This window comes from Apteryx rowi, unplaced genomic scaffold, assembly GCF_003343035.1.
Source record: "Apteryx rowi isolate R43461 unplaced genomic scaffold, aptRow1 scaffold_1197, whole genome shotgun sequence".
Classification (NCBI taxonomy): Eukaryota; Metazoa; Chordata; class Aves; order Apterygiformes; family Apterygidae; genus Apteryx; species Apteryx rowi.
Genome location: NW_020447416.1, coordinates 50,396 through 116,725, shown reverse-complemented (window position 1 = coordinate 116,725; position 66,330 = coordinate 50,396). Strand labels below are relative to the sequence as shown.

The 66,330-nt window shown below is 40.6% G+C and overlaps 1 protein-coding gene across 1 annotated transcript; it reads right to left on the bottom strand.

The window, feature by feature from the left end:
• Positions 1–9,329: 9,329 nt before the first annotated feature.
• On the bottom strand, positions 9,330–64,178 carry SLC1A1 (solute carrier family 1 member 1). Its single transcript, XM_026086670.1, has 12 exons — positions 64,080–64,178; positions 50,257–50,397; positions 32,934–33,026; positions 30,991–31,105; positions 28,669–28,711; positions 27,224–27,331; positions 25,637–25,821; positions 23,592–23,699; positions 18,755–18,877; positions 18,021–18,215; positions 17,290–17,424; positions 9,330–11,481 (listed from the first exon to the last, which is right to left on the bottom strand). Exons 2-12 carry the CDS (start codon positions 50,309–50,311, stop codon positions 11,235–11,237), a joined length of 1,407 nt encoding a protein of 468 aa, XP_025942455.1. The 5' UTR covers positions 50,312–50,397; positions 64,080–64,178; the 3' UTR covers positions 9,330–11,234.
• Positions 64,179–66,330: the final 2,152 nt, after the last annotated feature.

Below are 66,330 nucleotides of genomic sequence, written 5' to 3'. Positions count from 1 at the left end.
TGGACCCGTGCTCCCTACCTCATTCTTTCCTCTACTCCTCTCTGCCTCTCCTCATCGTTCATAATGTCTCGTCCCCCACACCTCTGTCTTCCTTTCGTCTAAACTTTCTCCTCCGACACCGTTCTCTCCTCTCATCCGATCTCTTCTCCTGGTTGCTGCCCCTGCCCAAAGCAAAGGCTCCACAGGCCACACGCACCGCTTCTCTTTCCATGCCAGCAGCACTGCCCTCCTGCACAAACTGCCTCGTCTACCCCTTTGGAAGGACACAAGACAGACAGCTCTGCCAGGCAGCTCAAAGCAAAGTTAACACGACCACCAGAACTTCCATGCAGTTTGGACATACGTGCCACGTAAGAGTTTCATTGTCTCCGCAGCCAGATGCTGGGGCCTAAACACAGGCAGCTGCTGCCGTTTTAGGCATCACAGAGCAACCAACCTCCCAGGCAAAGCAGGCAGATGTGACATAAGATCTACAGGAGACCCATGCCCTTCTGAGGGAGCAGCAGGAGCCCACACAGGGTAACCCGGGGCATCTCAACGGGCACCAGGCTCCGGTGCTTCGTACCCGAACCCCTTGCCTGGCTTCCCATGTGCTCTGCCATTACCTTAATCTCCAGTCGTGGCAAAGGTCATGAATTCCCCTCTGGCTCAGCGGTTGATTTCTCAGGTGGGCACAATGCCTCCTGCAACCACCTCACCGAAATACTGTGGGGCTTAGTCCAAGCAAGAGAACGCCCAAGTGAAAAGCAAGTTCTCAAGACCTGGATGCTGGAAAAAGCAGCATCCAAGTGCAGAAAAGTGCTGCACTCAGCACCTTTGTGTCCGCTGTGTGCAACAAATCGGTGCTTTCCAACTCCAGCAACAGAAAACAATCTTACAAAGCTAACCCGCAAAGTCCCAAGCCAACAGATTAAATGCCGGCCTCTAGAAAATAAAAACACACAAAGCAGTTTGATCCCTTAAGAACAAGGCGTATTTCCAGCACCAGCCTGACTGTCCAATGCACCTTGTTGCAGTCCTGCAGTACAGCACCACGTCACCAGGTTTCCCCTCTTGGCTGCCGTCTGAGCAACGTAAGCTTCCAAGTAGTTGTGACTTTGCCACAGCAATAAAACAGCTTAAACGAGGAAAACTCTTAGCAAGCCAGTTGTGAAAACTGGCTGAGTAATTCCTTCGCTCAAAGATACAAGCAAATTCAAGAAGTCGTGGGGGCAGTAACAGGAACAGGAGCAGAAGGAAAGGGAAGTGAGTGAGAGAGGCACCGGGCATAGGAAGCCTGAAGAAAACRGCAGGAAGAAATAAGTAGCTTGAAGGAGGAAAGGAACAAAACCAAAGATACAAGATCCAGACAAAATACATACAAGCAGGAGGAGCGCTCACACTTTTGAAGAAAAGGCATCACATTTACAAAAAAGAGGCCCCTTCACAAAAACCAGCTTTTATTGCTCCTCTCTGCATTAGCTCGTGCAAGTTACGGGTTAATGGAAACCTTCTCTCAGTGTCTGTGGAAGTGGCATAAAAAGCCCATCAGCTAAGGGCCGTGCTGAGGTTAGTTCAAACACGTAGCTGAACAGCTACAACTTATTCTTGGGGCTTCTCCACGCGAGAGATTCAGCCATTGTTTTCCTAAATTCCAAATCAACCCTAACGTCTGGTAGGCATCGCTAATGTTGATCAAGTAACCGTGCAGCAGACAGCCCAGAGACAGGGACTGCACTGAGATGCTTGTCGTGCAAGAAAACCAATAAACAATAAACAATAAAGGGAAGGGTAGGTGGTTTTGATCATATTCAAAAGGAGGCCAGAGTACACATAAGAGACCKCTAAAGACTGCTCTGTTTTAGAACCTGCTGGATTATATAGTTAAAGGCTTAAGAATCATCTTTTGTATTTGCCTGATCAGAAAAAATCACAGCTCTGTAAGTCAGTGTAATTAACACGCCCTTCCGCAATATTTAGCAAAATGATTTGCTCCATGCAGACTGATAACCACGTAGGAGATGCATTAACAGGGCTGGGAAGCTTTTCCCGTGTTTCTTTTAATCCGCTTTACAGAGAAAATGATTCACTGCAGCGTCATTTTCATACGGCATGGAACTGAGAGTCAAATAAAGAAACTCAAGAAAAATCAGTGTTCCTCCTTTCCCTAGGTAAAAGAAAAATATTTCGGTATCTATTACACAAGCCTACAAACAGAAGAGAGAAGATGTATGACCAAGGGGCTCCACATCCAATGTGGAAAACAGGCACAGCCAGATGCAGAGTGGTCAGTGAGAAATCAGTCCTCACAAAGGGACTCCTCTGGCAAAGCATACAAGCGCTTCTTTAAATTACTCACGAGTGTTCCTGTTATTTCACCACAGTGAAATCGGGATTACGTGTGTTTCAGTGCTGGACTGAGCTCTAAAGGAGTAGAGATAAAAAACAGCTTTGAAGGAAGGACAGTCCTAGTATGCCTACGTGAGCGTTTGCATGATGGGTGTGGAAGGAAATAAGCATTCCCGGTATGCCGGTATGCTTGGCCTGCTAAACGGAAACTAAAGCTGCCCCTGGAAGACGGTACGTACGTGGGGCAAAGCTTTGTTACTCGGTGCCTAGCATAATCCTGCTTCGCTGTCATCAATGATTATAGATGCTCTTCTCAATTTTATTAGGAAAAAACAAACCCTAAAAACCATTTCTGACTGCTGCGACCCCTGTAAAGTGTACAGCTCTTCCATGTCTTTGAAAACCACCTGGGTGAGCACAAACTTGAAAATCCGCAATGCAAAGTGTGGCCATCAACAAACTGCTCCGACCTCCAACACGCTTGTTCTGCAATGCAGGGCCAGGAGACACTAGAAAAATTATTTGTCTTGTGATTTTGGACAACAGGTTTCCCCATCCGAAGCTTTGCCAAAATGAAGGCACAGTAAAACTCTCCCTCGCACACAGCAGCGACACCGCAAGGGATTCAAACRGGTGCAGTTCTTGCAGCACTTTTTCACACTGCGTGCCCCAGGGTGAGGTTGCTTTCGGGGCTGTTTATGTGGCCTGCCTCAAACTTGACCTGCCCACACGACTACTTTTCTTGCCTGGCAGAGGGAGCAATTTTACATCGGACAAACTTCATTTGAGTCATGAAAGTTTCACGGAGGTAGATGGTGGCTGCTGACCTGGAAGGGACAGAATACTGTTGCACAAAGGCAGCAAGAATACCATACCTACATACGCAATAGCGAAAAGCTCTTGCTCAGCAGCACCGTTAGCGGATGGATACTTAATAACCTGAGTCCCTGTTCGGAGGAATTGGTGTAAACTTGCATTCCACAGCATACCACTGCACACTGAACTCCAAATACGCAATAAAGAAAGAGGAAAACTGAGTTGCCCTAATTACATGAGAACAAGGTGGAAGTCTACCTACTTTTCCTCCCCAAAGTTGAAGGCCAGTTGTGTCTTTTACCTGATTGCTCAGAGTGACTCTTTGTGTCCGACTCGAGAGCTTGGGCCGAAGCAGAGCACAGGACAGATGCTACACGTTCCTCAATTTGGAGCTCGGGAATCCCCCTCCAAACTCCCAGCTCGTACTTGCTAAGAAACTAATCTTGACCCTTAGAGGCTCAGCCCACGGAAACTTCCTTATCTGAACTAGCATTCAGGAACAGAAGGTATCAGGCACCTCCTACACAAAGCGACGGGAAGGGTTGTCCACTTCAGGCAGAGCATGTCACAAACCAAAGCATGTCAAAGAGAAGGGAAGTTGCATCTAAATTCCTCACCAGATAAGAGAGGCTTATGAGAGCACTCTGGGAGCACAYGAAGACAGAGTCTTAAATCAAGAATGCTGCCTGGGTATCCTTATCCCAGGCTATGCCCACTGCAGGAAACAAGACATAGTCATATCATATGATGATGACATGTAGGCTAAAAAGCCAGCAGGGCTGTGGAGAACGTGCATGGCTTTAATCAGGTGATAAGTTCTGTTCATCACTGTGTCTGACTGTAACCTTAATGAATACTAAGTGTAATGTCATTCCCTTGCAAATAAACAGTTTCAGGACCTTTCACTTAAATACATGCTGTAGCATAGAARTAAGTTTATTTTATTAATATATTTCCGTATCCATTTATAAAAAGAAACACTAACATCATGGGAAACAAATTCTTGCAATTTTGAATTTTGTTTTCCACTGAAAATGCAGGAAGGGGTATCACCATGTAATTATTTCTTACTTCATAATAAATTAGCAAGGTACAGTGACCATGGAAACATATGGAGCAGTCTATTGCTTTTATAATTTTAGCTCCTAATACAGCAGTACGGTGATAGTTGTCCTGATCTGAATTAGCTTACTGTCTTGTTTTCTTGATTTGTCTTTGAATGTCGTGGTAAGTGATGTTATGATTTCACGGTTTGTTGATCCCAAACAGTAATGCCAGGGGATAAATAGAAGACATTCATCACCTGTCTGCCTTTATTACTGTGGGCAGTTTCTAACAATGTTCTTTGGACATGCTGTTATATTTAAGCCCACATTTCTCCAAAAGAGAATGCATTTTAAATTAAAGGATTTGCTTATATTTTTGGTAAATGAAGGTCACTGCCCTTCCTGCTCATGTGCAGTGGAGTTCTTACCTTGAGCTTTCTGAAGAGAAAAAGGGTTGTATTTCTGCCTAATATTGTAAATCTCTGGGATACACTGCCTGTGACTTTGGCAATTAAAGAAAACAATTACTTTGTTAGGCCAGTCATGACTCACTTTAATAAATAGAAAAAGGATATTAATCAAAAAGAGGCTCTTTGTACATGTGCTTAAAACAAAGAAACAAAAAATCCCACCAGAACCTGAATAGCACTTCTGAGAACAGGGAAAGAAAATATGTAATCTTACAAAAAACTTAATGCTGGAGAATGACTCTTTGCTTTGGMAAGAGTGAGCCACTTACTGGGAGACTATGGTTAAGAGAAAAGTTGGGGGGTTGTGAAAGAGGACTGATAGCAAATATCCTGGAATCTAAGAGAGAGAGAGGATGGCTGTGTGAAAAGGCTGAGCGGTCAGGTTGAGGGGCCTGGGTTTGTGTGGGTGTTTGTTTCATACAGCTGAATGCAAGATGGAAAAACACTATGAATACAGATACTCATATAAGACTTGCAGTAGTCCCAGAAAACTTACGTATATTTAGAGTAATGTGTCCCAATGGACCATCTTGAAATGGGAGCAGATGTGGGATGCAGACCAGACACAGTCCTCACCACCAGCAGGGCATTCCCGTTTTCCTCTCTTCTTTTCCTTTCTGTGTGTGCTGCCCATGTGTAGTGTAGGTGGCACTCCAAACTTGAATCTTGGTCACTTGGGACGTAGCTCTTATGACTTGCATTCCTGGATGGCAAAACCGTCCCCTGCCAACAGCTGTAGGATGGGTAGTGCTCCAGAAATGGTCTGTGGTAATTGCCTTGCTCTGCACATTCTCTTCAACTGCACTTGCACCATCTGTTTTTTGCTCCAGTACCATGGTTTCTTTACCAGTTTTGAGCCTATGTGTTTTCCACTCTATATTCCTTCACTGCATCTTTACAATGCAATGTACTGCTTTCCTCCAGCTACCTGAAACAACCCTGTCTCCATTTACTAAACTATTCTGAGAGAAGTGTCATCTACTGGTTTCAGAGCTGCTTCATTTGCCTTTAATTCAGACAGGGCTGCTCTTTGTCTATCACAACCGTTTGCTTGCCCCTGCCTGCAGCTCGGCAGAGTTTGCACCAAGATGTACCATTACTGTTCTGTCTTRAAAACATTTCTTTTTTGCTGTGACTGTTCAATTTTCTCTGTGTACCATGTTGAGCTCAGTCCAAAAGCTCTTTTTGCTCCTACCTGCAAATATGATAGGCCAGATTCTGTCATGCTGCTTTAAATCTGGAGCCACACTGAGGACTTAGCCAGTGTAACACCAGTCTTAGGTACACTGTCACCTTCTTCTTCAGAAGTGCTTGTGTTGCTCTTATCAGTGCAGCTTGTTTGATGGGAGTTACTGGAACTTTCACCTGGATGTGCTCTGGGGAACTTAAATGACCGTGTTTAAATGAATGGTGAATGGACTGTTCTCAATCTCTTGGCCTTTGTGGCGCTATTTCAACAGGGACAATGATGGAAGGTTCCTCAGGCAGTTCACCAATGCAGCCTGCACAGCTGAATTCTGATCTTCTAATCTCTGTCCTCCCGTTGGAGGCTATGGTTACTCCCAAGGTGGAGTAATGGGAGCAATGGGAGCGCCAGCCAGTTCAGTGTCAATCTGCTTTGGTGTCCTGTGATAAGACAAAGTAATAGCAAAATAATTGGATTTTGCTGCTGGCATCCAGTGAGACAGTTTTTGTGCCAAACTCCTAATCCCTTCCTGCAGCAGGGCTTGGCCCTCTCAGGCCATGTTGCAGTTTTGTGGACCCTCAGAGATGTTGCTTCTAAAGCTGGCTAATTGACTTTAAAATGCATTTTAAAGGCCTATTTTGAGGCTGATCACCTCCAGCTGTAGAGATGACTGGAAAAACAAGGACTGTCAGTTATTTCTTAGCATCCTTTTTGTTTTTTGACTGGGTAAGAGAGTTTCCCAAAAGGCTATCTGGGCAAATTAAATACCAGTATTTCAAGATGTCTATTTGATGCAAGTGCACTTCTGTTAGTGAGTTGAACTAGAAACATATGGTATTAGATAAAACACATAATCTTGGCAAGTTCTAGGAGACAGTGACAGTTAACACTCTGTAAAGAATTAGTTCCTGCAGACATGTTGAAAAAGAGACTTTATGTGATGCTGGAAGAAAGACTTTAGGCCTGTGAAAACTTGAGGAAGTTTGGGCTAGTTACATGTATCACTCTCTAAGTTATTGATCCTATGTGGCAGATCCGTTTTCCCAGGAAACTTTTTCTCTTGAGCTATGAAAATGTTTACTGATTGGGGACAAACCTGTAATTCTCTCTAAAGTGCTTGGGATGTCTAGTCTTGGCTAGTTTATAATGCCATGTATATCTAGACCTCCTGTCATACAGTCTAGTAAGTCAGTCACACAGAAGACAATTCCAACAGCAAGTCATGAAAACATGCCCATGTTGCAAAATCTGTCCCTACTAACCTTGTTGATCAGCACCTGTGACCTTCTTGACCTCACTGCATGGTATCTGGTCTTTGTCAGTGATGATGATTTCCTCCTACCCCTGTCAAGCAGAAAAGTCTAGGAAATTGTGTTACTCTGAAAAAGCCTTGGTAGGAAAGGGTGGTTTTCCAAGACAGCTGTTCAGACACAGCAGAGGCTGGCAGGCTGAGGGATGTGTGGGGAAGGACTGAGGCTGCCTGTAAAACTCAGGTGGGACAGGTCTAAAGATGAGCTGTCTGCGTAACTGCCTGTACTATCACCATCAGCAGTGTCCAAGGGCAGCTGGAGAAGGAAGTCTTTGCATGAAACTCATGATGGCCAGGACAGTTATTGGAGCTCCAAGGTGTGACTGTCTTACCAGCCATTATTCTTCTGCAAAGGCTTTGCTAAGTGTAGTGCTTATTGTGCACAAAAGAACTTAAAAGTAATGCTTTAAAAACAAGAAGATTAACACAGTGTTCCTTAGACTCTATGGTTTAATTTAATCATCATTTTATAATAAGGAATTTTAAATAAAGATTTTTTGTTGGTAAATCATACTGTAGCATGGGGATCCCTCTCCAGAAGCTGATTCTTTTGTCTTGATCTTGCAGAGGTGGATCTATCAGAAAACAATGTTTTTCAGTAATTTAATTGCCTTTTCCATGGATTTGGCATTCTGGGACAGAAACAGATACTCCAGTGTCTATATTGGGAAGGTTCTGATTTTTTTTTTTCCCCTGCCCTGGTTCATACAGCTCTAAAACATGTATAACCCCCTGAAGATGATGGAATCATAGCAGCATAAACACCCTAAAGTTACTGCTAACTGAAAGCTAGCATCTCTCAGGCTTACCAGAGAAAAACTTTTTTCCAAATAGTACTCATCACTTATAGTTTTGGGGCCAGTTGAGACTGTCAGTGCTCTGATTTGCATGGAAAAGCAGATTTTCCTAATAAGAACAATGCAAAATTTCATAATCCTTATAAAAAGTCATATTTTGCTGCCACCTTGGCTCAGAAAAAAAGCCCACCTAGTTCAAGATTTTGGCTTTGCCAATGGCCCATAGAGGTTGCTTCCAGGGAGAGTATAAAAATAGGTCATGACCTTTCCCCATTACACTTGCCATGCTTCCAGTATATAACTCTGGTTTGGCAGAGGGCCAGGACTTGGTTGCTATTGCTCATGGCAACTTTGCACACTCCAGGCTTTGGCATCTCACTTGCTAAGTAACAGGAGATGCTCCCAGGAACATTTTAGGTAGTCAAATGGGCCTGAAGCTGTAACTTAGGGGAGGGACCTGTTAGTCTGGGGAAGCRGTTGTTTGTGTCTTTGGAGATCTTAAACTAGGCAGTTTCTGTTCTTACTAGCGAAGACGCAAGAACAAGCAAATTGCATGTGTCATGATTATGTTTATGCAGTTTAAACTCCTGTGGAGCTGGCCTGGATGGCCCTTTTTTTTTGGCAGATCTGTGCATGTTTACATCCAGGTGCTTTCCTTCTCCAATGTAAACAAACCAGCTACAACTCCTGTAGTATTTCAGCAGGGATGTGTGAGCAGGTAGCCTTGCCTTCCACAGCTTAAAGCCACATGTGTTATTCAAAATGCAACGTCCAATCTGAGATAGCTTCTGCAGCCTCAGGAAACCCTACAGCAACACAATAACATGGGGTGAAGGGCCAAAATCTGGGGAGGCTTTTCTGATGGAAGCCTCTCTACTGGTCTACAAAGCTTCCAGGCTGGGAGGCTGTGGAGTAGAAGAGGGTGCTTTGCCCACACAGGATTTTTCCACATATGCAGAAGATACATGCTCAGCCTATTGTGTCAGGAAAAGCATTCTTGGACTTAACAGTATTTTCAGTATATAGTTAGTTCCCTTGGTACTAAATGGATGGAGCCACAGCACCATCAACCTCTGGTTAATTGCTGGTGATCCTTAAAAACGCTAAATAATCCCTTGCTTCACATGTGTTTAAAAAAGGATCTTTTTCTCCCCCAGATCCTCCAAATTAAAGGTTTTTTCTTGCAATCTCAGCCTTGTGCTCCTGAAAGATAATGTATATATATTACTGGAACAAGAGATTAATTCCTGCCGAAACTACAGCTGAGTCATTATTGAAGATAACATAAATCATCAGTTCATCTGTTTTTGTTTTTCTTGCAATAGCTGGAGAAACTCAAAATTCTACAGGTGAGGCAAGGATGGGGTGAAACAAGAATGAAAGAGACAAATTATTTATTTTGATCACACTAGGAACACTATTCACAGAACATCATAACAGGGTGATTACATAATAGGGACAGGGTGATTTAAAAAAGCAAAGAAAGGACAAAGCATAGATTATAGGCTAGTTGTGGAAGCTGGTGGGTCTTTTTTCCCTCCCATAAGCAAAGCTGTACAAATAAAGTTTTTCATACTATTTCTGCACAGATAAAAGATTGATTTACTCAATCTGTACATTTTCTTTATTTTGTATAAACATACCAATAGTTAGATTAACACTCCCATATAGTTTACAGTGTTTAATTTAAATACAGCATTATGTCTCACTGACTTCTTCGTTTAAGGTACAATTTATCAAAACCTACAGTAACTATTTTCTTATTTTCTTCATCAGTTCTCTTTGGCACATTTCCTGGCTTATTTAAATACAAAAGTGTAAGGTTGAATTGATTATATAACACTGCAGGAACTTGAATTTTTTTGTTAACATGTGAGTGCAGTTTTAGGTTTAACGCAAGCTTATTTACAAAGAAATAACTGTATATGAAGTTCGGTTTACTTTACAAGTAAAATGGCTAACAGATTTTAATGTGCAAGGCAAAAAACTAGTTCATTACAGCGACTCCTCTGTAGAGAGAATGATTTTTGCACCATGGAAATCTTGTATAAAATACTTTAGAAATGGAGTTTGCTTATGAGGAAGTTCTTGGTGGATCCCCTATAACAAGCCACCAGAACGCATGACTTTCTAGGTCCAGAATACTTTATGAGATACAATTTACTGGTATTTTGGCACTGGAGTAGTGTTGCAGCTACCAACTTGCATGTTCAACTGGGGAGTTAAGCTAAGGAGCAAAAAACCAACCCGTTTGTGTAAAAAGCTCAGTGACTGTGGCTTCTTTCCAAAAAAAGGCATGCCTCCTATATTCTTGATATTATGTCTTCTTTTTCCCCAAGGAGGAAAGGTTTAGAAGTTGCACTATGACTAGCTGTACAGTCTATTTTCATCTTCATGACCTCTGCCTACTTTGGGGTGGATTAATATTTAGCTAGAGTCAAAGGCAGACAATAATAAACTGACTTTTTCCTGCTTCTGATGGAAATGTACCAGAAGGCCATCAAAGTGTACCTAAATTGGTGATGTTTCACTTTACAAAAACTCTTCAAGTACAAAAAGAGCAAACCCACAGCAACTCATTTCACAATTGAAGGCCAATTCTCAACAGCTGGTGTTCAGATGAAGAGCATGGGGAAACCTAGCTACATAAACTTTGGAAACTGCCATTCCCAATTATTTCCAATGTTTATAATGATTAAAGAAAACTGAAGCCCTGTACACCCTAAAATACTTATTACAAGGCCTTTCTGGTCTGTCCCTTTCTGAATAACTCTGCCCATGTGGTGTCCTATCAGCTGCAGAAATGAACATTTTGGCACATCATCAAGTTACAGTAGGTGTCTGGTACAGTGCAATCTGTTTGTTTAGAAGGCAAGGATGTTAAAAGTGATTACACACAGGTATTTTGTAATGTAGGTAAGATGTAGAATGCTGTGCTACTCCTGAGAAAAACACGTTTGGCTGCCCCAGCTACAATATCCATCTGTGAACATGCTGATTCCAAAGAGGCATTTTGTAGCCTCAGCAATAGTATAGATTCTTAAAAAAATTACRTATTTTACAACTTTTCTTCAACCTATCAGCAAAGACCAAAAGTGGTGAGTTCAGATTGTTGGGAGAGATGATAGGAAGGGGAGAGAACTGGTGAAGGGAATCAGAGTCTGTGCAGTAAATCAAATAGACTTGAGATGTAATTCATTCTCAATTATCCTTTAAGCTTTTTGAGATCTTGCATATGGTCATGTCCTTTAGTGCACCCATTTCACTTGAAAGCTTCTGGATTTAGAACTGAGATGTCTGCGTGAATGATATGGTGTCGGACTTATCTACGGCAAAGCCTCCGTTGACATAGGATTTCTTGGTCTCTGTTTCATCATTATCGAGTGTTGCTGTTTCCAAGGCAAAAGGATTGACTATGTTGACTTCAGAGGTGACATCCATCTGCTCCAGCTCCCTTTTGGAGAGTTTCTCCACTACTCCTGTACCAAAGGCATCTCCCAAAACATTCACCATTGTTCTGAATCGATCCCTATGGAATAAAAATGTTGTCAGACAAGTCATTCTATATGTTACTTAAAAAATCCTTTTAGAAAAGTAAGCTACTGTAGGAAATGCTGAGCTCCAGTCTTTTCCTAGTGCAGATCCTGGGTAATTCAGGTATTAAAAGAAAAAAATGCTGTAGAGTGAAGAACAGAACTTTCCTCACATGTATTTGAAGAAACCTGGACTCACTGCTGTGATAAATGACTTTGTAAAGGACGTGTAAAACTGTAAGTCACATCACTGTTCTGTTAGAGCAGTAATGATACTACCGTGCACAGCCTTACAAAATCTTGTGGGGGGCACTTCTCAGGCCCTGAAGAACACTGAACAGCTGGTCTCTTTGTGGTGAGACTGCTGCTGCTTCCACCAGCCTCTCATCCCCTCAAAAGCAGAGTTTGATTCGTGCCTTTTGTCTCTTTAATAGTCATTTCCTCAAACAGAGGAGTGCTTAGCCCTGGATCTTCAGTGTTCTAGCCCAAACCCCTGAAATGGAAAACTTCCCATGTGCTGTTTGACTCTCCTGCTTAAAGGGTTGAAGTACAAAGTTATATTAAACAAGTCACATTAAGGAATATCACACTTCCGTACTGTTGATCTTTCTCCCAACAGGAATGTGACTTGCAGCCTTTAAAAATCTGCCACTGCTTTGCAGAGAAACAACATAACTGTGCAATGTAACAAAGTTTGAAAATTGGCATGGAAATGAGGTAAGGACTGTGGAAGCTCATGTTTCCCTGTTCTTCCTTCCCTTGACATAGCATAGCAGGGGCTTTATGGTTGAAAGAGCCACTGTGGCTATGCAGAGATGTGGATGCTGGACATGCTCACAAATAGAAGGCACTGCAAAAACAATACCGAAGTGAATCAGTATGTCTCAGGTACATATTATTCCACTACAGTTGCTGAGCTCCTGTGCTAAAAACTGCCTGTGTATTCCCCAAGTGGGAGGGGAATATCTGTGGGGGGAGGGAAGAAGGAAACCTGATGTAAAATTCTGGTAGAATCAGCGTGACAAGTGAGGAAATCCACAATAGTGGAAACTTGTCTTTCATAAAATACTTCTATTCTGCTTCCTCATTAAAAGCATGGAAGAACTCCACAAGCCTATGTAATAATGCCTTGGTAAGTTCAGAATTAACTAAGGATTGTTAATGAGACACTGAGGTTGTAAAATAATACATTTTAGGCAATAAGTACAAAAGGCAAAAGTGTTAATAATCTACATGGCATCATGGTGTGCATTCCATCTGCTGAGGTGCAAAATGCCCTGGCAATGACCCCGGTACATGAAATTAATCTTTAATTTGCTTTACACAGCAAGACACCTTCATCTGAAAAATATCTAGATCAGAACTGGAGATAGCTTGAATTGTCTTTTTCATGATGGAATGGGTAGCTTCTATGTATTCCTGTCATGCCTAAGAATCACACAAATTACGGATTTTTCAACGCGGAGAAGAGATAGGGTCTATAAAATTACGATTATGATGGAGAATAGGGAATGACTGTTTTGTTTCTCTCTCTCTCTCTCTCTCTCTCTCTCTCGCCTGTGAAAGAACTAACGGGCATCAAATAAAGTGACTGGGAGGCAGATCAAAACAAAATGCGATACATCTTTGCACAACACATCTTTAGACTGTGGAATGCCTCTCCACAGAATGTGTAGATGCTAAAACTTTATGCAGGTCCAAAAAGCAGTAAGGTTAATTCATGTAAGAAGAAATCTATTGAGACCGTAAACACAAAAACCACTCAGGAACTCTTTGATCTGTAACTTGCTGGAGGCTAGAAAGTAGTTTGGGGGAAGTGTCATTGTTTGTTTGTCCTGTTCTTACACTTTCTTTTAGATCCCTACTATGGACCAGTGGTTTGCACTGATCTTCCCCATCCTTAACAAAACCAAATGCCCTCCCTGAAACAAAGAGGACTGGGGAAAACTAAATGATTGTGGAGCAAAACAGACAAATTCATGGGACACTGTTGCAGACAGCTGATATGGAGAGTGTACTTCCTGTTGGGGCTGTTTTGTTTGGAGCAATTGTGCTTTTATATAGGAAGTGAGTTCATTTTTGGATCCATTCAACAGCCTTGGTTTTATGGAAACCAACAGTATTTCAAAACAGTTTGCAAAATTGAGTTATATAATCAAAGAAATTAAATATAGCTGTGAAATACAGAGGGTGCCACCAAGAAATCCTTCAAGAAAATGATTGAAAAAGGTGGGGGAGGAAAAGGAATGAATCTATTTTGAGTGTAAATAGGAGTCTAAGAAAATGTAATGCGGCGACTATTAGGTTACTAGGACCTCTGCACTGACTCCAGTGAAATACCTTCAGTGCTGAGTTAATGCAGGTGAGCAAGACCTTGGTCTGAGTACTACAGTTTGCACARTTTAGAAGACAGATAAAAACTGCATTATAACCTAAAGTTATATTCCTTAATTCAGGAATCCTGCTCTTCTTTCACAGTGAGTCGTGGGACAAAAGTGATAACTGATGTCCTTCTGACCTCCAGAAAACAATATATGATTCTCTGGGTTGATGCAGAAGCTAGAGAAAGAAATGTCTTAGTGTAAGCTGAACAGAAAAGATAGATTGGTGAAAAGTGAGACATGATCCCTGGACCATGATGTTCTGGAAGTGAGATAGGGATGACATGAGGAACTCTGTGAAAAATGCTAGCCCTGCAAGAGAAGGGCTTAGAGAAACTCTTTAAAGCTAATCTAATGTCTTAGAATGAAGCAGTGAATCAACATGAACACTATTTCTAGGACTCAGGCCAGCCTGGGTCAAGATTGAGGAGAACATTTGCTTTTGTAAATAACATTTACAAGGTCTAGACAGCATTCAGCAAAAGGATGATATGGTTTCCCATCTATTAGCCCACTCCAGATACAGCACTTGGTCTAGGGAAAAATTAATGTAGCAGCAGGGACTAGAAAAGCTTTCCATGATTGTTTTGGGAAACCAGGAACAGAGATATTCATCATGACCAGTAGATGATGTAGCTTGTATGCACAGGACATAGAAATCACTGCTCAAACTCATGTGAATTTGAGACCAAACGCTTCCCTACTGCCTGCACCTGTTTCCTGAGTTGGACACTCAGCAAAAATCACTGTCATTCAGTTTCAAAGCCTTTCACAAAGTGAGTAGCAGGGATGGGTAGCACTCTTTGCCCCATGGAACAGGAAGAAACATTAAGGCTGGAAAGAGACAAACCACTTCAAGCAATGTTGCAAGTCCTTCATGCAGCAATAAACTTGACCCAGACTTTGCACTCCTGCACTGATGGTTCCACATCACAGTTTTCTGCTGAGGGTCTTGGGGGTTTACAGTATCAAATAAGGCACTTCTGTCTCATTTTGTTGATCAGCTGAAGCCAACAGGGGAGCCCTAAAATATTCATATGGACAAAACAAAAGCTTCTGAAGCCTCTTCCCAAGAAGAAGCATGTAAGCTGATCTCTAAAGATAGGCAAAATTTAAAAGCATGTGGCAATGTCCCAGGAGATCAATGCTTCTCTCTGGAAAAGAGCTGTTTTAATGGGACAGAGGCATTTTGATGTGCTCTGAGGTGAAGTGTTTGGGATCAGGGGCTGAGGAGTGCTTTCTAAGTTTGCATGTATGTGTGCTTGTTGGTCATGGAGCTGGGTCCTCAAAGGAGTGTCTCACAAAGAACACCCCCAGCATGCTGACGCTGGCAGAACGGAGCCATGCATGGGCCTGCCATGTGTGTGCACGGTCCAGCTCTGCTTCCTGCATATTGCTCTCCACTCCCTCTTCATCACTGTGTGTATTTAATGTGCTTTGAGGAAATCAGCTGAGATGTTCTGCTTCTGGCTTGCATTTGATTTTTGCGAATGGTGTATGTATTCAGCAAAATATGGAGGGCGCTGAGATGCTCCAGAGGTACTTCTTAGTACTGTCTTTGCTAATGATGCTAAAGATTTAATAATGTTGTGGCCAGTGTTTTAAGGTTGATAGCRCCTCTGGATGTGAGGTCATTCACCGTCATCCCAAGCAGCAGAACTTCTTTCAGGATTAAAGACACTATTGCATCCAACTCTATATTGAACAAGTCTGGCCATAACAAGAATCTTAGTCTTGTTCAACTTCTTCACCAATGACCTGGATGAAGGCACAGAGTGCACCCTCAGCAAGTTTGCTATGATACAAAACTGGGAGGAGTGGCTGATACACCAGAGGGCTGTGCTGCCATTCAGAGAGACYTGGACAGGCTGGAGAGGTGGGCAGAGAGGAACCTCATGAAGTTCAACAAAGACAAGTGCAGGGTCCTGCACCTGGGGAGGAATAACCCCAGGCACCAGGACAGGTTGGGGGTTGACCTGCTGGAAAGCAGCTCTGTGGAGAAGGACCTGGGAGTGCTGGTGGACACCAAGTTRASCATGAGGCAGCAATGTGCCCTTGTGGCCAAGAAGGCCAATGGTATCCTGGGSTGCATCAGGAAGAGTGTTGCCAGCAGGTCGAGGGAGGTGATTCTCCCCCTCTACTCAGCCCTGCTGAGGCCACATCTGGAGTACTGCATCCAGTTCTGGGCTCCCCAGTACAAGAGGGATGTGGCACTACTGGAGCAAGTCCAGCGAAGGGCCACAAAGATGATTAGGGGACTGGAGCATCTCTCTTATGAGGAAAGGCTGAGAGAGCTGGGCCTGTTTAGCTTGGAGAAGAGAAGGCTGAGAGGAGATCTTATCAACGTGTACAAGTATCTGAAGGGAGGGTGTCGAGAGGATGGGACCAGACTCTTTTCAGTGGTGCCGAGCGACAGGACGCGAGGCAGCGGGCACAAACTGAAACRCAGACACTTCCATCTTAACATGAGGAAAAACTTTTTCACTGTGAGGGTGACAGAGCACTGGAACAGGTTGCCCAGAGAGGTGGTGGAGTCTCCTTCTCTGGAGATATTCAAAACGCGCCTGGATGCAATCCTGTGCAATGTGCTCTAGGTGACCCTGCTTGAGCAGGGGGGTTGGACTAGATGATCTCCAGAGGTCCCTTCCAACCTCAGCGATTCTGTGATTCTGTGATTCTGTAATTCCTAGACAAAGTATGGTATTCTGGGGTGCATTAGGAAGAGTGTTGCCAGCAGGTCGAGGGAGGTGATTCTCCCCCTCTACTCAGCCCTGGGGAGGCCACATCTGGAGTACTGTGTCCAGTTCTGGGCTCCCCAATATAAGAGAGGCATTGAGSTACTGGAGCAAGTCCAGTGGAGGGCTACTAAAGTGTTGAAGGGACTGGAGCATCTCTCTTATGAAGAAAGGCTGAGATAGCTGGGCCTGTTCAACCTGGAGAAGAGAAGGCTGAGAGGGGAGCTTATCAATGCATACAAATATCTAAAGGGAGGGTGTCGAGAGGATGGGGCCAGAGTCTTTTCAGTGGTGCCCAGAGACAGAACAAGAGGCAATAGGCACAAACTGAAACACAGGAAGTTCCATCTGAACATGAGGAAAAACTTCTTCACTGTGAGGGTGACAGAGCACTGGAACAGGTTGCCCAGAGAGGTTGTGGAGTCTCCTTCTCTGGAGATATTCAAAACCCGCCTGGACATGATCCTGTATAACATGCTSTAGGTAATCCTTCCTGAGCAGGGGGGTTGGACTTAGATGATCTCTAGACTTCCCTTCCAACCTCAACCATTCTGCAATTCTGTGATTCCTGCAGCAGTCCTGAATGATTTTGTTGTCTTCTTTCACAGACCCAGATATTCCCACACAAGTTGTGTAAACATTGCAAACAAACAAAAAAAGGATTAAATATCAAGTGCCTTAAACTTACAGAAGCCAGTCAACTGCAATGATCAGGGTAACATCTTCAGCAGGAAGGCCAACAGCGCTCAGTACAATCACCATGGTGACAAGTCCAGCTTGGGGGACACCTGCAGCTCCAATGCTGGCTGCTGTAGCTGTGACACTAAAAACCCAAATAAAGCCAGGAAAAGGCATTCGGAAAACATGTTACTCACAGAAGCTGTATTTTCTCACACACATAGACTTATTCTCACTGCAATAAAAATATACAAACATGCCAGTTTTCCTCCTGAATAGCACCTACACAGAGTCTGGAGACAAATTTACGGGACAAGCCATGCATAGATACTTTTAGTCAGTGCCTTTACAGATGCGGTAATTTATAATATTCAGAGCATGCTGCTCCCTGGCCAGGAAAACAGAGGTGTCATGGTTATACTACAGACTAAGTATGTAAACGTACTTCTGACATGCAAACTGGGCATATCAGTGGAAGAGACTGAGTTGGATTTGCAAGTGTTTGCTGTAAGAGAATGGAGGCAATTTCCAGAACAATGTGGTTGTATACCAGCTGCCTGCTCTGGCCAACTCCACCTCCTCATCAGGTTGCATAGGCAAGGCCTTGTAACAAGAAGTGAGAATATTTGTTATTTTCTGTGCTGTGAATGATAGTTTCAACTTTTCGATGGGGTATCCAAAGCAAATGTACCATTCATTAAAAAAATACCAAGAAAATTTGTGTGATGGCTTTAGTCTCACCTTATGGTAATTATTTGGCCAATATCCAGTTCTAAGTCATTCAGCTGTGCAATAAATATAGCTGCCACTGCTTCATAGAGAGCTGTGCCATCCATGTTGATGGTAGCTCCAACTGGAAGAACAAACCTGGTAATTCTTTTGTCAACACCGTTTTTTTCTTCTGCACAGCGAAAGGTGACAGGCAAAGTTGCTGAACTGAAACACAGATAAACAGACAAAATAAGCACAGGCAAGAGCGTACCATTCTCTTTATCAGCCTGATCTGCTCTAAGACTCAAATGGAGATCTAAGACAGACAGGAAGGCTGTACTATGAAGTGAAGAGTTCGCTCTTAAAGCTAAGTAACATTTGCCATCTCTTCTAATTATGGGAAGGAATAATAAAGACTTAGTTATCCTCTACATAGTAAAATTGTCATGATGTGTGCAGTCATAGAAACACTGAAAGAGACTGTGAGTAATGAAATGAATGGCAAAAAAAACTATGTATGTCCTGAATTTATACTGTAAAGGGCAGTCACAAGTCTGGTGTAAGGCCATTGTAGCTCCATTGCAATCTATAGTGCCCTTTTAGGTGCTCCAAAAATAATAAGGAAAGTAGTATTTCAACATCCAGGGAATTTATAATTGCCCAGGTGAAATCAAGGTAGGTAACAAAGTAGCAGTAAAATCAGAGAACAAACAATGCAGTTACTACTAAGAACATTATAGAAAATACATGTTTCTTCTGTTTACCTGGAAGAAACCATGAGGGCTGTCAGAAGTGCTTGAGCCATCCCCATGGCAAACCGAAAAGGATTTTTCCTTACTATTATTAAGTAGATCAGTGGCAGAATTACAATGGAATGGATTGCAAGTCTGCAAAAGAAAATGGACTATTTAAACAGTTGGATCCATCTCACTGCATAGTTTTAATACGACGGTGATAGCTGGCATCAGATCCATGTGTGAAAGTTCTCATGACTTGAAAGATAACTATGTTCAAACTACAGAGAATATACTGTCTAAAGAGACTGCAGACTAATGCTCTTCTATTTATTCTGTCAGGGGGGAGGGAGAGATTGTTACTTGCCTCTGCTTCCAAAGTAAAAGAAGAAATGTGATTAACTAATATATTGGAAATAAACTGATGAAGATGAGAAAAATTAAAAAAAAGTAATATTTTAACCGATATGCAGAGGCCAATTTGAAATACATTTCAACACCCCACTCTCCTGTTGAATCCTTACAATTCAGACTAGAAACAAATCAGAGAAACAAGCCAAATCATTTTTCTAAGTTCATCTGCCTTTATTATAGAGCACATTTTGGAATTAAAGGTAAATACAGTCTCTAGTCAGGGACAGATGAATCTGTCTTTAGACATCTTTCTATAAAAGCTTCAAAGAAAATCATAGAAACCCCCCAACACTTTTATGTTGTGGAAAATTGTGTAAGCTTAGGTCTATGATTCAAATGCAGTTCTTTTACATTGATTCTATATATTAAAAACAACTGAGGTATTTCAGATTGTACAAATGAGACATATGTAGTCTTACTATCTTTCATGTTGTAAGGTGCTGAAATACTGTCTTTTAAAATATCACCTTTATCTGAATGAAGTATGTTAACATGCAAAAGATCAAATTGTTCTCTCAGCTTTACCTGCTCGAATATATTTACTGGAATTTTGGGTGTGTCTCAGGGACAAATTCATCCTTAAAGCTGTGCTTTAATTTTGAACACAAAGACCCTGAATGMATATACTGTAGTGCTTTGTGGGCATTAAGATTAGAAGCACACGGCCTGCTGTGAGAGTATTTGAAATAAAATGTGTGTGAAACGTCTGTGAAATATTTCCTGTGTTCCAAGGTCACAGGCAATTATAGCAACATCAACTTCTTGCGAAATTGTCATAGCCTGGAAACACAAAGCCCAGAACTGTGGCACGCGCAACCGTGGGATTTTTATTCTGTCCTCACAAGATGTTCTTGGGAACATTACTGTGTTGTAATAGTGCTTTATGATTTCAAAGCAGCTGATAAAGATATTGATAAATCATGGTACTGTTTGTTCTGCCAAACCCAGGCAACTAAGACAGCAGTAGCCACCTACAGTACAGAAATTTACAACAGAACAAAAAAACCCACCACAAAATCTAGATATTTGTTTCCTYGGAAAAAACAGTCTTTTTAAAAAGCAATGGGCATTAACATTTTCATTCTGTATGTACACAAATGATCTATTTAGTGGACTGCAAATGAAAGCTTGCACCGTCTATCAATAAAATTTTGTAAAAGAAATCTAAAAATAAACCTAATACTTCTATACAGTGGTGTGTGGGAACAAACTGAATTCTCCAGAATAAACACAAGAAAACTATAAATAATGGTATGTATATTGTTGCATGTCTTAACAAAATGTATAGACTAGAATTTTCAAGTATGTCTACATGATTTAGAAGCCTAAGGACTTTCAAATAAAGTTATTTTGAAAATCTTAGTTCTGTATTTTATTACTGTCAGCAAGGACGTGGTATTATACAAAATAAATGTATCTGTGCATATCTGTTTTGCTAATACTATTTTTCACAAAATGAATTAGGATAATATTCATTTGTGTGCATGAAATACAACTCCCAGGAAGCAGCAGAAATTTTTGTAGCAATAAATTCAAATCTGCAACTGAAAACAGAAATTCTTACAGCATTCCCTCTAAGGCAGGAAGGATAATGTCCTTCAGAATCCCAACCTGGCAGTTTTTATAGCATCCAGAGATTCAGTTTCCTTGCCGCTTTCAAAAGAGGCAAAGGAAAAGGTAAGAGAGCGACTGCTCACTGCAGCTTCCCTTTTTCTTCTCAAGCTGTGATTTCTCTGGCATTTGTTCTAATGCCTCCTGCTTGATTTCTCTCCTCTCTGACTGCTAGCATGTCTCTGTCCTGGCACGGCCATCAGTGAAAGTGAGAATCTTAAGATAGTGGCCAAGCGGAGGAAAGGCATGGTGGGGGAATGACTGTTCCCTCCTGGTGACCTAATGAGACATAAGGGCTGAGACATTTTGCAGACACTGGGGTGAAAGCTGAATGGGTTGCAGATGYGAAAGGTTGTGAATAATGAAGTTGGGAAGAAGGTAAGATAGGAGATGAGCTGGAGAGGGAAGGCAGGGAAATGAAAGGGAGGATGAGGCACCCAAACCCCTACGCTCTCAAATATCTTTCTTGCCAGGGAGTACCAGAAAAATGTGTAAGGTGTCCTGTACTTCTCAGGACCATGCTTAAAGGCGGGGGGAGAGAGAGAGAGAGCTGCAGAAGAYGCCAATAAAAAGAAATACTGCAGCAGAGGTGGTCAAGCAATAAGGATGAAGAGGAGCAAGAAAAGTGGTGGGAACAGGTGAGGGCAGGAACCCAACACAGAGGAAGGGAGTGACTTCCCTTGTACATCAAGAGGTGGGAGAAAGGGTGTTCCTGCAGGCTGGGAATGCAGAACAGGCACCTTTCCTCCGCAGCCTTGCATATACATTGCTATCTTCACTTCTGTGAGCTGGGTATAACATGCCCTCCCTGTGGGGCAGCCTTGCAGAAAAAGTGCTGTTGTTTGCCCTTCTCCACAGCACATGGAGTATTGCACTCTGCAGGCCCTCCCCTAACAGATGGAAAGGCTGCAGACCTCCACCCAAGCAGCCTTCAGGGAAAACTGTCACATATGTGATGGGGTTTTGCAGAACAGAAGCTGCTTCACCCTCAGGATGTAAAGCTGGGCACTCTTACTGTAGCTAATTCTATGGTGGCACCTACTCAGAAATCATTGTACCTGTCAAGTAAATGGTTAACAGCTAAATGGGAGAGAATATGTGGTGGGACTTTACTTTGCAATGTAAGTACTCTGGAAAAGCAGCTGTGTCTTCATACATGTCCTGTCATAGGACAAATAGTAACCATTACTAGGTGAACTATCATAAAACTTGCTGTCTGATCTAAAACTGAAGTCAAAGTGCAGCAATAACCTGTCTAACTCCTTCTTGGAGTTATAACATACAAAACCTGCAGAAGTTATATAGTATCATTCTGTAAGTTATATCTACCTCATTTGTGGTCATAGTCTCATTTACAATTTATATGTAAAGTATTAGTCTTTTGACTATTGCTAAACATCAATTTTTGGGTCCTTTAAAAGCTGGATTTCTTTTCCAAGACTAAAATGGAAACTTACACAAAAAAACATTATGCATTAGACAAGCATAACTTCCACTTGTAGTATTTTGAAAGAATCATGATTCAGTGCTACTTCTGAAGCTGTAATTTCTACTTAGAAAGTCATTACTTCTCAAATGATTTTTGAACAGCTAGTCCAAACAAATTGGCTTATGCATAAAACAAAGCAACAACTTTGAAATAAATACCAAAAAATAAACAGCAAAGATTCAGGAAAAAAACCACCAGATCCTGCTTGACTATTTATAGGGAAGTTTGCATTTTAAACCATTGTATTATTCTTCTCTTTGCTTGATTGTCAAAAAGCCTGTGAATTACTTTTGAAAGATAGCATGCATATGTATTAAGTCTTGGTGGTGAGGGAAGAAGCTCTTGAACAACTTTGGATCTAGTCTGTAGACAAAACATTAATAAATCCTAAGCATGCTGAAAGAATTACAGGAGTGGATGCTAAGGCAATGAACCAAGACAGCCCAGAAGCTATGCTTCACTGAACTGGAAATAGAAATGTAAATGCATTTAACTTATTGGGACTGTAATATCCATTTATCTTTCCAAAGGGTCGTTTGTAGGATGTTTATCCACAGCTATATAATGATCTAGTATTACAAGCTATATCGCCTGGAGCAGTTAAGTTGCCCCTTCTTATCCGTAAGGTCCACATCTGTGAAAGGGTTTGTGCAGGTGTAACAGCACGGGCCCTCCCAACCGCTCCAGACTGTTCTACACTGTCACAGGTGTAGAGACAGGATATAAAACCTGTTTTGGTGCTTGGTTGTGGTATGCAGATAGCAAATGCTGCTCTGGGAGCTTCACCAGGTACCTTTGCCTCAAAGGAGGATGACTACAGAGCAGTTCTGAGGGGCTCTCTGGGCTTTAGCTGCTCTGTGTTGAGGCGAGTGGGGCTCAGTTTCTTTTTTGGCATCATTTAATGTTCAGTGCCTTTACCGTGCATTTGTGCTCTGCAGTGAACCTGGGCCTATGCTGGTACATCTTGGGTCCACAGTTCCCATGAAGATTCTGAATTTAAGCCATATAATACAGTATTTTCAATGGGCTGGCAACCTCCTATAGACACCTCCTCACCCTTTTCCAACTTCTTCTAGAATCTAAAAGAAGCATTACCATTCTCAACAATACAATAATCTTATCTGTTTTAGCATCAAGCTGAGAGGAAGATGAAATAATAAGTACAAGAACTTTTTTTTTAGAATGCAAGGCACTGACTTTCTGAAACAAAAAATACATTCCAAATATAATGTTCACTGACAGCAATTTTCATCTCTGAATTGGAAGAGGCTGGTTGATGTGGATAATTAAATTGTAAACAACTGAGCTCCAAAAATGACCTACATTTAATTTCATCTTCAGGAAATGACATACCCACTTAATACTGTAGCCATATAAAGACCCAGTTTACGAAAGATCTCCCAGTCATCAACTTCTATTATCTTTCCAGCAATTAAAAACAAGATACCAGCTGGCATATACCTAGAAAACAAAAGTAAAGCAATTAAAAATGCATTCTTGGAAATGTTGCATGCTCATCAATATACAACTTCTTGCAGAGTAAAAGTTTTAAAAGAGGTGGAAGAATTTTCTTTGATATTCTATTACAAAGCTGCATTTATTCACTTGCAGCCAGACTACAACAGTGGTGATGAAAAGAGATAAAAAAATCAGAATAAATTTATCCCTGTGCATAGTTTTACAAGTACTGCATGACTTGGAGTCACAGAACACAGAGAATTTAGGAAGGAGTGTGCATGCTTTGCCCCACTGCAGCAAATGTTTATGCATGTCTACAGCCTTACTTGGAGAGGGAAGTGTTTGTGGGGCTAAGAACTAAATCTGTGCATTCTGCCATCACAAACAAAGGGGAAAGATCTCCTGTGCTTACAGGAGCTGCCCTGCAGCACTGGGGGATATAGGTGGATCACCTACACAGAAAAAGAGAGATTTTAATATGCTGGGATAGCACATGAAWTAATTGTTGCTTGATGGAGGGAAAAAAACCCACAGTAAATAAGACAAGGCCATGTCCAGCAGGAATGAATAGCATTGGCTACTGCCTAGAGTAGACAATTTCAAGRCAAAAATCATGACTTAGGCTGGCACCATCTCTGTTGTATTCCTCTTGGCACTGTGGGGCAGGCTGGCACAGGGACAAGTTACCACTTATTAGCTGATGAGCAGTAGTTTGCCCCTGTGCAGAGCAAGGCTCCCTCCTTCTGCCGGGCCCTGCACTGGGTGAAAGCYGAACTAAGGCCCTGCACTGTCCATGGCCAACCTCACCTCAACCCAGACAACAGCTCCCACCTCTCCAGAAACACAGGGGGAGGTGGGAGCCACAGCTTTGTGCAGGTGCAAGACCAGGGACAGTCAGCTTATGGGTGGGATCCTGCATTTGTGGCAGGGACCATGCTGGGGTGTCATTGGTGGTGATTTGCTGCAGTGTGAGGCAGCCTGCTCCACAGGGCTGTAGCTCAGCTGAGGACAGGAMCACCATCTAGCACAGGACAAGTTGCAGAGACTAATTTACATCTCTCTAAAGGCAGCAAAAGCCCTGCAGCTAGCCCTGGACAGGTATACTGTTTTACAGGACCTCAGGGTATGCTAGGATGGAGAGAAAATCCACAAAAGGGCTGGATCTAGTAAGTTACTACTAGCGTGAAGCATGTGGATATGAGTAGATAGATTATCACAGTAAATGACACAACGTGCCCTACTTGTAAGATCAAACTCTGGAAAGGATTGGGCGTGCTTATAAACCTGATCCTATAACATGATCTGCACAACCCCTGCTCCACAGAAAGAAGCTCTGTGAATAGTTGTGAGGTCCAGCCAAGCATTGCCAAATGAGTTGCTATGTTCTTAAACTGTTTTTTCTGTCTCAGAAATAAGCAGTCCCATCTCATAAAACCTATTAGCMCAGGTAAACACTAAGTTGTATCTTGGATATCATTTTGGATTTTGGTCTGTGCTGTKGCTTGTATTATCTATTTCTAAAGCAGCTCAGCTCTAGGGACAGCTAGTGTGTGAATATAGTGGCTATTTGTTAGAAGTTATTTCATGGAATTGTGTTCAAGACTGAGAAGGAAGTGTGGGCGGTGATGTTTCTACAGTCCTCAAACCACACACAGATATACCAGTTTGATATAAAACCCTAATGAGAATGTCTGAATAACTGAAGTTTCCTATGTTCAACTGGGACTGTTTCTTTAATATAATAAGTGGGAGCCTTATCTCCAGTTTCCTCAAAAGGATCAAATTCTGTACAGAGGAAACTGCTTACCACCTTTTCTTTCAAAGTTCCTTGCTGTAAAGCACTATACAAAAGAAAATGTAAAGGAGTCTGCTCCTACAGTTTCAATGACAAAATCCACTTAAAGAGGCATTAGAAAATGCCAGTATCTCCTTGGACTTACCACATGATTATCTGAACTATTCTCATGGTAGCTTCATTTAGTGCATTGAAAAAATCCACCAGCACTTGTCCTTTCTCTCCCATATTCCCAATAACAACTCCAAAAACAAGACAAAAGATGATCAAGCCCAGCACATTGATGCCATCGGAATACACGCCCACAACTTTGTATTCTTGGGTTTTGTTCTGTAGATTGGATTGAACAGAAAAAAAAGTTGCTATGTGAAAACATTGAGTTTAMTTTAAAGAGTCCTAAAATAAAAACACATTTAGATTTCTCTATGAAAAGATACGGAGATCTTTGTTCTAGGCAGTCTGTTCTAATTCTGACCGTGCTGAGTGGGCACATGAAGGTAGGTAAATTGCCTTTACACCCTTTGTATTTTAAATTATGCAAGAACTTGACCATATCCTAGCACAGGATAAAGCACACTTAATTTATGTTGCCCTTTCAAATGACTTCTGACACAGAGAATGGCAAAATCTAGGCATCCTCTGTCATACTTTCAATATATACAAGAGCTATTCCCTACTGTGGGGAATGAAACTCAGCTGATGTAGAATCCTTGTAGACATTTCTGTGCAGCACAAGGGTTTGTGGTCAGACTTAAGAAAAATCGTCCATTGTGTGAGAATAAGGTGTCCAATTTTGCCCCCAGTAAAAATCTATTGTTCAGCTGAAATCAATGAAATTGCATAATTAACAGCAGAATCTGAAGCATATTACATAAAAATCTTACTAAGTATTCACACAGTCCTCTATGTTCATGCAGTGTGAATATATGAAGGAAAATTATTCACTGAGAGTGCGATTCTCTACTGCATCCTGCTTTGGGATTTAACTGATATCCTTTCATTTAGTTCCCATGTTCTCATTATTATGAGATGCAATTGGTACTGTTCATAGTTCTGTGTTCATAATGCTGTTGAATTTCTTCCTACTCTCCTCCAGTGTAATCCTAGGTTTTACAAGCTGTCAACACATGTAAGCTTTTCAGGCCTCTAAATATGCTTGTTAAACCTTCTCTTTACTTCTATCTCTATGATTTTTTTTTTTTTTTTTTTGCAGAGCAACAATTAAGCTATTAATTAACAATATGCTTTCCATTGTTTTGTTTTCCATTTCAATTTTTTTTGTATGATTTTCTGTTCTCTTCTTTCTGCAATGTCCATGGTTACTTCACTGCTGCTTAAACATCTTCTGATAATATAAACATAGACTTAAACAACTGCTAATGTATACCCAGCCTTCCCACAATGACTGTTTTCTTTAATTTCTCAGCAACTTTACACTGCATCGGCCTATACCTATAATGGAGTATATGAATGGATTATTTTCCCACATCATCTATTATCTTTGTTCTGTTTAATTGACAGTAGAGTCCTCTGATTTTCTGAAATCTAACTGAAGAGCCTCATAATCATCTTCAGTGTTTAYTTAGCAAGTTTTATCCCCCTGATAGGATTTACCTATGTGTCATTTCCTTCCTTTTCTGAGTCATTAACTAACATATCAACTAAACCAAATTTCAGTCTAATTTTACCTTTATATATTGTAATGGAATGTAACAAACAATAAAGGTCGCACCTCTGAAACCTCTGCCATCATGACAGTCACCACAAGTTCTTCTCTAGACATGGAGCTGTTTTTTTCCACGTCACTTGTAACATCCACTTTTTCACGTTTGGTTTTATACTGAAAGAGTTTTTCAAAAAATAGAAGAGTTATTTAGAAATACAAGGAAACTGAAGAGTGGACACAGGCAGAGTTGCCTAATAAAAATAAGGGAAAGATGAACCAATTGGACTGAATGTGACCCATCATGGTTCTCTACTTAAGACACTACATGAAACAAGTGATACAGAGAAAATACACTATAAATTGTGCTCCTGAGGCTCCTGGGTGCCCTATAGATCTGGCACAGCCCTTTGGGGTATGAAATGCAGCTCCTAACAATGACAAGAGCATTTTCTGCTGGACAAGCAGTTGGAAGGAATGGCTCTTGGAGAGGTCTGTAGTGCAGGCACACCTGATACAGCCAGGCTGCCTACACCTGCTGCACTGGCAGAGAAGGTGTACTGGCCTCATTGCCTGCAAGGGATTCTGTGGTATCCTGCTTTAAAGATAATTACAGCAATATTGTTATTATGTGGCCTCTGAAAAGAGGGACTTTTCCAGCTTCAGTCTTTCAGAGAAGTTTAGGACAGGATTCTGTACGTCAGCAAGGCAGAAGATTTGCCCTTGAAGTAATTAACATGGAAAAACGCTCTATAAAGAAGTTTAGTAAACTGTAAATACACTCAGTCCTGCATGCAGGAGACAGTTAACACCATTTCCTGGGAAAGTTTAGTTATCTCCCATACAAACTTCAGCGTAACTGGTAGGAAACTGCTGGAGAAGAGAAAAAAGGGAAGCAGAGAGCATCACAAAAATTGATTTATTTATGGATAAACGTGACTGAATCTGATGTAAGACTGCTATATGGACAGCAGTTTCCTCTTTCCTCTTCCAAATCTTAGTGTTTCTCTAAAGAGAGGTCTCAAACAGATTCTAACATCTGGCTACCTCTTCATCAAGATGAATCACCAGGTCTAACAATGGACAATAGATGTAAGACACATTAGAGTGACAGCTGAGTTATGCAAATTTCATCAGACATGGAGGGTTTTTAGGAACCAGGCCACAGATCCCCACRACATGGTTCTTATAACTCTGCCTGTTCTTAAAGGGAAAAACCTGTGTATTAACACATTGCTAGATTTCTGCATCCAGCTTCTAAACAGTGTCTTTTTGCAAGGGATGATCATGGGTTTACGAACTGAGAACAGAGTATTAATCAAAATGGAAAGGAAAAGAAGATGTCTAAGAAAAGTCTTTCCATGGGAGCTCAAGAGCATCCTGGACATCTCATAAATAATTCTTACAGACTTTTACAAAGGAAAACATGATATGTTTTGGGGGAAACATTAACTAAGAAGAATTTGTAGTTAGCAATGAAAACTACAGTAACAAACAGGGATGTTCAAACTTACCTGTTGAAAACAGGCTTGGACAAGGTTTTCTGGGAACATATTCCTGGTTAGAGAAATTAGAGGCATTTCAACATTATAGCATACTATGAACAAGCTGTTTATCTAAATAAAATGATACAATCTGGTGTTGAAAGACAGATTAGAATGTGTTGCCTTATCCAGAAAGCAGTGTATTTAGCACTGTCAGACCTGAAGTCCAGCAGAGACAAGGGTCCAGGACTTCCAATGACCAGGTGATTGTTTTTCTGTTGTGGAACTCTTAGGCTCATTTTTCAGTATTTGACGTTTCCCTTGGCCAGCTGCTGAACCCACTGCCTTCTTCTCCATCAATTACACAAGGAATACAAGAGACAGTCTAAAGTCATTTTTATAGGATTTATCATGTATAAGGTAGAAAGAAAAAGAACAGCCCTTATTAACACTGTGTAGAAATAGATTTAGATTTAAAAGAAATAGATTTTGGTGTGCTATACTGTAGTTTTGAATTCAGAAATTAATCTTAGCTGATGGAAGATTCCCATGTGTTATTCCAGGGTCAAGAACCATTTCATGCTCTGAAAAGTTAGGAAATTAGCTCAGAAACACTGCAATCCATTTCCTTTCTCCTCCTTTCCAATGGTCAATTCAAGATGCAAAGGAAGACTGCAGAAAGCAGAAGCATGTAGGTAATCAAGGAATACCTGGCCCAGTGCAGAAGATGACAATTTACACATTGAAGCAGGAGTCTTTATCTCCCTTCCAGATCTCTCACAAAATTCTGACTTTTCTTTTCAAGTTTTAATGCTAAATTCATTTGAAGGCAAGAGTAGTTTGTACAAACTTGTGATTTAGCTTAATCTTTACAAGATCCTCTGGATTTGGCTTTTAAATCTGATGAATGTAAATATGTAGAAAAATAACTATAATTCCTTTACAAGAGAATTTTAGATCTCTGCTGTAAGTGGAGCCATAAATTGTAACCAAACCCACCAAATACTCTAAATTATAGTTCACCCGCTGCTTCTTATTCTGTACAGACTTCGTTGTGCTTGGAGTTGTATCAGCACTATGAATATGTGTGGATTCATGTGGAAATGACTGGCAACAGCCTACACAGTGCCCCACTGATGATTTCTGGAGCAAGTGACTGTGAGGAGTAAGAGGAGCTCTCTAAGGAGCTGCCACTCCGGTCCTGCACAAGCAGGAGGGGACAGATGTTGGAAATGGCAGTGGAGTGTCAAGCATGGAGCTGCGAGGTTGAGGCCCGGAGATACCAAAGAGGTCTATCTTGATCTGTCTGGGGCAGAGATGCCCCAGATGACAATGGGTGTTTGCTGTTAAATATGATGGGTGACTCTTTCAAGGTATATATATATATATATATTTTTTTTTTACAAATGTCAAAGAACTGTGGGTTGGGAGCTGCATCTGAAAATGTCAGTGGCATTTCAGATCTCCTGAAATGAAAAATGCTGAGAAAGCTGATTTCAGATATTTGGCAGCTGATTTTGAGGATAAATTAAGTAGAAATTCAAAAAAAAAAAAAAAAAAAGAGCAGCAATAGTGATACAGACCAGGCACTAATTGTGGCTGGAGGAAAAAAATCCAAAGAAACATTTTTTGGTAACTACTAGCCACTACTGGAAATGCAGCTCTTTTTTTGTCAGTTTTGCATAACTTCTTAATCACGCCACAATTTATTTAGCTCCTACCAGTTCTAAAAACTTGTGCTAGCAGAGGCACATTGCTCAAGTCTTTTGCAAATATTTCTAGGGGCTGTTTTTTTCTAACTACTTTAATTATCATTTTTTCAGGATGCTGGTAGGGAAAGACTCACAATAAGGCTGCCTTAAAAACCGGTGATGCAGCAAACCTGTTGACTGTGAAACCATAAGAAATGTCCACACATTGCATCTGTTACTCTGCATTCTTCCTGGAGGAGGGGACACACAACATGACAATTCTATAGGTGGTCTTCTATGCTGGATGACACACAAGCTTCTAGGAAGTAACCAGCCCACCACTGAATCTTTTCTGGATGTTTTCCTCATACTAGGTAAAGCACACATGTCAATTTTTGTGGAGGAGGGAATTTTTGTGGTGACTGGCTTATTAACCAAAGGCTATAGTGTGAGGAGAGTGCTTTTTTTTTAACAAGCTCCTTTGAAGCCATTCTAAAATGAACACTCTTTCATCTAACCTGTTAGAATACAAGTTACACTCTGCCCTTAATCCTCCCAGCAACACTGGAGAACATTGATATCACATTACACAATACAACTGTATATGCACTTATTATTTGGGCCTCTGCAACATGGGTATGGAAATGATAAAACCTCTCACCTGATCAGATCCAGCAAGGTATCAACAGTAGTGACTTCAGGGGTACTGCCCACTCTCTCTATCTCTTCTGCTCTTTGAGATGCTCCAGGTTTAAAGATCACAACTAACACAATCCCTGTAGAAGCAGAACCAGGAGAAAAATTCACAGTGCAAACTGATGCAAGCCTTAGTGTATCTTGTGTGACTAAACTCTTATCACCAAATGATGTTCCCAGGGGCACCCACAGGGCTGTTCAGGAAGAGAGGTCCACAGCTAGCATCCTTAAATGGGTGGCTTCTTCCAAAACAGGAGCAACTTGCAGCATTGCCACTGGAATTGGGCATTCTAGCTTTATTTTTGCTTCAATGCTATTAAATCACTACTGCTCACTAAGAATGGTAGATTACTTCAGCTGGACTTCAGCTGAAGTGTTCTGCAAATTTTGCATGGTGATATTTTGAATTGCCATTTACCTTTTCCTTGACACACCCTTTCTCATTACTAGTTTTCAGGTCTGAATACAATTATATTGCCCTGTGACCCCACTATACAATGGTGTTTTGTTCAAGTTAACATATATCAACAAAGTTACATAAAAGAAGAGCTTCAGAAACAGAGTGAAATAAAAATTTTTGTGCAATATATACTAAGTACTACCTTGTGAATGCTGAATCAGTGACAAATTTTCTATTGACTTTAKTGGGCTTCATTTTATGCATTCTTTCTACTCTCTGAAAAACTWAGCCTTTTCAAGTGTATGCATTTTTTTCCAGCTAAGCTAAAACACATCAGACAACTAAGTCTCACTGTGGAGAGAAAGGGGCATCTGCATGACCCTTCAATCCCCCAGGAAGAGTGCTTTTTTATGACAACTGTGAACAACACCAAAACTGAATTTGTACAACTTTGCATAAGGAAACCAGTATCGTAGTATCATAGTATCGTAGAATAACTTAGGTTGGCAGGGTCCTTTGGAGATTGATGGTTCAACCCATCACTCAAGGCAGGGCCAATTTCAAAGCTAGGTCCATATATAGTATGTTACTTTTTACCAAGTCTGCCTCACTATGTATCCACAGAAAATTCCCAGACAGATCAGATATTATCCTAAATGGTGCAACCTTAATGATGCAACCTCTGGGAATGAATCTGGCCTTGTATGTCTGTATGCGATCATTTTTCTTCTGTTAAATAGTTGCTTTGCTTTATAAGTAGGTCATACATGGTACACATTTTGTCCTTCAAATAAATACACAACAGTTTCTTTTTAATGGGTGATATCTGGGAACGGTATTCATTCAGACAACAAAATGCAAAGCTAGGCCTCATAACTATGAAAGAGTTGACAGAGAAGGGGTTCATTTTCTTTCCTATTTATGAAAGCAGCCTGAAGACATCTGTTCAAGCAAATATGGAAGATTTCAAGGCTGGTTGTAGGGAATGAACCTGCACGAGGAGGGGTGGGCTTCGGAGAGGTGGGAGTGGAGCCTGGCAGTGACAGAAGGGATAAAAACCTTTTAGGAAGGAAATAAGCTGAGAAGGAAAACAATGTTTTCTCTCATTCTTTCAGGTGAGACACATTATACACTCTTGTGTCTGAGAACCAGCCACAATCTATCATTTTGCTGTCAAGGAAATTCACTTTGTAGTTAAAGCTGGCCTTTAAAAGGGTCACTGTTTMCCTAAGCAGACAGCTCCTAATCTTGCTTGAGCTGAAATTTATGTCACAGTTCCTGTGGAATTGTGGAAATGAACATAGAGTGGAAATGAACCCAGCCCAACTGTGAATAGCAGGACCACCTTCTCTCTGCTACAAGTATGTCATGATGTTTCATATGATTCTTGCCTTCCGTCCCCAWGCTGTTTTGGGAAATTAGTATTGTCACAGTGCTGTACACTTGTAATTAGGCAGTGCTGAGAAGGTTAACAGTTACAGTATCACAGTACCAGTATCACAGAGTACCTAGAATTACGGCAATGAGAGTAGTGCAGAAATAATATATAATTGCCCGCAAACCAATCTTCCCAGAAATGCTGGAATCCAAAGCAGCAACACCTGCAAAAAGAACCACAAACAAAACACTAGGAAACAGTCTTAGAGAAGAAATTTGTTATTTTTGTATAGTGGCTTATATCTATATAAGGAAATATTGCCTTACTCTAGATATTTCTGAATACCTAATTGCCCATTGCACCTCTGGAAAAGTTCTGTAGCAGACCAACTTTTTTTGCACTGGTTTCCCTGGATTTTAACTAGGAAAAAGTTAATTAAGCATTTCKGACACCCTGAGGTTGATCATGAATTAGATTTCCTGGGTCTAATGAAAGTATGTTCCCGTCTATTACCATACTCACTTAATCCTTTTCCTTTCTTCAAATATGTAACATTTTGGCTTTAAAAATAYGGAATGGGGAAAGGAGCATCGCTGCTGCTCAGGGCTGTTATCCCAGGCTGCTCGAAGGCACACAAGCTGGGTAAGGAACTGGTTCTTTCATGGCAGGCTTGCTTGTGTTAACAGATTTCCTTTTTTTTTTTTTTTTTGACTAAAGCTTTACCTTTTCTCAAGTCTGGGCAGTTCCCAGTCCTCTGTCTGAATCTGTCATTGCCAGCACCTGAGGGCAGCTTTTGTTAGTGGAGGCAGAGGAGTGCTGATGCAAGGATTGCACTGAAGTCAACTTAACTTCTGGCAACAATATTATATCAAACTGCTCATGAAATATTTTTTAACTGTTTAAAAGGTTTACAGTTATATCTCCACTCTTACAATTCGGTAACCAGGGTAAAATGAGCATTGTGACTGTAAAACTTGACAGTTTATAACCACACTAGTTAATTATTCACAGATATCTATTTATTATACATTTGTGATTCGTTTACATTTTTATGTTTACTGAGTCCTATTCTCAAAGGCTGGCCAGATTCCCTTGCATAGGACAGGATGATATTTAACCTCACAGAAGCATGACTCATAAGGACAGTGATGTTTCACAAACTAAGTAAGACAAATCAAAGATCCTTCTGACACAAATTTAGCTTATTGATCTTTGAGCTCAGAAGGGATCTTAGCAACTATACTTTAACCATGTGTTGATATCTTTTCCAGGAGGTATATTAACAGCGACAACGTGTGCCTAGAGCCTTCATATAATGCATTACTTGTCCTGTTAATTGTTATTCAAAATGCAAACAGCAGTGAGAGGGGAGAATGAAGGTTATTTTATTTCATCATCTATCTGATTACTCTGGGGTCTTCCATGGAATAGCCTATCATCAGGGTGAGTATAGAAGAACTACATATACGTGGAGAAACCATGATGTTAAGACCATCCCACCTGCAAAGCAAATAATGATAATAAAAAATCTATTTATATGGCAATGGAGTACAGACCAGTGCACAGAAAAAAAACAGTGCCACTGCTATTACAGGAGGCTGTCAACACTGTCAGTCTTGTCTGAGGAGAAAAAACAGAATGGACACAGACGTTGGGCTATCATTTTCATTTCTCACCTGGGAACTGGGTAAAAATGAGTAGAAGGAAGACGTTCGCATTGCTGCAGGCTAAGCTGTGGCATTTATGGCAGTAAGAACTCTTGAGAATAGCTAATAACCAATAACGGGCTTTATGTTTGTTCTGTGGTTAGCAGAAGAGCTGGTTTCTAAGGCTGTCAGTGTTGTAGCTTTTGCACCTGCAAACCGGTACAAGTTCCGTGTCTTTACAGGAAAAGCCCATGAAGATTAGAAATCTCTGAATTTTATACTAAAACTTGTTATATAGGCTGTCAATAGTGGTTAGGTAGTCAGCAGAGGTAAGACAATAATCTTCTCATGGGATGGAGTTTTTCACAAAGCTCATTTTAAGATTTTTTTGCCTGACAATCTTGCTGACTCAACCTAGCCTAATAATTATGCAAGGTTATTTCCCCAGGGTAGTCAGTTATAAAGACTTTACAACTAGTATGACATCAAATTCCCGTGATAGCAATTCTGGTGGCTCCAAATGAAGCCCCTTTGCAAACTACTATGTTCCATGCAGTTACAGAGGGATAATTAAGGACAATGTTTGGCCCTGCATTTTTAAATCAGATGACGATCCTGTTAGAGAATAAGACATGCTAGAATCTAGCTTGTGCTTTTGTTGCCATGTTATTCATGCCTTTCTAGTAGCTGTAAAAGTAGTGCAAACCAGTCAGGCAGGCAGGCATGACTGAGTAAGTAAGAGGAACATCTCTCACAGGTATGTTCTTTTTAGAAAACAGCTGTACTTGGAAACAAAACTGGATTCAGAATTATACCTCCATTTAAAGAATGAAGTCACATTCATCATAACTGCTATGGTATGCACTGGGTCCTTTATTCTGCTGAGCTGCTTTTTTTTAATGTTAACTTGTTACTCATAGGAAAACAATGCATAAAAATAGATTTCCTCCAGATATAGCAACTGTCATTAGTGAGCACCTGATAATAGGTTATACTGATAGCTGCTGGGCTTCTTCCCCAAACCAACTAGAAATACAATTTCCTTTGAAATAACACCATGGTATTACAGTTCCTGTGGGAATAACTGAAAGAGTTCATGGAAGCTTTATGAAACAAAACAAAACTAACACTTAATGATATCAGTTCATTAGCAAACATATTTCTCAAACTAAGATGGCATGCATGCTGCTCAAAACTTAAATTGTGCAGTGTTTTAAATAAAAGATAAGATCACAAAAACAGTATAACAAAACTCGTGCATCTRCTCTGAATTACCACTAAACTTTCATGTTTATTTTATTTGGTCTTTCCCTCACTTCTTAATGTATGAATTTTTAACAATATTTTTAAAATATGTTTGAGCAGATAGAGTGTAAAGATACTGCACTATAGAGAATTTAAACAGTCATGATGGTTTCTCCTCCACCCCTAGGCATTTTAAAATTTCAGATTAGTTCTTTAAATTTTTCTAGTAGGGATGTTCTGATTCCGTCACAGCCATTGAAGCAGGAATGTAATTTTGTGGCTATATTATACAAGGCTTCAGGGACATGACCATAAAGGCCACCAACTGGTGTTAAAATCTATAAATCTATCCACCTCTTTATTCATGCTATGTGGTTACCAGAACAGAGTCAAGGTTTCAACATCTGGAGCCGAATTTGTGAATCAATTGCCAGTGTTCTGCAATTTGATGTCCATGGATTTTTTTTACAGTCTCCAATTCAAAGTCCTCTGTACGGCTTTTCTCTTTTTGCCCTGTTTTCTCTACTTTGCAACATATGCACTTGTAAAAGAATAAAACAAGGAAACAAGCAGTGAAATGAAATCTCTCACATCTTCTCCTTCTTGTCTCAGGACCTCAAAGCCCAACTAACATGAAATGCTGCACTGCATATGCCCCTCTTCTTAAGGAAAGGATGGGAGAATAAGCAATATATGTCTGATGTTAATCATGCTAATCACGAATATCAGAAGGCTCCAAAACACAACAGGGAAGAGAACGGTATTGAAACCTCAACAGAACAGAAGAGGCACGTACATTTGGGTAAAATATGTGGACCTCCCATTTTAAATGTTAGGAAGAAAGGAAAAGTCAGCCATTACTCACATTACAAGAAGGTTTTTTTGAATGTGTCTGGTCTTTTTTTATTTGAACCTTTTAAATGTTGCTGCCAATTTAGTTTTCCTTTATTTTTATAGCTGACATTTTTGCATTATTACTGGAGGATTCCCAGGACCTTCCTCTTTAAAAACAAACTAAAAAGACCAGAATACTGTAAAACATTCAAAAAAATATGAGTGGCAAAATTGAATTATTACACAAGATTATAAATGATGGTTTTCTTCCTCTGTTGCACTCAACTACTGATTTTTACATTTGGAACACGTTGTGTTGCTAAAGTAAGAGAAAAGATACGTAACTCCCCTGACTCTTACTTTAGAAACCCTGTTTCCTTGGTTAAAAGCCTCAGAAGAAGAGTCCTAGTAAGACTGGATGATAACAACGTGAGTCATCTGCAATCTTTAAAGTTCCTCTTAAATTTCCTTCACAATTTTGTTTCATTGCACATATTCAGAGCTGCTTTGCTACATGCTACGGTATAAGGCTTTGTTATGCACAGGAACATTCTGATTTAGACAAAACTGGGCATAAATACGAAACAAGCACTCCTGAAATTTTCATTAGTAGACATTGACTGACATACAAATCATTCTTTCAGTCCCTAAGAGACTCAGGGAAAGTGACATGCTAGTACAACATAAGGTTGCTGCTTCTTGGAATGCAAATATTTACATGGCTATTTTCTCTCTGACAAAATCTCAGTTATTTGTTTTTACTATTTTTGATATTATAGAGGAACAGAGAATGTTCCTAAATGAAACTAAAGTTCAGAGGGTGTTGGCAGGTTATAACAAAGGCAATGTTATAACAAAGGCTTGAAACATCACTGAAATGTATGTTTCAATAGTGATGACAGTGCTTGAAGACTCTTTCAGAATCAGGAAATTGATTTTCTATGCTTTCTGTGATTAAAAAAAATAAAAAAAAGAAGTCTTTCTTTTTCATGCTGCTTCAGAAGGCTGTTTGGAATGTTCTAAATGCAAACTAGCTTTTTGGTTTTCATTTTGCTCTGCTCTCTTTTCTGCAGCTGACGACAAACCTTTGCCCCTCACTAAATACTGGAGTGCCTCTATCCAACCATAAACAGACTCAACTTCTTCTTGCTACTCCTACGTTGGTCTATAGCTTTCCTAATATTTGCTAGCAAATATAACAAGATTCTCACTCAGCTTTACTTAAAGCTTTTAAAAATTAAGCTTAATGTTTTAAAAATAAAGCTTAATGTTTAAAGTAAAAGAAACCAACCAACCAAAAACTCTGCAGGTTTCAGAACCAGGTAGATTATTGAGACAAATTCATATGGTTGAAAGACAAAGCAGTCTTACCTGTCACTTCCAAATGCTCCCTGAAATTTGACAAACCCAGAGACTGAGTATCTGTGTTCCCAGACTTCTTGAAATTAGAGTAACTTTTTTGTTTGGCTTTTTTAAATGGGTATAGAAGTCTAGACAAAACACCTCCAGGAAAGTATTTCAAATTAAGAGACTCTAGGGTAGGTTGGCCAGGATGAGGTGAGACATGGAGAACCTCTCACATTAAGTGAGAGCAAAATAACTGAGATTGATCACCTTAATAATGTCTTTTTTTACTCAGATCCTTTCTATGGGAACACTGAGAATTCCTGTTCTCTTTCTCTCCTGACTCTGGAACAGGGGAACRTTCCACAGAACTTGTATGTGGCAATTACAAACTAGATAAAGCACATACCTTTCACTGCTCCTGTAATTAGATGTGGCATGTGTTGTCTTTGAGTGTGGCTGAGGCCAAGAGCTAAGAAGAGCCAGAGCTATCGAACCTGTATGTCTCTACAGAGGTTATAAAAATGTCCAAAATTACAGAAGTTAATACAGTATGAAAGAGACAGAAGCTAGTTGTTTCAGTTTAGCAATATCTAACTATTGGACTAAAATGAAACTCTTGTGAGGTGAAGTTACGCTGCACTGGATATTATAAAGCATTTTTATCCTCCTCTGAACCTGGTCATTATCACAGACTTAAGAGCTGATGCCAATTCCTGAGTAGCAACCTACAAAGTCAGGCAAACACATCAAGTAGTCATTAATATTTCTTTTTTCATTTTATTTGTTTGGCTGGAAGAAAAATGGAGTGCAGGAGAGGGAACAACATACAGTGCATTAATGAAATCTTCAAAGACGTTGAAAGGTCGCTATCCCACCCTCCTATACCTCCTCCTATCTGCTTCCTGCTTGTTGGAGTGACCTACATTTCCCATATAGAATGGAAATTTTATGCTGGCATCAACATTTGGAAATTCATAGTAAAATGTGTCGTAAAACTACATGTTTGTAGAGTGTAGAGGTGGTATATGTAGATGTGACAGCCAAGTTATTGACTACAGTTGCTATCATCACAGAAAAATTACTAAGGTTTGAGAGATCTACGCAGGCTGCGGCAGAACATTTGTTCTGTACCAGAGGTACCAAGAAGGGTCAAAAACTGTAACTGTGGGATCCATGAATTACAGATTTTTTCTTTTTTTTCTCTGAGATGTGTAGAGTTGGGATGACTATTTCAAACAGAAACAAGTAAAACCAGAAACAAGTTTGCTTACAAGTCAAGCAAACAGAACTGCTATCTGTACAACACACTGTGTTGTGTTCACTTTGGATGGCTATGGAAATGCACAAATGTCCACATGGCATTGGCACTAGGTATAATACGGCCATTCCAGAACTGTTCACCGTGCTTTGTTAATCCTGTGGTCCTGGAAGATCTTAGAATGAAAATGTTAGAATTAGTGACTGGAAATAATTACAGGGTTCTTCTCACTTCCAGTGATTATCATCTTATCTATCAGTTGCCTAGGGTATAACCCCTATATGCTGGGAGTTGTCATATGAGTTGTCCTAACCAAGCACAAGGGTTTAAACTTCCAAGTTTTCTTTTTTCCATGGATTTTAAGAGTCTACATCTATAATCTAGTGCTGTGATTGTCCCTGTCCAGCAGCAAGAATCACACTTTAGCATATTTAATGACTGCTCCACAAATGCTGGAAGTCATCACCAGTGCATCTCTGCAGTATTTCTCAGCTGTTCTCAAAGTTTCTAATAAGGCCAGAAGAAATCAACACTAGTGGAAGCTGACAGGATCCATTCCTTCCACCATCTCATTTAATCTGCACAGCAAATTGATCATTAAATATAATCAACAAAAGGCTGAGCTGTTTAACTCCTTTTTCCAACAGTGCTACACTTGATGATCGACATGAATTCTCTCTGCACAAAGATCTTGTCACCTGGCCAGCTCCCAGCTCCCAGCACAGGCAGCAGGCTTTTCTGCTTAAATGTGACTCAGTGCCGGAATTTTCTGGCATACATCCACTTTGCACAATTCTCTTAGGAGTTCTGATATCTACTCCACTATTATAACTAATATCATATAACAACAAAGGTTGCTGAAGAGTAGAATGGTATGGCTTTTACACCTATTCTCCTGTGATTAAGGAGCTGACTGAGGAATAAGATGCAGTTCAAAAACTGTTCCAAATTGGTTCTGCCTTATTGCTTTAACTGAGAAATGTCTGCAGCAGCTAGAGGAATCATTAAACAATTTCCAACCTCTCATGTTTTCAAGTTTTTAACACCCCCCTCTCCCCCCCATTTGGCTATTTTGGCTGCACTTTGGCATTTTGGCATGCACACTAGATCATAGAAATGATACTAAAGCATCCAGCATCATCAAGCCCATTTAAAAATTGTTTAAAGAACATCGCAACAGACATATGAAAGGAGAAAAACAYAGGAAAATCTTAAAATGCATGTTGAGCATTTCAGTAAGCAATCCTTCTAAAGGAACCACAGGGTTCTATATAAAAACAGCAGTATTGTTTTATTGCTAGGACTGTGCTAAGTTACGTGCTGTTGCAAAAATATAAAATTTACTCTTAGAAAAATACAGGGAAAAGAATAAGAAAAGCAGAAAAAAAAGAAGAAACAGTGCACTTCTTGATAACTGGATAGACAGATAACTGGCTGAAATGTGTAACGTTGCTTGGCTTTAAAAGATGGAGCTGGGAATGTTTCTAACTTAAGACATGAACAGCATCAAAATTTCAACTGACTGCGTGGCAGGATGTCCCCACTCTGATTTTTTTTTTTTAGATTGTCCTTTACCTCATACTGACTATTCTCATTTAATTCTGCGATCATCACAGAGCCTGTGGTCAAGTCATAACAGCAATCCTTTTTCAAGGTGTATGACCATTTTCAGTTAGTTGCCTTCCTTTTCTTCTGCTTACAGTGGGAAACACTGCTAATATAAATCATATTTGGCCTATATTTTCAGAAGTGACAAATGATTCTTGCTTGAAGAACTGGATACCAAATTCTAGCTCCAACATTGACTTCTGTAGCAAGCTTACTGCATATTTTCTTATTCCTCTACACAGCTAAGAGACTCCARATTTGTATCCCTCTTCCATGAGCTACTGCCAGCTCTAATTAGCAGCAATAAATACTGCACATTCCAGCAAAGGAAAGCATTTGACATACGCAGTATTAGATTCCATCCTATTTCCATGTAAATTTTGTTGTTATTTGATAATTGTGTGAAGAATATAAGGGAGAAGGGTTCCTTCTCACAACAGGGAAAGAAGGGTCTTCTCTGTTGTTCTGTGAATTTGGGAAAATTCATAAAGATGAAGTCAGATCTGAAGAGATTTCTGTGTCCAGATTGGCTGGCATTATGTATGCAATCTCCCTTGTGACTAAGCAGATCATAGTAACTCTTCCTAAACAAGGACACATGTTGGAGTCACTCGCCCTAAGACTGAGAAGGGGTGTGAATAGACTACATATTAAATATGCCTGCTAACCTGATTTTTTTCCACCCATCCCTTCTCTTGGTGATGTGGCTAGATCCATTTTGTTGGTCAGCTTCTGCAGGGCAGCCATATCAACCACCTATCCCCTTCCTGAGCAAAGAACGCCCCTCTCAGGCCTTCCAAAACCCAAGAAAGGGGTGTCGAAGCCAGCTGTCCTCAGTCCTTTTGCCCTTGGCCCAGTATTTCACATGCTAAGCTTTTGTAGACAATGCCATGCTGACATAAACTTTAGACAATAATAGCTGCAGGGGGAACCACCATAAACTGGGTGGATTTAGAGCCCATATTTCACTGAAGCTGTCACTGACCTGCCTGGCACTTTTCTCTCTTCCCATTTCTGACTCTGAGCCTTTTTGCTCCCATTCAGCCCTTTGAGTTGGAATGAGCTTGCAGTACAAGTTTACTCTCATGTTAATTTAAAGATCACCTTCTCCATATTCTCCCTGAATCATAAGTTTATAAATGAGGTTAAATAGGAATTATTGATGTCTTCCTTACCAGAACTGCACAGTATATCTTTTGCTCTTTGTGTCTGTCCTGTGGGATTCTCTAGGAAATGCAGTACCATGTGCCCTGCAGCTGGTGGAGGCTGTGCAGACCAAACAAATAGCTCATAGCCATCTACTCAAATACTGCCCATATAAGGGCCTTCAGACTTCAATTCTATCTATTGCTTCAGCATTCAACCAACACACAGGACTCAGATGCTGGTATCTGATATTCCCTGTCCATCACTCTCAACAATCTTTCATTTGATATGCATCTGATAAGATTTAATTTCTTTCTCCTGTTTACTGTGTCACGGGACTTTTTGTTCCAAGCCTTCCATTAGTTAACTGAATGACATATAGAGCTAAGTCCCATTAGTAGGACAGTTCTGATCCAGATGTTGGCTGAAGAGATAAGATAATGAAGCAGCTCTAGCAAATGGAAGCCCCAAAAATATTGTGGTATGGAATTTCTCAAAGGACATTTTTGGTAGTCCACATGCTCTGTCTTTAATGTTTGTTACAGAATTCTTCCATTCCTATTCTGTCAGTCCTTCTACAACTGAAGCTTTCTTGTCTACTTAAATTTCACTGTTACTTACTTCAAAGGAAAAGAATTTCTATGACAGCTTGTGGCAATTAGCTTTTCAATCAAAAAAATAGATAGAAAGTTAATTAATCTTCTTTACTTTGGAGAAAATGATTGTTCTTCCATTAGTGGTGTCGTGTAAATGCAGCCGATAAAGGTCTTACAAATGAGCTGAACAAAGGCTAGCACATAAATGTTTGTGTGTTTGTGAAATGTTCCTTGTTATACAAAAGAACCTAAGGGGTGAGGAAATCTCATTTAACTGATTCCTATAGCAAGGCATGCAGGTAATGAATAAGCATCTGTTAGTGCCACGTGAATACCACAGAAACATATAAGATCAGAAAAGTCTTGATCCCTACTTACACAATCTAAAGAAAGTACCACTGGATTAGCAAGACAAATTTTGGCCTTCTAACTTTGAAAAGGCACTGATAAAACAGAGAAACAGACTAAAGCATAGAATGCAATAATAGTTATAAAGAATATCCTAAATACTGAAAGGTGATGCCCTGGATAATTTAGGGGTTGGAAAAGTAGAGATATTATGACCCCTTTCTAAATTTGAGACAGAAATGGAGAAATAAATGGGAGATGAATAATCTATGGCACTTAAAGGGATGAAATTGCCAGAAAAGGGAACASTTCAGGTAAGACATCCTTAAAAATTTCTGACCCCAACTGTTAGTTCGCTAACAGACTGCTGTGCTGCACTCTGGGCAACTGGCACAATTACTATTGCAGTATCAGGTATGATCTTTGCCTAGAGAGCTTATTGGACTACATGCGTGAAAGGAAGGTACTGATACTCCTTTCCATTTATCTCTATTTGCAAACAGTATCACTTGTAGGAAAATTTTAATCTTCCTCTAGAAGGCTCTTCCCATACTCTCAAAATAGTGTCTACTCAAGTTTTGGAGATAAAATGTTCCTTGGGTGGAATGTAATCAAATCCTGGAAGAAGGGAGGATGACACATCCCTTTGCCAAGCTGGACAGGCTAGCAGAATTCAGGGGATAAATCAGATTCAGATTGCAAGTGAAATATGGGGTGAATAGAGCAAACTTTGAGTACTGAAAGTATGCGAATTTTTCATTGGTCATGAAGTTCATGTCATCACATATAGGGAAAGAGTAAAAAAGTGACTGCCGCTTGTTTTATGTAGCAAAACTGTAGTTTTACATCCTCAGCTCCAGTTCAGAAGAGCAGAAGACATTGAGCTGCTTCAGACTCATTCACAGTGGTGCTGCCAGCAGCCTTTGGGTATACAGCTGGGACAGAGGTGATGGCTGCTGATGCCACAGATCAGTCTGCTGCGCTGGGGCTCGCTGCCCTTGAGAGCTGGTGGTGATCATGCTCCGTGAACCAGAAGTGTACTTCAAAGTTTTATTACTGTAATTTAAAATGTTAAATAACGTAGGGGCTGTCTCAGTTGCATGAGGCTAACTGATATTGATGGGAAAGGAGTAGATGATTATGATAGGAGTAATTTGAAGGGAACGGGCACATAACCTTGCCTGTCAACAGCCCATGACTCTGCAGTCCTCCCTGCCTCAGCAACTACACGTGAATGAGAGGATGGGATCTCCAGTATCCTTTAGTACTGCTGTAAGCAAAATGGCACAACAGCAGCGTAATATCTTTGCCCTTTGCACAATGCACATGATACCAAGGGACAAGGTGAATTCTCTGAGCCCAGATAATTAGTTTAGTAATATAATACAATGACTGGCTTTCTCTGGGGTTCTTGTTTCTGCAGACACATAAAGGCCACTAGACACCACACAGACATCTCAAGACATACTCTAGGGACACTCAAGGTAGATCAGGGCTTCTCTGAGGCTGGAAACTTGTATGCTGCTGCTGTTGAACAGGGACTGCAAATGATGCCTCAAAAACTGAGCATCTCTCAACAGCTGCACTTCTTTGACTTGCAGGAAGGGGAACTGCTGAGGCAGTTGGCACCCCAGGGATGGTGATACCAAGGAAAAGTAATTTGCAAGTCTTGCATTATGGGAAACAAAATACAGTTGTTCTCCCTCCATTTCCTTTCCTGTGTTCCTTCATAGTATGTAAGGAAGTCCTGAAAACTTATGTGTGTATGTAGCCACAAATTTTAAATCTTCAGACTTTTTACATCTAGAAATCCATGTTTACTCTGCTCTGACACACTGTGACTTGCCTGAAGAGCCAGTGAAATGGAGAAAGTACAAAAGTGAGAGCTGAGAAGATATGGGAGGAAAAAAAGATTCTCATGTCCCCATTAGGAACATATTCTGTAACTGAGAATAGCATCCATTCTGGCCTTGAYGTTCACAGCAACAGTGGCTGATGCACTGGCACAGACCCCAAATGTATAAACAAAGGGATGACGGGATTTTCACTGGAAGTGATCAGAATTTACTCTAATTACATAGATAAATTTAGATTTGCTAAATCTGGTCCATGCATATTGTACATTCAGGTTTTAACCACAGACACAGTGATACTGTCTTTTGATCATTAACAGAACAAGCAGGTGTATGGCCCCAGCATGTTTAACTATGTGTTTTAATGTCAGTTATTAATATAGTGGACAAAAAGGAAGTTTTTGAACATGAGAACTAAGAACAGTCTGATTGACATTCTACTTTGATTTTTCTCATTTATTCCAGTTCTCTCTCCTGCTTTCCTTTACCAAACACAATGGCATTGTGATAAAGCAAACTAGCAGCTTCACAAGTGTGGATCCAAGGTAGGAAACTGACTCTTCAATTTTGATCAATGGACAAGAACAAACAACCTATTCAAGATCCCCTTCCATCAGCCATGATTCAACAAACTCCACAGGGCAAGCTACAGTCTCTGCATTTGGGAACATGTCAAGGTACTTCATTGGGCCACCTTTCTCACTCACACAGTTGTAATTGGTCATCGTCAGCTAGACTGAGCCAGACCTGAGGTAGAATAATCATCTTTGTACTAAGAGTGAGGAGCACAGAGATAACAACAAGAGACTGTGCTTTGGTACTGGAAAAGGTGGAAGGCAGGATGCTTCTTACTGTACTGCAGCAACAATCAAAGCAGCTCCTGGAGAAGAGTTTATTTCTATAGTCACGGAAAGCTTGTGGTTGGAGTCTGCCTAGCCAGACCTACTGCAGGGCAAATATTGTATTTATAGGTCACTCAAAGCTGTCCTCAGAAAGGAAAGAGATACTGTTTTCTTCACCATTTCTGAGGCCAGATCTGTGTGACCTATAAATATGACATCAATTGCTTCAGGCCTCCAGGAATTTTAGCTTTTCCCACAGGTGACCCTGTACAAGTCTGGGAGCCAGGAAACTCCCATTCACTGTCTAAGCCTCTTTGGAGCTGACTACGGAGACTGGAAGGGCAAGGAGAGTGAGAGAAGTAAGATAAAGTTAAAGTTTCACTGGGGAAAAAGCATAAGAAATGAGGGAGAAGTTATTGCCAGGAATTAAAATGGAGATGGATAGCTGATAAAAGCATTTCATCAATACTGAGATCTGAGACGTGCACCGCTGTGTTATATGTTGCATCTTTTAAACCAAAGCATGAAGCACAGAACAAATCACTACAGAACTGAGATTTCAGGCATTTATGGATGACCCTGAAAATATCACAAAAGACAGTTCATTTATCAGCTGTGATTCCACCTCATAGGAGACGTTATTGATAGAAAACAAGCCAGCCCTAAGGAAAGACCTCCACATCATGGTACACTGCTAATACTTTGGAGATCAGTGGGAAAGGCAGGCTGAAATACTCCTGGCTTAGAAAGACTGGTGGAAGAGAGGTGGGAAGCAGAGCCATGGTTTCTCAGGACTATCTGCAGGGCTGAGGGAGCTGGATAAGATCCCAATCTCCTAACTCTGGCTACCAGTATGGGACTTAGGTGCAAGAAAGCAGGACTCTTGTACTGACTAGATAGCTCCAGGCTGCGCAGGAAAGTTTCCCCAGCCTAGGGAAGGGAAGCCCAAGCACAGGCGCACAACAGTCCAGGAAACTGGGCATCTGTCTCCAGCCTAAGTCCAGCTGCAATCCAGGCAAGAAACAGATCTGCAAGTATTTTTATTGCTGTTACACAGGGTAACAGCCATGAAGTGAATCTCAGTCTATGGAGAATGAAGACTAAAAATGATTGAAAGGGACTAGTCTGTTCTGAATGCAGATGTGTGATGGGATATTCTGCACAATTCTAGAAAATTTTCATTCTCTGATTGCAATTCAATCTGAGAATTTCCAAGACTTTTAAAGACATTTTATAGGCTTTTAAATACTCTAGAATGATCAGATTTAAGCCTCCTAGTTCCCAGTAAGTACACAAGACATTTCCCCCCATTTCCCCCCTACCAGGAAGCTGAAAGTAATTTGTTTTTTATATTTGCCAACTCATTTCTTCTTTTGGAGAAGTAATTCAAAGAAGGGGACTTAGGATGTGTAATATTACATTCTGTGCAGGTGTAGTCCTATAGGCCACTACAATCATCTTGAATAACACTGTAGGTTTTCAATTTTCATTTTCAATTTTCCCATGCCACTACAGCAGGAAACAGAAAATACAAATAATTTCTTCACACGAATGAGGCATTATTTGATTATTAGCTAGTCTGAGAGATGGAAATCTCAAAAGAGCTAGATATTTTGGGCTAAATTATCAGTAGTGGGCTCACAGGTCAGAGTAAATTAAATTTACATCTCACATCCATTAAAATAATTATGAGAAGATTACAATTATAATTACAAGCTGGTCTTTGAGGTAGACCAAGAATAATTTAAAAGAGCATAGCACTGCTCAGTTTCTTCTGTCCCCAAAGAACTCTGTTGAATAATCTAAGAATCATTCTTCTCAATTTTTTCTAAAAAAAATAAATGCTTAGGACATACATTAGTTTTGTATTTAGGCTCCAATTCAGCTTCCAGGCAGGTGGGTGGAAAAATTCCACAAATTTTTTACCTTTATGGTATGTAAAATAAATAAGAAAATAATGCCCTCCCTCTTTTACAGTGTGGGAAACTGAGTTTGCAAAGGAAAACCACATTCTGCAAAGTCCTCCATCTAACCACAAGAGGGAGAATTTTGCTTCTTTAAGTTGAAAATAGACTAAAAGTGTGTTCTTGCTCTAACTGAAAAAGCCAGTGAGAGTTTTTCTACTAGGAATCCTACAACAAGTTAAAACTACTAATACTTTAAATTTTGCAGAAACTCCTGGAATTTCATGAAGGAGGGATTTCTACTATCATAGGCTTTGCTGTGGGCTTGATTTATGTCATTGTGTCCAAATAGACAGCAATTTGGTCATGGGACACACATTTGTACATAGCTCTTTTTCTCAAAAGCAGAAGTGTATGTTGATGCTTTCTAGGATGTGACATCATCCAATTAAGAAATTTCAATTAAAAAAAGAAAACTATTGATTATATTTGCAAAAACATCTTGGTGATTCTTGTGCAAAAATGTTATTGGAAAAATGACTAGTGTGCTTTATGATTACACACAAGACTACTTATTCAACTTAAATATACATTTCCCATGCTTGTTCCCATGTTGTTTCTACATTTCTTTTAAAAAAGGCAAAATATCTCATCAATGTCCTGAAGAAAAGGATGCAAGGGGAAGAGTGCAAGCAATATAAACAGCCATCATATATGGACATGCCAAGTCCATTTGAATGCCACACAGTTCAGCATTATTTGGACACAGGTAGTGCCTTTGTCTGCAGGAGCAACACAGTTCAACATATGCTATTGAATTAGCCTCTTCTTTACCAAGAGCTATTTGGTTTTCTTTTTCTTGCCTAAAAACCTAATATATAAGTGTAGAAAGAATACGCTCCTCTACTCCATGTAAATGAGATATGCCAAGGTCAAAAGCAAAGCATCTTGTTCTCATCTCTTTATATGAATTTAACTCACAATCTGCTGTTTCTTAAATCTAAGCTCATTTATAACTACTGTTACTAGTCACACATGCAGCTTACTCATACTTTGAATTTGAAATACTAAATTGCAGCACAATAGGTTTTCAACAGTACTATTCTTTTTTTCCTTTTTGAAGTGCTGGAGAAGCATATATTTCATAAATAATTCATTTGGCTTTTAGGAAGCCTGCATAACTATCCTGATTATATCATTTATTTCTGAAGACAAAGGCCCAAACTACAAATCAAAGCTTGTTTGAAAAATGAAATAGATTAATCTTCTCTTGACAGCTTTTCCTGGGTCTCCTGTCACAGACTCAAGTTCAATATGATAAAAATAGAGCTCAGTTTTCCTTTGGTCTCTGTCTCGTCTCCTCCTCTATATAAAAATGCCCCTGTCCTCTCCATTAAGTAAAACATCAAGCCCTTTTATTCCTCCATCTGTTCTTCTATCCTTTACATACTAACGATTAGCAGACCATTTCATCTCCCTTTAGTCCTCCAGGCAGAGGTCTTGACTTTTTCTGCTGCTGTTACTCACCCTGCATCTTGCAGCTTTTCCTCTCTGTCTGTCTCTTGCCCCTCTCCATTTTAATCCCATCACCGGCTTCCTGCCATCCCTCCATTATTGTTGTGTTCCCAAGAACTGGGTAGCTTCACTAAGATTCATCCTGTCAAAGGCCAACTTTGGGGTGCACTACTGACATTAGTGATATCTTTGCCATGAACTTCAAGAAGTTTGGAAGTTTATCTTCTGTATCCTTTTCTCCTTGAAAGCACTTTCATAGCACACTCACAATTCCCCTTTCATCTTCTGACCACAACATGCTCTCCTTCTCTGTAGTCAAATGTCTGATATTTTTCCATGACCACCCAACCATTAACAAACACCTGGACATGAATGTAGTCCCAAAATAGAAGCTTTGTAGAGATGAAAAGGGAGAGCACACTGACAAGTGTGCCTTGACTTACTGTAGAAAGCAAACAGAACTCTTGTTCCCTGAACAAAGGCTTAAAGAAAAAGGACAAGTTTGTTTGGTTTTCTTTACTTTAAGAAAGGCTATTTGACAGCCAGTTCCTTCATCTCACTTTGGGCTTGCTCCTGCAAATCTTCTCAGATCTCTCCTACTGGGGGAACTGGTTGCAAATGCTAGCATGCCAAGGCTGGGAGTCCAGCTGATGGCTTGTTTGCTTCCGCCAAAAGGGGGAAGTTTTGCCCTTCTTTCCATAATCCCGTCCTTGGCTATGCAGTCTCCCCACTTGCTTGCACTTCCAAAAACCTCCTTTGAACCAAACAGATCAAACAGAAAGAGATTATCTTTTTTTTTCTTTTCTTTTCTTTTTTTTTTGCTAATTTATAGTTTTCTGCCATGTCAGTGAGTTGAATGGGCTTACAGATGGATTCAGCAAATGTTAGAGTTCATACAAAGTATTTCATGGGAGTTTGCTGAAACCAGGGAAAGGCAGGGGAGGAATCTTCTCCGTTTATGGCAGGAAGCTATGAGATAACCTCTTCCTGTCTCATGAAATGGCAGTATGAGACTGATTATAATAGTTAATGCTGCACCTGAGAACATGCAGTTGCAGCCTTGGGCTTGCTATTTGCAACTGTTTAATCCACTCCTGAAAACAAGGAGAAAGAGATACAAGAATCTACAGACACGGAATTTTCTATCTTGCAGCTTTTTGGAAGCATTGTTTTCCACAGAAAAGTTAAATGTATGCAATCTATACTTTTATTAAAGAGTTCCCTAAAAGTTTTTAAAGGTTATTTCTGTTAGGAAGAAAAGTCAAACCTCGGTGTTACTCCCATCAGCAAACAGTGCATTCCCAGTCATACCTGTGATCATGCTTGATATGATTAATGGCAGAATGATGAGTTTGAGCATTCTCATCAGCACCTCCCCAGGAAAAGCAAAGTAGAACTTATCCAGGTTAGAGAGCTTGCTGTATTCCCGTACCAGCACACCAACTCCAATACCTGAAAAGCACACAAAAATGTGAAGCATTTAGGGACTCAGCAGTAATTTATAGGAGAGACATGGGGAAGAGGGAAGAGAAATAGAAGATCAATAAAACAAAAATAGTGAGCTACATTTTTACAGCTGTGGTTTGACTTCTAAAGCAAATTAGTAAAGAGATGTTTCCTTTGGGCATTTCTTTTCTCTCCTACATATTGATGATAGTAAAAATAGTGAACAATACATATAATTCTGAACCGGGAGGACTTCTTTAGGTGTGTCTTTAGGGGAAAATTCTGTTTTAATCCTCAGATTATCAGTCCAGTCTGGCAGTGTCTTTTTACTAACCCACTTTTACCAGCTCTAGATGATTCATAACTGGCATTAAGAAATCAATATATTATATGAACACTATCGCACATTGAAGAAACAAAGTGATATGATAGAAGTATTTTGGATAATCAGTACTGGCTAAAATATATCTCTCTCTATAGATATTGGTATATAGGTGTAGGTACATATACATGTACAATACCAGCAGCAATACATTCAGTAACTGCCACTCTGCAAWGTTAGAAAAATGAGTGTGATTGCAATCATTAAATTCATTTAGTAATTTCTGGAAATTTCATCAAGGAAAACACATTTCTGCCTATTTCACTCATATTATTCCACTATATATACAAACTACCAGACTATCTGTATAATAAGTGACTGAGCCATGCTACAAGGCACCTTTGTACTTCCTCTTATCTTTGGCTTAAATGAATTAGCAAAYGGTTCTGGCTACCTAGACAAATCACAGGTAATGAGAACTATCAAAAGAAAATAATTTCCAGGCCAGAAGATAAATTTCTTTAGTCTGACAGACAATACCTTTACTTTCCATTTCAACATGAGGTAGGAAATGGAAATCATTGGTACAGGAAATCTGTTCCTTATTGTTTAGAGAGCATTATGGCTGTTGGTTCCTTAAGTGGTTACAGAATTTTATAGATTCATAATTTGCAGATAGTTTTGAATTTATGAAGATCTCACATTGGAATTTAATAAATTGTATGTTGTTTGCTTACTGTTTATACCTTTTTTCATATTCCTACTCTGGGTTCACAGAAATAAAAAATATATTACATAAACTTTTCTCTTCAGGGTCTTATATCCTACCGCTGCTACAGACACCACTGTTTTAGAGGAAATAGTAGCATCAGGTATGAACTTTGTAATGCTTCAATTCTGGCTAAACTGGGTATCAACAGACCCAATTTCTTATTGGATTCAATGAGAGACAAGAGCATTTAGGACCTTTCATTACGCACAGAGTGCAGAAAGGTCTTATTCATATTAATAGCTTCACTGAAGTTAATTGAATTATTTACATCCCTGTGTATTTTAGTGACATCAGTGACATGTATATTGCAGCAAAATTGTTACAACAGCACATGAAGGTACTTCCAATTTACTTTTATCAGCCTCATTGGCCCATGTAAACTCTKGAGGTCCCAGGAACTCTTCTGGAGCTGAACCCAGAACTGCCTCTTCCCCTTGAGTTTTATTTTTGATGGTACACAGGGCAGCTAAGTAAGACTCTGCAAAGGGACGCTCAGTGAAAACACCTACAATAATAGAGATGTTGCCCAAGAAGTTGCTGTACAGTTTAATTAAATGGGCTTACAGGATAGCCCCTTATTCTAATTGATTGAGGTTGTGGGGGCAGACAGCACCAGCAGCTTCAAAAAGAGATTAGACAAATCCATACACAACAGGTTTGTACTCTTGATACTGGAGGGAATAGATGGGGATCCTGTACTCAGTTCTCTCCTAGAGAAGAAACACACTAATCTTTTTTTCTAGAGAGTAAGGATTTTCTGCAAAAATCCTCCCAAAACATTCACCTCTGCTGTGGTGTGTACTAGTCTGTATGACATCTGAATGTCAGTTGATACAGAAATGTAAATGACTAGCTACTTTAACAGAATTTCTCTCTCAGGTCTGACAGCACAAAAAGATAATGAACCATCTTTTCTGCACTCTCCCTGCAATTGAAGAAACAAGTGCAAGGAACAGAGAGGCAAATTATAAACTCCTACATAGTCTTTATTGTTAATAAGAAGATGGAAAATGAACAAGGTAACCTTTCAGGCAAATAGGCTATTCTAAGCAACAAAGAAGATATCTGATTAGTTTGTCATCTGTGCCAGTGAACAGACAGTTCAACCTCCTTGCAACACCTTGAACCTCAATAGCCTTGAAAATACTTGCAATATTATGTACATGCCCTTAATCAGTGGAAGAAGATACACAAAGATCTCTACTTTTAATCTAGTGGCTAAACCAAATGTGTTGAAAGGAATTAGTGTGCACTTTGAGATAAGCCTGAGGAAGATAAAACTCTACTTGTAAAATAGTTACATATATCAAGATAAACTGATAAGGCTTTGATCCTGCAAATGTCGGTATAGATAGCTGAACTTAAGCATACAAGTATTCTCCATGTCTTCAGACTATTCACATGCCTACGGACAGGCATATGCTTAAATTGCTGCAAGACCAGACTGTATGTTTACTTCAAGTGGTGCAATGCCATTTTACGGTAGAGTACAGGGTATTAAACATCACATTCTGCTGTCACCTTGCCATACAGCTGCTCCTGTGTTTCTGAAGCATGCAAGATATTTACAGTGGTGAGGAAGTTATGTGCCTTTTCCTAGGTGCAGCTCTCTGCCCCACTGTATCACATGGTGGAAGAGATTTTCTCTTTTACATGCTTTGACACAAACTGAAGAGCATCCCCACATGACAAGATCATAGCCATTTACCTGTAGCAAGCTCCTTTTCTCATCAGAGTCCTACCCACTCCTGCTCTGACCCTGCAAAGATAACGGTGCAAGCAGCCCTTGAACCCCAGTTCCTCAAGAGTCTTAATAAAGATGGACATCCAAAAGGCATTATCTCTGACAGAAAAAAACAAATTTCATCCAAAAGTAGTCAGAAAAACTGTGGCCTGGAAGGGAGCGTTGGCACCCACAGAGGAAGGCTACAAGTGCAGCGTGACCAGCACAGCGCAGAGGCATGCATGGAAGATGTCTACAGATAACTGAGATGACTCCTACTGCAGCTCATGCTCAGGGGAGAGTCCAGGTGTTTTCTGGCCAGGAAAGAAGGAAGAGGACAACCTGTGATCTACTGCACTTTGCAAAGAAGTTGAAAAGGGCAACGCATATTTTGTTTCCTTCTGTCAGCCAGGGGTGTTATGTTCAGCCGGTCTGTCTAGGACTTTTTCTAACCGTGCGCCTTTCATTCCAGGTGATGACTCTCATGTTTGCACAGCTGTCAAATTTTCTTCTCTTGCTCCTTTTACATTCAGCAGGATCACAAGCAGGTAGGATGATTCGCTCTCATTTTTATTCTTCAGAATTCTCTTTTTCATCTCCTTGGATTTCACTATGAACATTTTCCATGCTCTCTCAACATTTTTACAGGGTTTCCCTTACACTTTTTCACTTACATAATATATATTTGCTTAGTTTTTGGAGAGGATGTTATTTATCTAGAGGCATTAACAAAGAACAGACTTCCTCATTCCAACAATCTTTTGAAATGACATTGTTGCTCTCACTTCCTTATTTGTGCTACTCCTTTACCAGAATGTGGCAATTATATCTGTATTAACTTGTTCAGTATGACAAAATACAGTAAAATACATCTACCTTTTAAATGGAGCTAGCATCTACCATCTGGTGCTAGAGTTTAGCACTGGAATGTAAGAAGAAACTTGATTTTGTAACAGTAACAAGAAAAAGTTAGTATGCAGAATGAATTTACTTTCATACTGGAACTGGACAAATATAGAGCTTTTTCATCCTAGTCTCAATAACCAAATCACTGGAATTTTGTTCCTGGAAATTCTAACACACAGAAAGAAGTGTGGTCCAGCACGAACATATTTCACATGGTCACCAGTGCTTTTAACATTACTTTGATTAAATTAGCCCCGAGCAAGTGTAGAAGACAGTGTTATAAAATGTTAATTTGTCTACATGAACCATACTCCACCATTTTTGGAGCTCATTCTAACATGGAATTACTTCCAACAACCACAAAGCACTCTACAGCAGGCAGGGCCTCTGTTATTTATTAGAGTAATTCCTTTCTCTTCATTTCTTTTTTCATTTATGGAATACTTCATCTTTTTAAAAGACAGCATAGCATCCCTTTTCCCTCTTGCCCTCTTCCTCATTTCTCAATCACTCCTCCTTTTTCTCTATTCTAAATTGTTTTCTTTTTTTCTCAACTCCTCTCCTTGTTTCTCCTTCCTGCCACATGGCTATGTCAGCCAATATTTTTACTGTAAGAGCAATCCTCTACTTATTTCTTAGTGGCATGTATCACATAGGGTCCACACTTATTCTGCATTACTGGGCAGGAGGGAAGGATGAAGGTGAAAACCCAGCACAATCATGTCTTTAATTTTCTAAGATGCGTATCTCCTTGCAACCGTACGAGAACACATGGCATATATTATGGTGTTCTCTTCAACGTTTGCTCTCCCAGCAGCTCCTGACACAGAAAGTCAAAGGTGCCATCGGATGCATGGGGCTGCAGCTCATGRGCAGGCTACAGAAGGACATTTCTCCCATCTGATCCCATACGCAACAACACACGTCTTGACTACCCGGCATCACTACCCTGGGTAGTACATAGTTTTTCTACAAGCTTGCTAACACACAGCAAGTCCTTCAAAAAAAGGCCATAAATGCAGACTAAGAGAAGCGAGGGGTGGGGGAAGAGGAACATGAGAGGAAAAACAGAGCCAAAGAAAAATGCTGAGAATGAGCATATCAAGAGAAATCAGTTAGCACTCATCTTTCAGGCAGTCCCAGGAGTTCCAGCACAAAAAGCTAGAGAGAATACGTGATTCCCTTTCAAGGGATGACCTATTTTGTTGTGTTACCTGGGAAAAGAGAAGGACTGCAAGGGGCTGTGCTGCGTGTAGTACTCAGTCCGTCACACCTGTGAAGCCTGAGGCTATGCAGGGTCTGGGAGATGCGCGCTGTCTATAAGGTGGCAGAACCAGTCTATCCTGTGCATGCATATGTTGTGAGTAAGCCACAGAAATTAAGTAAATTGTGTCCTGCGAGGCTGCTAAGTTGCAAAGTCTGATTATTTGCAAACCAAACTCCTAACTTTGTGACATTTGAGTATTTGGTGAACGCTTGTTTACAACAACCTGACCTATATCCAGAGCACATGTTCTTTTAGGAAAAAGGCAAATTATTTGCAGGAGAACAGCTGGGACACTACTACATTTTCCTTCAACTACTGTGAAGTTCATGACACAAACTTAGAAACAAATGAAAAAGGAAACGGACACCTTGTTCAGCTCCCATCATCTCAGGGCTCATCTGCACTGTCATACATGGAGAGTGTCAGAGATTTTACTACTGCTATTGTAACCTTCTAAAAATGTGCTGGGAGCAGCATACTGTCTCCTCTCAGCAACCAGCTTGAGCAACCAAATGCAAAAAATGTTTACATTTTTCTTGGGCCATATGGAGGCACAGCTAAATCCTGAAGCCTCTCTATGCAGTTAGGTGGGGTCAACTCAAGTCAGATCTTGAATTTAAAACTCAGAACTACTAGGGTATCTGAATCTGTCCAGGACATCCAGTGTGAAGTGACTGTAGTTATGTTCTTAACATCTGGGGTTAGATGTTCTTCAGAAACTGATTCAATTTTTGAGACGATGTCATGACATTTCATGTTTTTACTTTCTTTACTTCTCCTCACAAGCAAACAAACACAAGAGTTAAAAATAAATAACTGAAGTCCACACATAGACATGCCTGGTTTTATTTCTGACTGAAAGAGAATATAAGTCAGACAAAATTCCTGTCTAACAGGTAGGATTCTCTAATGTGTATTTGCACTTATGGATGACAACACAAACAAGGGGCCTCATGCTGTTAATTGTGGGGGAGTTCTCACTCCATAAGTGTGCACAGCACTGTGGAAACTGCAAAATATCTTCAACTCCCACTGACTTCATTATAGGAAGGACTCTTAGCAGTGAACTGCAAAGATGAGAAAAGATATCCAGTGTGTATTTCTGGAGGATAATTCATCAGTTTTGTAAAATGATGTGTTCTAAATCACGCCATATCCCTATGTGGGGAAACAAAAAAAAGAAAAGGAACTAATTTTTCTTGGTTTCATGTAATTCCAGAATGTAGAAACTCTCTTTCTGCAGAGCAGAATTAGTGATTCTGGCTGATAACTGACAGAAAATGGAGAAATTCCAGGAATTTTTCTTTGATATGGCACTGAAAGAAGAAAAATATGTGGGCATGTTTCATGGTTCAACGCTGATATTTTTTAATTGTATTGTAGTAATATGGACTAATGTATTAACAGAGTAATTAATCTTTTCATATTGTTGTATGCCATGTTGTGCACATGACAGACCAAACAAATGCAATTACTTCTATCATACTGGTGGGTATTATTTGGATTATTTTTATAGCAGATGATTAATGGGATTGAAAAAGCTGGAAGACAAAGTTCACTGACTTGACTTGAAACAAAGTATAAAACATTCACTATGTCAGACTGCAACAAACACAGGCAGGCAATATTTTTACACTCTATGACATAGTCCGAGTCCTTTAACAATATTGTATAAAATCCATTTTGTTTCTGCTTTGTCTAGAAGTTTTATAATATTTTTGGCTGCCTCTTAACTACAAAGGAGTGTCAACTACACAATGCTAAAATGGAGGGTGTAGAAGAAATTCTTACACTAAGTTTATTAATTCAGCTCTATTTAGATCACTTTTAACCTTTCGTAATTTTATGCATTTTGCTGTTTTAAATGTTTCTTGTAAGTCAGCATTCTTTCTAATAAACATACCTATGCTGATTAAAAAACAAAATTGTTAGAAAACTGCATGCAGCTGCAGAGCTAGGATTTAGACTTGCTAGCATTCAATTGTATGGCAACAGATCTTCATTCTCTGGATGCTGGTGTTTTCCAGGCTATCAGTTTGTTTATAAAGATCTGTAAAGAAAAGTCCTCTGAAAACTGTTGTAGAAGAAGAAAGGCTCAAAGTCAGATTTCAGTCTTCTGGAAAACATTCTGTAGGAATGTATTGGAGGAAGGTGTGTTTATTCCCTAGTCGTGGTGAGACCTTCTGTGTCCTCGCTCTGATAAGCCTGCTGTGGGTGCAGCAGTTGTAAATTCCTTCGCACAAATGATGCCATCATCTGATTGTGCAGCGTGAGGAAAGCTTCAGTGGACAGTGGCTCCCTAAGATGGGCTTTTGGTAACGAAGGAAAGGTGCAGTACTGCCCAGAGAGGAAAAAATAGCTTCCCACAGCAGGCAGGAAGGCCTCTGCCACTGGCAAAGCCACCTAATTCCTGCAGCCTTCTGTGCCGCTGGAGCCTGTAGCAGAGTCACTGCTCCCACAGAGCAGCCTCTCCACAACACAGCCCTGCATGTGAGCCGCGCCACCCTGAGTCAAACCAAGGGTGGTTATTTTAAGAGGATATGTCATTCACCCAGGAAAGGGAAAATAATAGGCAGTCTCCTGTGATTATGAGTAACAAATACTCTGTGGAACCACTGTTCTCCCAAAACTGCAGTTTGCAAACAGCAAAGCAGTATGATAATCTATAAATCTCTCCTGTTAACCCCAATCTCAGCTTTCTTCCATTTATCTGAATATGCTGTAGATGTATTTCAAGTCCATGCATCTACCAAATATTTTCAGAATACAGATGTAATTTCCAGCTGAGGAAGTCATGATAAAAGAATATAGTTGGACAGTCACTGTACACTGAATCTACCAAATATTTTCAGAATACAGATGTAATTTCCAGCTGAGGAAGTCATGATAAAAGAATATAGTTGGACAGTCACTGTACACTGAAGGAAAAAAAAAGTTATGATGGCGCTTTATCTATACCTTTCATTACACTCATTTCAGTATGCTGGTGAGAGCTGTCTCACAGAATCTACATATAGAAATAGTCCATCAATATACAGAAAAATTCAGAGTTATTGTGAAGAACCAAATCAATTCATTGGTTAGTCCTTAACTCTGTTAAGATAAGCAAAGTTATACCAAAGATAAAATTTGGCTCCTTCACGGCTTTTCAACAAAATTAGTGACTCATTAGATCTTTGAAGTTAATATTTATAACCTCAAAATAATAAACAACATATTATAAAGATGATGTCATAAAATGAATAATCTAGGTAAAGGACAATTGCTTCCCAGCAGTTATACAACCAACACTCCCTGATGAGTTTGGATGTGTCCTGGTGAAGGCAACTGTCCTGATGGGGAATACTCAGCGAGGCTTCACAAAGAGTGAACTCAAACTGGAACATATGCAAAGAGGGACTAGAGGGGGACGAAGGCAATGAAGAGCCTGCCTTCTGAAAGGAGATTAAGACCTTGGTTAGTCCAACACAGGGGAGGATTCCCTAGAAATACAGAAGATGGCTGAGTACCACAATGAATAACATTATATGACTTGAGAACAAATTGGTGCCTATTAAACCTGAACCACTTAGGCTAGAAATTGTAAGAAAGTTCTCAACCATCAGACGGCTGACTGATGAATATAGCTCCCTAGCAGGGAGTGCAGCATGGAAACCCTCCCTGGTTTTAAAGATGGAACATGATACATTATAGAAACATACACAAAATGGTGTAGCCTGAAGCAGCAATAGACCAGATGTGATAACCCAGCAGGCACCTTTCCATCTCACATTCCTGTGTTTCACCATAAAATTGAAATGTAAGGTGACAATGCTAACTTGCTCTTTTTCCTTTGCAAACTTTCCCCATGGTCCTTTTTATCTGTCACTTCTAAAAACACTATCATTCTCCACCCCACCCATCGGCCATTTGGAAGCCTCTCTTCTCTGCAGTCATCTAGGCACGTACGTGCCTTGTTGCTTCCTCCATATATCCAAGTCCACGCCATCTTAGCTGAGTGCTACATATTTCACTTGGATCCCTTCTGTCACCCACCTGAGATACTGCCATGTCTCTAGTTCTGGTGTTCCTGGCTTCTGGTACACTTGTTAAAAATCRAAACTTTTTTTTATGTGGCCTATCACATTACCCTGCCAACGGCACCCTTCCAATGCCACCCACAAAGTTAAAGCTCCTTGTTCCTTCTTGTAAAGACCCACCAATATTCTGTTATTTTTCCACAACAATTGCCTGCTCTCCCAAAGCCCCCTGAATGCCTTTGGACATCTTGCCTAGCCCAAGAAAGGTTAGCTCRATAGTGCAGTTCTGGAAATGTACATCTTCATTTCAGATCCTGGAAACATACAGGAAACTAAATGGCTGGCAAGGACATGAGAGAGGTGAAAGGGTAGTAACTGGCTATATGTGCATGATTCTGACCCGTCATACCTTTGGTCTTAAACAGAGATGAGAGRAAGGGACAGTAAGCAGCACAGGCTGTTCTAGACATCCCCCTGCTGGAAGAGAAATGATTCTGACCATAATAAATTGAGATAAGCAGCTGGAAAGGTAATTCAGTGGAAACCAAAGACAGACTGATAGTGACTTGCAGGAACACCATTCTTCTGAAACTAATGAAGACATCAAAGTGTTGAGCAACCAGAGAGATGACCTAGAAAATTTGTTCAGATTAAGCAAGGCCAGGGTGTCCATGGTTCCAAAAGCATTCAAGGAACAAGAAATGGCTGTTTTGCAAGATACTGTGAAAACATTTAGGGTTAGATCATTTATAATCTATGGAAACTGTCACCATGTGTCACATGGAATCTTCTGAGGCACATGTAAACATTACAGACAAGCTAGTAAACATGCTCACAAATCTTACAGTGTTCTTGTAAAAGAAATACATACATTTGCCAATAGTACAACTGTCACTTGTGAATAGTGTCAACCTGAGCATTATCTGATTACTGGGATCTGTAGGGGCAAATTGTCTTTATGCTTTTATAAGATGTAAAARCAAAACAAAGAATATTTTATGTTCTTCCCTTAAATAATACTGGGAAATCGGAACTGTTGTTCTGGTGTTTTCATTGGGCTTATTAGTTCCAAGGCACAGGAATATTTCACTGACTTCAGGAGCTTTTCTAGCTTTGGGGCTTTAGAAAGTGTAAACTGGTCTGATGTTCTTTCCTTCCAAAGCTCCCTTTGTTTTTTTTTTWAAAAAAGTAAAAGTTTGCAAAGTATTCTTGATCTCTGGGTTCAGCTTTTAGTCATACTGGTGTGATCTGTACACATGAAGTGAAATCCAAGGTTTATGTTAAAACAGAACACAAATTACATGGAGAATAGGGAAATACTTCAGGTGTCAGAGGAGCGAATAAAAGTTGGTTTTCCTTTGCTGAAAAACAGGCTTAAAGGTATTAGCGTACAGAAGAGGCACTGTGCTTGACTTCAGTTACCTTTCTTTYCATTCGTTAGCCAGTTTTCTGATCTCAGGGCGTTTCTGAGCCTCACCAGGATATGAAACTCGCAAATGAAAATGTTGGCCATCTGCATTGTACTTTTTGTCTATCAAAACAATCAGAGACCCTTTTGCAATTGCTCTGTTTCATAGCTTTCTGAACAGATTCTGACCTGCATCAAACTGTATGGGGTGTGATGGAGAAGAACAGGCAGAGAAGCACCACAATGGCTTGAAAAAGTATAAAAAGTCGCAGGTGTCCTCGGTGATGCTCCAAATTACAGCAGGAAGACATCAGGGTCTTCTGTTATGTTTCCAAGCGATCACAGTCAATTCCAGATGTCTGGTCAGCATTTAGTATAAATTCCAAGTCAATAAAATGTTTACGTTTCAGAACTCAAGAATGGAATCAGATGCTTGCTGTACAACTGTACTTGTCAGAAACCTACAGGGCAATAAGTCACTTGCTTTACTATATTCCCTTTATTCTTTTCCCTGCTAGGAAGAAAACTCCGTTTTTTCGTAGTGTATTTCCCAGGGCAATTAATTGTCTTCACTCTTTGTAACCTTCACATTGCACTATGTAAGCAAAGAGAACTGGCCCAGAAGAAGACAGCCTGAACTAATCTAATAGATTACTTCTTGGTAAAAGTATTAGGAAACGGAAACGAACAACACTGAAGCCTTACTCTGTTTGCACAGTAAGTTTTTTATTTTTAAAACAGGTCTGCCAAAAATCTAAACCCCTTATTGTGAGAAACTGGAAGATCTTCCAGGGCTATATGGTTCGGCAGTTCCAGGCTACCTTTGCGCGTGAACCTTTCCACCCTCAGCAGTACAGTGTGCTCCCTGGCTTGCACGTGGTGGTCTTCCACGTGGCAAGAAGCCATCAGTTGTGGGAGATGTTATTAACTGCTCTGCTGCTGCCTTCTGCCTGTGAAACATCCATTCTTGCAGGGATGCACTGGTGGGCTTCCAGCAACACTACCATGTGTGGATGCTGCTCTGACATGGATGAATTTTACAGGCACTTGTGCTTTTAAAAGCAGCTGTCCAGTCTCCTCATATCTGATTATAGAGGGAGCCTAGCCTTTCTAGCTACAGTTAGCAACCGTTGAATACACCTGACCATTTGCTTCCTTTTAAATCAGAGACATGCGTAGAAAATATATTATTATACAGAGATATTACTACTCAGGATTCTAAGATAATATAAAACAATAATTTTCATGAAAATCAAAAAGAGTGAACTTCTGGCATATGGACTACTGGAATGACACCATAAAGCACAGAAGAGATGGTCCAGTGGCTGTTACACTCACTGGACGCTGAAAAGCTACAGCTCCATGATTCAAAGTTTCTGCAATGCTCCTGCAACAGATAAGAACTATATATAATGTAATCACTGCCTCAAAAAAGTAGGCAGAAAAGGAGCTGTAATGCTAGTGACTATCTTCCAACAAGGGAATGGGACAAGTTGGGTGTCTGATCCTGCAACAGGCTGACAAAACTGCTTGATTTCTGAGGTGCAAAAGCAGGCGCTTGGGCATGCTGGAGAAGCCGGAGAGGCGGGATGCTCACTTACTGCCTTCCTCTCCTTGTCTCAGGGCGCCAGCAGTTCTGCGCTTCGCCGGCTCCTGCAGCGCTGGACACCTTGGACAGCTCCTGGCTCCCTCCTARGCTTCTCCCAGCTCCCTTTCCTGCTTCTTCCTGAGCAGTGCTGCAGGTCTCCCTCCACAGGGCAATCCATCACAAGAAAGCCCTGTTTTAAGATCCTAAGTATGTAGTATGGGGGCTGACAGTCATGGTTAACCATGAAGAGGAGAAGGAAGGAGGGAGTTCACGGCAGCGTGTAAGAATGCTTTCCCCTGCCTCACGCAGAAATAGCTTTTATATCCCTTCTAGAAACATCATGTACTGAAGAAGGAAAACCTGCTCATCACAGCCTTTCCTGATGGACGGCTATTTCAATTTAAATATTGTATTTCACATCTTTCTCATGAGTATTTGAACAATGGCAGTGTCCTATGCACGTACTGCTGAGATGAAACTGCAGGGTCACAGGGAGSCTCAGAGACACCTGAAGTTCCAAAGTTGTATCAGAAGAGACTGACCTGCACCCCATGAAGGGACAGAAAGCATTGGTGACGYGAAAGTTAATGCAAGCTGAAGCCCTCAGAAGCATGTTCCCCAAGCAGACAACTATTAAAAAAGGATATTTGTCTATTTGTTGAAAACTACATGTATTTAAAGGAACTGCAATCTATGTGTGTATAAGCTGAGTATGAAAACAGAATTCGGCTCCAGAATAACATGATGATGCAACTCAATGTCCGATACTATTAGGTACTCAAATCATTTACACTTTTATTTTCCCTACAAGAAAAGGGTCATTGTGCCGAAGAATTCTCCAGGAATATGTGGCATCAGGCTAGGACCCACAGCTTAAGGAAAGAATATGTATTTACCTCTCTTCAGCCTTTTATCTTCATCACTGCTTTGGTGGCTTTGCAGCAATGACTCCTGGGAGACAACAGGAGGATAAAAAAGAGAAGCCGAGAATCTTAAAAAGTGTGAATTAAGCTCTCCCTTTGCAACTGTGCTTTGTACCAGCTGTGCTGGACAGCTGTTTCAGGGTGTGTAAAGTTCAGGGATATTTTGGGTTTCTTCTGACTTCTTTATTCAGGGCAGAAGAGCCACCTGAAGTAAGCTGACTTTTCAGTCGCTTTGGTTAGCTCAGCTGCCTTGCACTCAGTAAGGCCAGCAGAGGAAAGAGATGCAAGACATCCCTTCTTTTGCAGTTCAAGCTACTGACCTGGGGCTGCCTAGTCTCCTCCCTCCTTACTTCTGCCTCCTACAGGTGATCCAGGCAAGTCCAGGGAAGAAGTYATCTGGGTAAGCAGAGGCACTCATTGCTTCCTTGCAGTGCAAGGGAAACACACAGCCAGGCTGTAATCCTGAACTACAGTCCCATCGCTGTTGTGCTCTCAGTGTAACACAGTGGCACGAGGCCACTATTCACGCTAACTTGTGAAGATGCAGTCCACCCCGTCTACATGTTTTTCCAGGCAGTTCATTGATTCTTCCCTGCCCTCCACCTCCCTCTGATCGTTTACAGTCCAAAGGTTCCTGGGAATAAGGGTTAGAGTAAAGCTTTTTAGACAGTTCTGACAATTTACAGAACCAAGTACTATGCCTGGCGTTTATTCAAATGCCKTAAGCAATGCACTGAGAACTAAGGAACAAGGAACTTACTTCTGAGGCCCAGGATTCAGGCAAATCTCGCCCTGAAATTAGACCAACAACAAGTCTCAGAATTAACTCTAAATCTGAAGTTCAGTGAATTTCACACTCCGGATCTGAGTTCATAGAGCTCTCTGAATCAGTTTGGCGGTCTGAAGCAGAACCTCTGTTAAAGCAAGAGAAATAACTCTAAGTGTCAAACATTTTTCCAAGTGTCTTTTTTTTTTTTGAGTAATGCAGATATGGGTGTTTGCAGCAAAAAGATTTGATGTTGCTAAGATATTTTCTGTACCGATTCTAAATCAGATTTTTTCTTCAGACTCTTAAAAGAAACTTCAATGTTTTGGAATATGTGAATGACAGACAAATAACAGAATGATCCCAATATACCAGGAGAAGCAATTTCTTTTGAAGGAGGAAGTGTTCCAGATTTGGAGGGTTTCAGTTTCTGTCTCTTCTCTTTGCAGGCACAGGCGTAACCAGTAACCCCCAAAACTTTTCAGCAGAGTAAGGATATTAGTAAAGATAAGCATACCGTCTCAGAACGCTGAACATGGCTCTGAAAGCGATGCAATTGTAATGCTCTGAGGTGTTTTAGGTCAAAGCTGAATTTACTTTGCATTGTGATCAGGGAAAACGTAGCAGGGGAAATAAATAATCATTTCACCCCTTTGCATTTCTGAACAAAGGTCTAATACCAATAATCATGATTCCATACGACAGGGTCTGGTACTCCAGCGCTCTCCAGCAGAGTTGAACAGCCTTCACAATACATTTCTATAACTTTCTGCATTAATACTCACGCATACCCTTCTGAGAAGTCCTAATGTATTTCTGCCTTCAAAATGGTGACACTCTCCTTTATTCATGAATGTTCTATCCTTCCTTCCTCCAAACTAAGTTAATTAATAAACCCAGAAGTAATTTCCCAGGGTATGTTAAGAAAGAATAAATATGTAAGTTTAACTACAAAGGCCTTGTGGACTGCTGGTCTGCTGCAAGCATTCCTCAGGCTATAATAAGGAGATGACATTTGATGATGACATGCACTACAACTAAGCCATTTTTACATGGATTTCATCGTTCTTGTAGAAGTTCTTTCGCCTCCTGGAAATATTGAAAATGTGACAGACACAGAGCTTGTTGCAAAACGGAATTTGGTCCAAAACGCAGGGAATCTTCCTGAAGACTTACTCTGCCATTTTGCAGAGCTTCCCTGAGTGCTAGACTGTTCATGACAGCGTAGCAGGTAAAGAGGCTCAAAGACACAGGAGGTATGTTGGTGCTCGCCCCTCTCTCCAGGACAACGGCAGGTAGGTCCTAGTACACTGGCCAACCCTGCCCCAAGTTCCCACCTTGCCAGGCTCTGTGGGACTCAGAGAAAGCTCATTTCAGAATTACCAGCTTGCAGGATCATGTCACACACTGCAGTTCTGCCTACATGCACTGAAGACCATGAGAAGTGAATAGTTTTGGGCCACTTCTGTCATGGGGAAATAAGTACACCAGCTCATAAAAGTGTACCTGAAGGCAACACTAGAAAAAGTCATTGCACAGATGTATTTATACACGTACTGTGCGGGACGGTCAGATTTTCAGAAGAGGCTGGCATTCAGCACCTCCAGCTGTTACGGGCAGATTTTCAGAGAAAGCCTTTAGCACTCGGGCTCCTGAACTCACAAAAATCTCTCCCCTTATCAAAGAGGTGGGCAAGGAACTGAGCTCCTTCCAACAGTGAATGTCTGGAGGGCAGTGCACRCACATGCACGCACACACCCGTGGACACCTGATCACAGCTGATAAACAGCTATAGGGAGCTCCCAAGAGAAGAATAATTCTCTCCTGACCAGACATGCACAGAAACGGATACAACCCACCCAAAATGCAAAGCAGCAGGTAAGTCGTTGGAAAGAAAAGCATCAAACAGCAGACGCTGTTAACGAAGCGGTTAAGGCGGCACCTCTCTGCAGGAGCGGTAAGGCGAAGGATGCTCTCCTCGCCCGGCGTCAAAATCGCCACCGGCACAAACGCAGGGGGTGCGACTGGGGCCAGCACCGCACCCGAGGAGACGTCGCGCGGCAGCTCCTGCCGGCCCTTCGCCCCCCGTTCGTCACCAGGCGGTGAGGGCAGGAGCGACCCTGCCGCCACGCCGCGACGCCGGAAAACCGCCGCGGCGGCCGGGCGGCACCGCCGAACTGCCCCGGCCGCGGGCCCGGCCCCCCGATCCGCGCCGAGTTCCCATGTCCGCGCCGCCGGCCGCCCG

Excerpts from the sequence above, each read along its gene's own strand:
- SLC1A1 (XM_026086670.1), bottom strand. The coding sequence starts at position 50,311 with ATGAGAATGCTCAAACTCATCATTCTGCCATTAATCATATCAAGCATG. Across the intron at positions 33,027-50,256 it reads CATATCAAGCATGATCACAG|GTGTTGCTGCTTTGGATTCC; the intron begins GTATGACTGGGA and ends TTCTTTTTGCAG. Across the intron at positions 25,822-27,223 it reads TGATGGCAGAGGTTTCAGAG|AACAAAACCCAAGAATACAA; the intron begins GTGCGACCTTTA and ends TCCAATCTACAG.